Below are 72,089 nucleotides of genomic sequence, written 5' to 3'. Positions count from 1 at the left end.
TTTACTTTTCATTTCCTGAGTTCTTATTCTTAATGGAAATTAAATCTGCTTCAGATTAAGTACATTTTATCTGGTTCCACATGCGTTCAAACAAGGAGACTGCAATGTGAGATAGCAACGAATACTTATCAGGGTAATCTCTTTGAACTATTCAGTAAGTACAACTCCGCCTTGACCTGCTCAGCTACCAGAGGGCAGTGTTGGACAGTAAGAAAAGAAAGTAAATCAACATTAAATCACCTTTTAATTAGCCCTGAAGTGATGCATACAATGTTACTGTATTACACACAGTTACCTAGTAATGGAGAAGGCTTGAAAGAAAAAAAACACGGTTTCCGAACAGTATGTGCTCTGAAAGTACACAGAAGAACAAGCGATCACTAAAGTATACCAGGAAATCTAATTTAACCTTAAGCATGTTTGGCTGTGTGTGTGGATTCAAAACAAGCAGTGGCAAAGCCGATAGGTCTGCCTTTGGCACGTTGATGTGACGGTTATTTTATTATTGTAAGCATACGGGACAAAAGTAAAAGAAGAAAGTAAAAGGCCACCATTTAAAGGTGCTGGTGAGGGGTGCGGCCATGGCAATGGCAGATTAGCCACAGTCTAGAGCTCGTCGCATAAGTAGGGTGACCAACTGGCATGGGTGCAAATTCAGGACGTGGAGTGTAAAAATTCAGGACAAAGGGTAAAAATTCAGGACAATATTCAAGACAGGAGGTCCAAATTCAGGACAAATCTTCGGGACAAAAGGTAAATTTTACAGACACATCAGAGGAGGTTGTGCAATAGAATATAATTAAGCCCATCCATATCCAAACATATTCAATCATTTGCAAACATAGCCATCATGTATCCTTCCATCCATCATTTCACTCATCCATCCCTCCATCCATTCACTCATCCATCCATCCACCCTCTGGGAGGCATTCAAAGCCTCCACACAGAGGAGATAATCAAGTGCGAAGTGGGAGGTACACAACGGAGAAAGCCAGCAACCCGGGAGCCAGAAAGGGAACTCCAGGAGTTAGAGGAAATGCACGCACACAATCCCGCAGAAAGTCCACAAAAAGGAGGAATATCTCTTTCTACTAACCAATGAGGTCAATCAAATCTATCCTGGAGACAGCTGGTTCACAAAGGATGATATACGAAGCGGGCGTCAAAGCAGGTAAACTCCAGCCATGGCTCGCGACCAGATGCACAGGGATGACACATTAGTGAAATTCGTAACCAAAAGGGAGAGAGGATTACAGGAAGCGAGGTGATAGCAGAGCCAATGGCAGACTAAATGCAGTAGTTCAATGTAGGGAAGTCACTCACCCGGGATCCCAACCTGCAGGAATTTGTGCACCATTGCTTGCGCCTGTAGAGTATTGGAGAGTCAAAAAGCATTAGAGTTCCAGGCACACCTGACTGAGCATGAAATACAAACAACACTCTCCCAGTTGCAATCTAGGAACCCCCTGGCCCGAATGGCCTACGGCAGAATTTAGTAAGAAAAAGTCCACAAAAACCGTTAAACCACTGCATGAACTGTACCTGGAGGTCCCCCGGAAAGACAAGCGTCCCAGAGACCTGTGCATGGTAGCAGTGATACCATATGTAAAGCAGAGAAAACTCGTGGATGGATGGGACATACCTTCTACAAGGCAGGGGGGGGTAGGGTGGCTCCAATGAACAGATCCATACTACCAGAAAGGCGAGCTAGTATGCTTGGTCCTGGGGGGGACAGTAAGAGAGGGTAAAATATTGAACAGAATCTATATGGGATCACAGCAGGACAACAACTATAAAATGTACTTAACTGAAGTCCCTAGATTGCAAAAGGGTGGTTACGAAGACCGTAAATCCCTTAAAAACAAAGGTCATTTGTTGGCTTAGGGAAATCCGGCACTGCTGCTCAATTATAAGCGACGATATAATAAGTGTCAGACGAGTCGCTGTCCCGAGGTCCACAAAAGATGTGGTTATTGTTTCATTCTCCTGTCCGGTCATTGTTGATGGCCTTATGTCAATTGACTTCCGCACTATCCCTACAGCTTCAACGTCCATTATGAATAGATACATATTTCTGACAGAAATAGACTCACTAACTGCCGGGTCAGTACAGAGTGGGGGTCTTGAATTAACTTAATTGGTCTAGGTACAGAAGTTTGACTGCATACAGGAGGATTGTTGCATCCAGATGAATGTACGATTCCCTCTGGCCAAATTCTGGAAGGGCTGGTAGAACAAGTAGTAGGAGAAATAGGAGTGCCTGCTACTTTGGCTGGAAGTAGTGTGCAATGGAATGCGGAAGGAGGAGAGGGGGCTAACAGTTCCCCAAATGTTGAGCTAGGGGAAACCACTGAGAACAACTTTAACTGTACTTCCATAAAAACCGGCCCAGTAAATTTTAAAATCTTGGTCTGGACTGTGGCAGGAATTACTAAACTCTTAGCTGATCCAGATTGGCGTTCCTTTGTGGACTCACATGACATAATACTCTTCCAAGAAATATGGTGCTTGCATACTCCATACAGGAATGGGTTCTCTACCTATGGCCTGAAGGCGACCAGGAAAGAGAATGGGAGGCCATCAGGAGGCTTGGCAATTTGAGTCAGAACGCTCTAGGCCTAAAAAAATAAAACTGGTTCATATAGAATCCCCTGATACACTAGCTACATATATAAATATCCGTTGCGATAAAAAAATCAGGATCTATAATGTTTGTAATAGGGTTGACCGGGGCTACGAAGATACTAATACTATTAGAATTCTGGACCAGGCACTATCTGATTCGGTTGATAGCGTAAGGACCCTGGCAGCAGGGGATCTAAATTGTACATTTGAACCCTTAACCATGATCCCTAGAGATCTGATTGAGGGTTTGGACAAGGTCTGGCAGGTCCCCCAGTTAGATCTCCCCCCAGTCTGGTGGTTGAAGAGAGGTAGCCATGTGTTGGCCCTCTCACTACAACATGATCTGAGAGCCACTAACGGGAGAACAAAATCAGACCTAAATGGGGAGGTAACCGACAGCAGAGTCGGCTATACCAGTAGGATTGACTACTGCTTGGTTGCACTTAGACTCTGGCCCTTAGTCGATGACATGGTAGTGGACAATCGCTACAGTGTTCATAATGCCCTGACCGTGTCCCTAAAGAATTTGTGTAATATTCCTAATGAAACAGGTAGCCGGGGCAAGAATGACCTGTGAGTACTCTCGATTACAAACAATAAAAGATTGGTTAGACGGAACAGGGTGGAGACTCATCCTGAACCTCTTGAACAAGTTAAATACATAGTCCGCCAGAATATAGAAGACCTGTCCAATTATCCCAAAGACAGGTTGATCAGGATGTTGCCTATCAGTCATGAAACAACTTTTAATGAAATCAGGGATCTGTTGGCCAAACCGTGTAGGGAGCTGAAACAGGAGTGCAGGCAGACCCAGGCAGTATGGTACAACCAGGACTGCAGGAAAGCATAGGCCAACCTTGTACGGGCAGCAAAATCTAATGTGCACTCAGATCTAGTAATATACAGAAGTAGCTATAAGAAAGCTTTAGAATCAGCTAGTTGTGAAAACTCACTCTGGCCTACTCTCCAAAAGGCATCTCTGGCCAAGGACTCTAAATCCTTCTGGAAACAAGCAGCTTATTGGTTAAATGGTAGGGAACAGGAATGTGAGTTTACAGTTCAGCCTGAGGATTGGGTGACCCATTTTGGGGGGCTCTATGCAGAAGGTGGCTGTGAATCGGAGGCAGACCTAGGGGATTGGGGGGAAACCAAGATGTAATTGCAGAGGCCCTGTTTTTTCTATGGAAGAAACTCTGGTGGCAATCTGCTCGAATATTGCAGCCAGAGCCCCAGGACCTGAACGTATTCCAAATGATTTGTACAAAGAGGACTTAACTGTCTGGGTTCTCTATATCAAAATGATTACAAATGCCATTACAGGATGTATGGATATTCCTCCTTCATGGAATATAGCAGAGATTATCCCAATTTTGAAGAAGGGTAACAGAGCTGACCCGGCCAGTAATAGTGCTATAAGCCTAATCAACTCACTGCAGAACATTTTCTGCAAGCAGGAGTTGCGACGAGTCCAGGACTGGATCTCAGAGCATCACATCTTGAGCGATTTCCAAGCGGGCCTTCGTACAAACATTAATACGCTAGATCAGGTCTTTAGGTTTTTATGTATCTCTCTTTATCAATGGTGTGATTGGTTATTTGGACATGGATGGATTTGATACCCCAAAGATAGGCAAGAAAAGAGTACCAGCCCTACTCTTGTGGACACCCTTTTAATTTCAAAATCCCCCCTTGGCATGCAACAACTACTGAAAAACTTCATAATATTTTGTAAGGAGTATGGGTTGGCATTAAATGAGACAAAAACAAATATATGATATTTTCGAAGGGGAGTTCCAAGACATACAAAAAGTAAATGTGTGAAGGAGAATGTCCCCTTGAGCAAGTTTGTGCATTTGATTACTTGGATATTCACCTAACCTCAAACCTAAGTTGGGCATCACAAATTGAAAAAAATTCAAGCATCTCTAATCCAACAAACCACACACCTAGGAAGATGCATAAAAAACAGTGTCCAGGAAAGTGGCCCCAGCCCTTGAGATTTGTAACACAAAGATACTGGGGGGAACCCTTTGTGGGGTTGAATTGTGGGGCATTGGAAAGATAAAAATCCTCACTATGAGAAAATAGATGTATTCGATCAATACTAAACCTTCCCATTAGTACACCCTGGTCCCTATGTTTCTAGACCTGGGCTAAAAAACATTACGGAACAAGATGGGCTACAACCAGCTAATGTTTTGGCACCACCTGTGGTCGGTAAATTAGCTCATACCATATAGAGCAGAGACAATGGATCTCCTAAAGTGAGTCCAGGTTTATACTATCCCATGGTTTAGCTGCCTGAAGAATTTAACGACGAGCCTTGGGATGGATGAATACTGTAAAGCCCCAGAAAAACTTGGCTTATCCCCAAATGTAGGGTTAAAAAGATGTACAGGGATGCTAGTATGGAGAAGGAGGCTGCCAAAGGGGTGGGTACTTTGACCCAAGAATTTACTATTTTAAAATGTGCCCCTTTTTATGGAGACACCATTGATGAAATTGTACCACCACTGGCACGGAAACAATTTATTCAATACCACTTTAAAACTTTGCCAACTAAATCATTTTGCAAAAAGTGGTGTAGTAATGCCTCCACAGATGATCAGTGTCCAGCAGGTAATGTTTCCCCAGAGTCAATAGCCCACCTGCTATTCTTCTGCCCTTAATACAAAAACATGAGGGCTAGGTGTGTTGTGCCGGTATGTAGACTTCTAGGATCGGGGCACTACTTGGAGACTATGAGTATATTAGCCACGATACTCGTAGGGTGGTGGTATTTGGTTTGGCCAGATTCCGGCATGCATTATGGATCAAACGTTCCAAATGTATTACGTCACTGCCAAACTTTTGTTTGACAAAATTGGGCCTATTTTATTGATTTTTAACGTTGTATTGTTTTTAATCCATGCTGTATTTTGGATTTTCTTAACTAGTGTTGAATATTGTATACTTGATGATGGGGATGGGACTCATTTAGAAAAATCTGACTAATACATACAGACACTAAAAATACTAAACCTATAGGGTGCTTCGTGGCTAACAAGTACATTTAGATCAGGGACAGAAACTCTTTTTAATTTCAATGCATTTCACATGAATTATTTATAGGTCCAGCCAGTGCAGCGCATGCGCTGCACTGCGAGGAGTGCTGAATTGGAGTATGGACTTGAAGCCCCGCCCATATTTCTCATTGGCTTCGGTCCTTGTCCTTCATAAATGCTGGCTTCTGATTAGTTAATAAGCTTGTTAGTCCCTCCTTAGTACCGCTTGTCTTCATTTGTAATCTCTGATAAGGACGGGCCCTTTTACTTCTGTTGTTACATGGTGTGTCTTATTAGACTCTAAGCACTACTTTCTTTAATGAGTTTCTCCTACTGCAGGCACAACATGCTTTCCTGTAACATTCATCACGCCACGCGTTTGTTCACTTTCCAAGCAACCCGGGACATTGGCAGCTGCTTCTTTGAAATTAGGTTGGTCTCGCATTTACAAGAGTTTGAGCTACTGGCATTGTAAATGACAATGCCTTTTATTTATGTGTTAATTATCAAAACAGAGAAATAAAAGGCATGGTCATTTACCAATAAAACTATTGCAAATGCGAGACCCATTTCATTGTAAATGCTTTTTCTTATTGGCACAAATAAATGTACTAGTGACTTTGAATGACTGTAAGCTGAAGATATCGTTTAAACACAGAAAGCAGGTATCTTTGTGTGGTCAAGTTGCCATAATTTATAAAGGAAATTGAAGGCTTCCTCAACCCTTGTGCATCATAAATGCAGCAGTGAACCACGGTAAGGCATCTCTGTGCCCTTTCACAGTCTGTGTTGCGTGTACCATTATGTGCAGAGTGAGCCCATTCAGGTATAGTTTGAACACCGAATTAGACTGAAGGGGTGAAAAACAGTTGTAATGCTTATGGGCTTCATTAAACTGAGCTCTACTCAATTAAACAGAAAAAAAAATATCTGCTGGGAAACGCTCACTTGGAGGAAAAACTGGTAAGTGGAATATTATGCAGGTCTGTAGCTATCTATAGTGCAGCAAATTAGTGGACATGGGTGTGAGAATTCCAATGTATATCAATTATTGCAGTCTTTTTCTACCCAGTCAGGGAACAGGAGAGCCACATGTACCTTGCAGGGATTAAGGCCCAAGGGACTCTAGCTGCTCCATATGCATTTGTATTAGGTCTTGCCTACGCAGCGCGCAGTTGCTGCTTAGGAGAGACCTCTTGGAATCGCTCTGGACTTTTGTTAAAACTCGTGCATGTTTTGCACTGTTTTCTATTGGCACTCATGCATGTTTGGCGTTTCCCTTGCAGGAGCGAGCAGCGGCGCCATCCGTTTGCAATTATCGCTAAACAGATGGCGCCCCTGCTCGCTCCCGCAAGGGAATCGCTGTGCGAGTCTCGTCCCTGTTTAAAACCTCATTGCTGTGCCCTCTGCTCGCTCCCGCTTTAACTTTCGCGGCCGCTGTTGTCTTTCAGCGCTTGTTTAATGCGGTATTAAATTTCTCTGTATTGGGTTAGGTGGCTTCTTTAATGAGGCACACGTCCGGCCTTCCAGTGGTTGCGGCTTCTCTGTTGCACTTCTTGGATGAGATCACTGTCTGGTGCTGCTCACTTCTGATTTCCTGGAAATAGAAACATACTTTCTGCAGAGAGGCAGGACGTGCCTGTCTGTAAAATGCGATCCAGTATTTGTTTCAGATGTGCAACGTAAAACTTGACCAAGGCGAATGGAGGTTTTTTGGGGGGAAATTAGGTCAGAAATGTTTCCTTTTTCCAGACTGTCGTATTTTCTCAGTTCGCCTGACTTCACATTCCTGTATTGAAGTCGTTGAAACAACGCGGCCAGTGCCCTTTCCTGGAGCGAATACTAACACTGTGCCGCTGGTGTTGTTGCAAAGGGACGTTTAAGAATGAACTGACGGTAACTTGCTTGTAATCGTCTTTATTTTGTTACCCCCAAAACGGAAGATGGGCTGCAGCACACATCTTCAGATCAATGGTTTTTGACTTGCAACCTAGAATCTTATTCACTAATTTAGATTACTATATTTTTTTTTCGTTTAAGAAACTTAAAAAACCTTTGTGGTTCCTGTTTAAATAAATAACGCAAATGGACATGCTTTCTTTTTATTAGCTTTGGCTATCTCCCTGTCTACTCAAAAATGTTAAAAGGAGCCTGCTAATTAAAGTTTTTGACGTTAATAATAATATTACACTCTGCATGGTCACCTGAATGTTGCGAGGGCCTACATTGAGCTTTATGCTCTGGACCCACAGCTCGTGTCAAATGAGTGTTTTTGCTGGAGAGTAGTTGTTCTCCTGGCCACTTTCGTAAGCTACTGCCCTGGTTGTTGCTGTGCTCTCTCTCCCCTGACACTGCTCTGCTCTATAATTCTTTCAGGGCTGCAATTCCCTGGCCTGCAGAGGGTGCACGCCCTACTGCATAGACAAGCCAAGTACTCCTGCAATTGTGTTCATTAAGTACCAGTGAGTAGGTGACAAAGTTGTGCATGTTGGAGACATGGCTGTGCCCCAGGGAATGGGGTCTGCAGGGGCCAAATTTGGCATAAGGAGGGGGGCCGCCATCCCCCTCACCCATTTGTTTATAGCCGGGGCCCCAGGGCAGAAATCGGCCTCGGAGGCCCATTTAAATATATACATTTTAAGGCCGGTCCCTGGGATCAACATGACCCATTCAGACTCAAACACACACTCACAGATGCACTCATGCACTTACTCAGAGACCCACTGAGATACTCACACACCCACTCACAGACCCGGTAAGACACTTATGCAGCCACTCACAGACCGGCACAGACACTCGCACACCCACTGAGACACTCATGCACACACTCACTCTGAAAGGTTACAGGTTACACATAGAAAATAAAAAATTAAAACCCTTAAAATTCACACAAAAAAAAAGGTTACAGGGATGTTATAGTTATGCTCAGATTTCACTCATACAAAACCAGTGAAATTCTGCAGTTATAGTTAGCTGAGCTAACTATAACTTATGCCTTCCAATGCACTGCTTATGACCTCACATATTATATCACTCATTACATGGTCTGTGACATAACTGATGACATCACTGATAACATCATCCACAGAACCACTCACACTGCCACTCATCCCCCAACACAACCTCTCATACACCCACTGACATATACTTACATCCACTAACACATTCAATCATGCAACACTCACACAGCCACTCACTTACCTCCACACTTACTCACCCCCACACTCACTTATACAGCCACTCACTCACCTATACAGCCACTCACTCACCTTTACAGCTATTTCCACTTAGTCACCCATGCAGCCACCCATGCAGACATTCACACACCCAGTCATTCACCCATACAGGCTTCTCAAGAATGAAACTCACACAGCCATTTACATACCAATTCATACATCCATACAAGCACTCGCACATCTGCTGACTCACCCCTTCAACCACTCATACAGTCACTTTCCAATACAGCCACACCCACTCAGTTAACCACTCCCTTAAACAACCAGTCACTCACACATACAGCTACTCACACACACACTTATTCACCCATAGATCCACTCACATAACCATTCACAAAACCAGTCACTCACACACTCACTCATACACAGATACACACAGCTACTCACATAATATAGGTTAGACATTTTATCATTCATTAGTAGTACACAAAGTATACAAATTTAACTTTTGTAGTGCCTTAGTAGTAGTAGCTTTATTCCACCAATTAATGATCATTCACATTAAAACACATTCCAAATACATTCTTAAAAACATTATACAATAGAGTAAAATGACTGTGACAAAGAAAAATAAAATAAATACATGGATTATTTCGTCATAATATAAATAGAACTATAGAGGACAATCACATTAATTCCAAAGACCTTGATAGCCATAAAATTCTAGTGGGCGACTAAAATCTTAGTCTGAATTTGATCAGTTACACCCCGAATGACTCCAGCAAAGTGGAACTTTTAATGTCCAGGAACTGTTAAGTTAAAGTGGCAAGTGCTAAAGAGTTATAGCAAGAATCCTTGATGTAATCCCAGTACCTCACTTTTAAAAGGGGTAGCACATCTTTGGTCAGCCCTGGGGTCCTCCCAAATGTCCCTCAAGCCTAATCGATACAACCTTTGTTTTACCTCCTTAAACCACTCAACTCGCCCAGCCACTTTAATGTTTGTACTTAGGCTACAGCTTCTTTATTGAAAATCAGGGTATTGCTAGTCCATAGCCTCACCTAGATCAATAAAACCCTAAATAAAGCAATGTGGGGAATACTCTTTAGCCCTAGATCGTGGCGTACAGGCGCCAATTGGCGTGTTTTATGGAGGTTTAATATGGATCTTATCAATTTATTCCCAACAAACTCTAGACATTTAGTCAGTTCTATACCCCACTATTCCGCCACAAAGAGCCACACCCAGCCCTCTAGCTTGATAAGTTTCAAGTACGGAAGACATGGGTTGAAATTCAGATCGATTTAATTTTTTTTTTTTACCATTTGCTGCCTCTACCTGCTATAATGAAAAACCACTCCTTCGGATCTAGGCAGTCCACGACAAATTGCTAGACAATCTGCCCCCTAAACAATCAGAAACCTTAACCTGCTCAAGAATATTGGGTCCTAACCACAGCTTCCCTTTGAAGGATTGATGCAGATGAAATGTCATAAATGTGGCCTTCAAACATGTAATTTCTTGGCCCAAATCATCACAAACATTAGCAAACTTGTTTAATACATTCTGCATACCCACTGTTTTTTTCCGAAATCAACAATGTATCAGCAAAAAGGAGTGATGGAATTAGTCTGACTCTGCCCGCTGATTTAGCGGGGTCGCCTCCACAATCAGAAAGTGAGTTAATTAACCGTTTCATATACAAGGTAAATAATCTGGAGGCTAAGACGCACCTTGGCGAACTCCTTTAGCGACATTGATATTCCTAGTAAAACCCCCACCTTTGCTCCACCTAACCTGTGAAAGGTTTCTTAAGTGCAGACACATTATGAGTTGTAACAAGACATTTAGCAACCCTACATCCCTTATAGCGGCCCACAATGTATCACGTGGGGATAGAATTAAATACGGATCTGAGATCCACAAACACAACATAAAGTTGCCCCCTCCCAAGAACAACAAACTTTTAAATAATCAGTAGAAAACAGAACACCTGATCTTGAGTGTTTGTGGATGCCCTAAAAACAGCATGTAGATGCAAAAGTATCAGCTTTCCTCGATCCATGATTGTATCTTCTTAAGGATCATTTTACAAAAAAGTTCTGCGAATTGTCAATCAGGCTAATTGGCCTGTAGTTTGAGGGCTCCCCTTTATCACCTTTTTTAATATTGAGATTATCTCAGCACCCTTCAATGTGCTTGGAAAATCCCCACCTCCAGCAATGCAATTGAAAACTAAGTTGAGAAAGTAGCCCCAAATTAATGTTTCTGAGCGATAAGAGATTTCCAGGTATTCTATCCAACCTCAGTGCTTTGCACTTATCCATACAGTTTCCTTTAATGTAAAGCTAATTAAATCCCCTGCCTCTCTTTTAGGGGAAAAATACTGATCTTCCTTCATCTTCCCATATCCTATCCCCTGGCCCCCCAGTATATCATTTAGTAAAGTGCTCTACCGATACGTGTGGTTGTATGAAAAAATCTTCTCCCTAAACCATGTGAGCTAAACCTGTAGGCAACAATTTCCAGAATAATTGGCTATCTTTCATTTTTTATGCCTGGACTAATTAGCACCCATTCTCTTTCTCCCAGCTATTCTTAGCATCAGATTGCATTCTATTGTACACCCTTATGACCTCTACTATAGCAGTACTATGAGCATTCTTCACAGCTGAGATTAAAGCTGATCTAGCTAGTTTACAATTTTCATTATACCAGGGAGCATCTTTCCGCCTGCGTGGGACGTTTTGGTACTGCCAACAAAAATAACCTTTAATGGACACAAGTAAAGTAGCAGAAACCTCTCATAATTGTTAAATTGTTACATCGTCACAATTTAAGTCCCCCAATGTAGTTTGTGTCAAGAGGACCTCCTTGTAAATGCTAGTTAAGGACTGCCCATCGGCTAATACAAATGGCCATTTTATCCGCCTGTCATGGTTTGTGGTAACTATGGGTAGACCCGGAACATCAGTACAGTTTGTCAAGTAGGGGATGTCAGATAAGCTCAGAACTAGTGCTTTATGGTAACTATCATGTCTACCTATAACTACCATATCTTTCACCTTAGGCTACAGATCTAAGTCGACCATTATATAATCCATACTACTTTGTTTATTCACCCGTTTAAAAGTAAAGGATGCATCTGTTTCAGCAAGCATATGCCCACTACCGGCACTTACGCTATTGGTTAAAGTTAGGAAAAGAATCTAAAGTAGTGCCTAGCTGTCACTTGGGGGAAACTTCTTTGTCTCCCATATTTTTCTGTTTCACTATTTTCAAATATCTGTGCAATTTAAGACCTAAATGGTAGAGACTCACAGGGCACTTCTGTCAAAAACTAGAGCCAAGGGGGGGTGGCCCAACAAGACTGCGACCCGGCGCCCGGGCACGACCCGCGTGAGTCACGCGCTGCTGATGCCGCTGCCTTCTTTATGGTGCTATGGCCTGACACTGCAGAAGCAAGGGGGGCTGGGGGGATGAGGTCTCCTGCAGCAGCGGCATCCCAGCAGTGTCCGAAGAAGCAGACCATGAGTATGAGGCCTTTAGTATTCATGTTTAACACTCACAAAGGTTTTGGAAACAATCACTGGGGGATATCTTCAGTGATGTAATTTGAGATGTAATCAGTGATGTCACTTGAGATGTCATCAGTGAGGTCACTGACCAGGTCATGAGGTAGGAAATGTGGGAGGTCGTAAGAAGTGCTTTGCTCAGCTCAGCTAACTAGAAGTGCTTAATTTCACTGGGTTTGTACAAGTGAAATCGGAGCCTAACTAGAACGTTCCTGTAACCTTTGGTGTTTTCAGTGACTACATATTTATATATACACTGAAAAAACAAAAAACACACTTAAAATTTAGTTATGGTTCAGCGAACACAAGCTCAGAAAACAGTTGAAATTCGCCTGTAGGCAACACACACCGTAACTCACACGTCCCATCATGTTTTTCTCTTGGTACTCCACTTTTTATCCTGTGGCAAAAGCAAAGTGGAGTACTGAGCATGGTGGGAGCAACACATTATGGCGGCATTGCATACCACAACTGACAGATTTCAGTGCAGGAGGGTTGATTGGGTTATATTGGAGTGGGGAAAACTGGAGAGGAGTAGACTGCAGTGGAGTGGTGTAGATTGGGCCAATACTAGGGTAGAAAGGAATGGAGTGGGGTAGAAGGGGGTAGTTTGGAGTGGAGTCTGGTAGATTGAGGGAGTGTGGTAGATTGCAGTTGTCTGGGGTAGATTGGGATGGGTGGGATAGAGAGGAGTGGGGTAAACTGAGGTCGATTAGGGTAGAGTGGGGTCGACTGGAGTGGAGTAAATTGGAGTGGAGTAGATTGGGGCAGATTGGAGTGTGGTATATCGAAAATGGCTAGATTAGGGTGAAGTGGTGCAATAGACTGGGGTGGAGAGGGGTAGACTGGAGTGGGCTAGATCAGGGTAGATTGGAGTGGGGTGGGTAGATTGAGGAATAGTGGAGTGCAGTGGTTTGGTGTAGAATGGAGTGGGGTAGATTGGAGTGAGGTAGATTGGAGAGGAGTGGAGTTCATTACAATGGAGTGGGGTAGATTGAAGTAGTGTTGGATAGTGTGTGTGGGGTAGATTGGGATGGGATAGATTGTGTTGGGTAGATTGGAGTGGAGCGGATTGGACGGAGTAGACAAGAGTAGAGTAGTTTGGGGTGGGGTAGGGTAGGTTGGAGTGGAATGAAGTGGGGTCAAGTGGGTTACACTGGAATAGGTTGGGTTGCTTGGAGTGGGTAGAGTGGAGTGAACAGGCGTGGAGTCTGATTGATTGGAGTGGCATGAGAGACTGGGGAAAGTAGAGTGTAGTGTTTGAGTGGGGTGGGTTAAAGTGGGCTAGACTTGAGTGGGGTAGAGTTGAGTGGGGTAGATTATAGTGAAGTGGGGTAGATTGGAGTGTGGTAGATTAGAGTGGAGAGGAGTTGGATAGACTGCAGTGGAGTTTGAAGTGGGGTGGACTGGAGTCAGGTAGGTTGGAGTGGATTAGATTGGGGTACATTGGAGTGGGGTGGATTGGGGTAGATTGGTGTGGAGTGGGGTAGATGGAGTGGGGTAGAATGGAGCAGAGTGGGTTAGATTTGAGTGGAATGTGGTAGACTAGTGTGAAGTGGGGTAAATTGGAGTGAGTGGGGTTGATTGGGTTAGGGTGGAGTGGGGTTGATTGGGTTAGGGTGGAGTGGAGCAGGTTACATGGGGTAGACTGTAGTCGAGTGGGGTGGGGTAGACAGGATCGTAGTGGAGTGGGGTAAACTGGGAGAGATTGGAGTTTAGTGGAGTAGTCTAGAGTGGAGTGGGGTGGGTAAATTGGGATGAGTAGAATGGGGTGGAATGGAGTAGATTGGAGTGGGATACGTTGGAGTGGGATGAGGTAGAGTGGGATGAGGTAGAGTGGGATGAGGTAGAGTGGGATGAGGTAGAGTGGGATGAGGTAGAGTGGGATGAGGTAGAGTGGGATGAGGTAGAGTGGGATGAGGTAGAGTGGGATGAGGTAGAGTGGGATGAGTGGTGCAGAGTGGGGTGAAGTGGCGTGTTGTAGAGTGAAGTGGCGTGTTGTAGAGTGAAGTGGCGTGTTGTAGAGTGAAGTGGCGTGTTGTAGAGTGAAGTGGCGTGTTGTAGAGTGAAGTGGCGTGTTGTAGAGTGAAGTGGCGTGTTGTAGAGTGAAGTGGCGTGTTGTAGAGTGAAGTGGCGTGTTGTAGAGTGAAGTGGCGTGTTGTAGAGTGAAGTGGCGTGTTGTAGAGTGAAGTGGCGTGTTGTAGAGTGAAGTGGCGTGTTGTAGAGTGAAGTGGCGTGTTGTAGAGTGAAGTGGCGTGTTGTAGAGTGAAGTGGCGTGTTGTAGAGTGAAGTGGCGTGTTGTAGAGTGAAGTGGCGTGTTGTAGAGTGAAGTGGCGTGTTGTAGAGTGAAGTGGCGTGTTGTAGAGTGAAGTGGCGTGTTGTAGAGTGAAGTGGCGTGTTGTAGAGTGAAGTGGCGTGTTGTAGAGTGAAGTGGCGTGTTGTAGAGTGAAGTGGCGTGTTGTAGAGTGAAGTGGCGTGTTGTAGAGTGAAGTGGCGTGTTGTAGAGTGAAGTGGCGTGTTGTAGAGTGAAGTGGCGTGTTGTAGAGTTAAGTGGCGTGTTGTAGAGTTAAGTGGCATGTTGTAGAGTTAAGTGGCGTGTTGTAGAGTTAAGTGGCGTGTTGTAGAGTTAAGTGGCGTGTTGTAGAGTTAAGTGGCGTGTTGTAGAGTTAAGTGGCGTGTTGTAGAGTTAAGTGGCGTGTTGTAGAGTTAAGTGGCGTGTTGTAGAGTTAAGTGGCGTGTTGTAGAGTTAAGTGGCGTGTTGTAGAGTTAAGTGGCGTGTTGTAGAGTTAAGTGGCGTGTTGTAGAGTTAAGTGGCGTGTTGTAGAGTTAAGTGGAGTGTTGTAGAGGGAAGAGGTGTCGAGTCGAGTGGCATGTCGTAGAGTGGAGTAATATGTCGTAGAATGGAGGGCGTGGCAGAGTGAAAGGGCATAGAGCGAAGTGGTGTAGTATGGGTATGGAGCATACATGGAGTTGTAGGGCACTGCCATTACAGACAACACATTTTCAATTGAAATGACCATTACATTTGAACTGAAATACGGTTTTACTGCACACAATGTGGGCAAATGTCATCACCTAGTGTCTTGATGTGCTTTGATCGTATTCAAATATTTATTTCCACCACACTTCAGAATTACAAAAATTAAAAATTCCGTTGGGTTGTTGTGCGGAATGCCTAGCAAGCATACTTGAGGACCTGTCTCAGTCTGCTGTTGCCTCTCAAACAATAAAGGGTAAACCAAAAGTTGTGAGTGGTGCCTTCAACTGGGAGTAGTGTTTGGAATATGTTGTGGTGCGGTGTGACCACGAAGTGCACCCCACTGTGTAAGAAACAGGTCCGTATGCCTCAAGCACAGGAACGGGACAACGTACCTGTTTGAAGCGGCGTCACAAAAACAGCATGCGGGACCCTTCCACACAACAACCCAACGGAATTTTTAATTGAGGAGCAGCGACATCCACTAGCGATAACACTTTGCCTAGAACTACATCATCCATAATGCCTAGCAAGCATACGCCCAGTGGGGTGGGACAAGAACTTGACATCACTTGTGATAAATTGTGCAAGCTGCTCCTTTTCCCCTTACAAGACAGCGAATGAATAAGGAAGCAAATCCGAAACGCGTATGGCAGACATGGCGGAATGATATGCTGTGAGGACGTGTCTCAGCCTGCTGTTGCCTCTCAAACAATAAAGGGTAAACCAAAACGTTGTGAGTGGTGCCTTCAACTGGGGGCAGTGTTGTTATATATATATATATATATATATATATAAATATATATATATATATAACATGTTCAAACAAGATGCCTGTGACATGAGAATCACACTGCAGGGCTCTCCTCTCCGGGCTGAAATGTCACAGCGCGCTTCTGCACGTTGCAAGGAGTAATGTGCCCGACGCGTTTCTGGGGGACTCCACCCCCGTCATCAGGGGCTGCTTCCAGTCAAATCTCGATGTAATTCACATGATTTATGGACATTTTCTATCAGGCAAATCCATAGGCAAGCATGTGGCCTGTTGAGTTGGAATTATGGGATTTGTAGTCCGTGGTAATTTGACTGGAAGCAGCCCCTGATGACGGGGGTGGAGTCCCCCAGAAACACGTCGGGCACATTACTCCTTGCAACGTGCAGAAGCGCGCTGTGACATTTCAGCCCGGAGAGGAGAGCCCTGCAGTGTGCCTCTCATGTCACAGGCATCTTGTTTGAATATATATATATATACACACACACACATACATATATATATAGCCTGGACCAGGCAAAAGAGGCTGCACTTGCTGCTGGACTGCATCTGCCACACCTCGGGCTAGCAAAGGAGAGGTCTGTGCCTGTGGCTCCTGGCTCAAGGAAAAGTCAATCCCGAGCTCCAGACCAAAGAAGTGACTCCAAGGGTCAGTCAGCAGATCCCCTGGACCCAGCACCAGGGCCATCAAAGCTGAAGTAACCCATTCCGGCAAGTCAGTAGCCCCATTCTTCAAACCGCCACCAGGTGACCCAAAAGACCCGTCCTCAATAGACAAAAGTTCCACCCAAGTCTGCTGGACCAAGAAGTGTTGGATAAGTACAGAATGGTCGCCAAAGACGTACACCAGCCTTCCAAAAGTAAACTGTTGGACACGCTGTTTATGTAAATTAGTGGCCCAAGCGCAATTAGCCTTCCACTGGCTCAAAGTGTACTACGAGGGACACTGAACCCTGTGGTCAAAGTCAACCCACCTTACCTGTGGCCCACCTTACCTGTGGCCCACTGGTCTTCATGTAAAATGTGGAATTGACTTGAGACTGCTTTGTGACCATGTAAATGTCCAAATATTCCTTATTCCTCCCCCCCCCCCGACCTTCTCCCTGCCAGGATTGGGCGCCCAGCTCGGGCTGTAGTAGTCAATGGTTACCAACACATGTTTGTCCTTTGAACTAAAAGGCGAAGATTTCTGTTATCTATAAAAATCGATATTTTCTGAACCCTTTGGTGGATTTTGCTCATCTTGGTGTCTAAAAATATCAAATAAACAAGAATTCAAGAAACCCCATAACACTAGGAGAGGGCAACTGCATAAGGAGGCCATCCAGAGGGTATGCTGACAAACTTTGCACTGAAACAGAACCCATACCATTCGAGCAGCAGCCCTTGTACAAATTGAGAAAGCTAAAATCTGTACCAAAACCCATGTTTCAATGCAGAATTGGCAAAACTAAAACGAAAATGCCAAAAGTTGGAATATCAATGGCAGAAATCAATGATGGATGAAAGGATACTGTGTACAACATAAATGGAGTTCCCACAGTCATCAAAAGAGGACATTTTTTTTCAAACTTATCAACTATGCCCTAATCCAACAATATCAGGAGCTGAACAACCAACTAGCTGTAATGACATTACATCGCATCTCCCAAACAGCCTCTCAACAAACTTATTATCTACTTTGCAACAATAAAATTACAAACCTGAGGAATCTACCTCATTTAGTCATCAACTATAGCCATACCGCGCCATCTCTCGCCAAAAAGGATCTCCCTTATCTGCAGTCAACTTGCTAGAATAAGTCCTTATATCAGTGACTGCTTCTCCGCTAAGGCTGAGGAGCGTCGCCTCACAGTGAAGGTCAAAAATGTAAAAATAAAATTATAGTAAAATATTGTTAAAATCATTTTATTTTTAGGTCCTTGCCCAGCTGGGGCGGGCCGGGCTTCTGTGCTCACAGAGCAGGGCAGGAAAGGAGTGGTTTGCCCCCTCCTAGTGCTCATGACGCTTTGGCCGGCCCTGCCAGGTCGGCCAAACCGTCATGCACACTTTGTATGTTCTCCATGCAGGCTTCATTACAGCCTGCAACAAGAACATGCCCAGCCTTCAATTCTCTGGCTGGGCGTCGAGACACGGCACTCAGACCAATAACACTGCATTGCAGCGTTGTGATTGGCTATCGGGCGGCTAGGAGCTGGGTGCTTTCTGCTTCCTTCCTTGGAAGCGGATGAAGAAAAGGACTGAGAGGAAGCGGCAGCAGCAGGCAGGTAAGTGTAGTTTTATTTTTACTTCCCCCGCGACTCACTGCCATTAAACACCAGCCGCCTCTGCCTCATATTAGAACAAAAAGAAAAAAAATAAATCAAACCATCTCACATTGAAGTGTAGACCCTTGAAGCCTGTATGGAACACTTTCTCCCAACACTTGGGCCAGACATCACTAATGTATTAAAAGCTTCCCTACGCAAGGGAATCATTCCTAGCCATGGTGTGGGTATAGCTCTCCTGAATAAAATCATGTGCAAAACCACAAGAACTCCCCAATCACGGACGATCTCTAATCTTCTTTACCCCAGGAGAGTCCTGTAGAACAAGGAAAATGTCTCATCCATGATCTACAAACCTGGATTCAGACCCTATGAGGAACATAAACTGACCTGCAAATATCAGGCATAATCTACTCATTGGCATTCATTTAGTTGTATTGATTCTTCTAGAACTCTCGACTTCCCATGACACTGTAGTACTACCGACAATACGGATTGAATGGACTGGATAGAGCATTAAAATGGATATTTTCTTTTCACCATAACCACAGTTCACAAATTAAGTTATTAAAACAAATCGAAGCTCACTCAGCAATTTTGATTAACAGATGCTTGCTCTCTCTTGCCTAAATACCAAAGTCACCAAAGTCAATTCCAAATGTTCACCAGTAACACCCATATTCATATACAGCTAAAGGAACCAGCCAACCTGCTAAACATCATTGACAGTGTTTAATACACATTCCATTGGATCATGAAGTACCATATTTGTCTAAAGGAACAAAAACTGAGATTGGGCTACTGGGAAGCAACAGCTCTGAAAAGTTCACTTTTGCATGGCTCACCATCCTTAACACTCCTCCAAATACTGAACAAAACAAGAAACTTGGGGGTAGTTTTAAATAAAGAAGTCATTCTCACCACACAAAAAATGCAAGTCAAAGAGAAGAACTTACAGCTTGCCTCATCAGTCAACTACACACCAAAGCTGTCCAGATCCTTAGCAACGGGCTGGCTGGAAAACTACAATATTAATAATTTCTGACCCCTGAGAAATCGGACTGAAAGACTACCAAAGATATAAATCTAGATAGCCAAATTATGCCTCTGGTTTAGGAAACGTGATAACATCAAACCAGCTATGAAATCACCCCCACTGTCTTCAGGTGAACTGAAGGATACATTTCAAGACATTCCGCACTAGCCATCAATTGCATTGAAACAAAGAGTGAGCATACCTTCAAAACAAGGCTTCCCATTATATTACGACCAGGAACTACACATTCGACCAAAAAGCACTTTATCAAACCACAAATACTCTGATGACAGAAACACAGGTGCAAATCACTGGGAGTTTAGAGGGTACAAACTCTGGAATTCTTTAAAGTCTACTGTGCGAAGAGAACCCCAGCATCTAAGTTTCAGAAAACTCTTGAAAACATTTCTCTTCAAGACAGAGTTCGTCTAATGACTTAGCATCAATTTTGTGTTTGTGATAGATACCACTTAATATACTTGGGGGAAGTCAGTGAGAAATATTAGATAAGGGCCAAGGCCTGCATTATAAGGAGCTCCTGCTATCCAAATTCTTAATCGTGTATTCTGACACTTCTAGCGCTCTGAAACAATTCTGAGGCTAAACTGAGTGCAATGTAAAACACCAAAATAAATCAGTAAGGCCCACACAATAGCAAGAGTAAGGCGGCAACCGTCAGTATCATGCTAGGAGAAAATGGATTGAGGCAGAAGTGGATACTTCTTCATTGCGGAAGGGCCATAGGCTCTATGAAATCCATAGTAAGGACACAAATTGGCAGTGTCCATCCAACCTAATTCAATTAATCCGACTTCCATGACACAGATAACAGGGTCCTTTGTGACCATAGATCGCACCACCGATGAGAAACATTGGATGATACGGCACAGGTTTGGCCTATACCACTGTACGATAGGAAACCTAGTACTTAAGTGGGGCACAGTAGCCCACATGCTAAATTTGTTAGAATTGTTTAATCAAAGTTTCAATTTTGCTGCTAACGGCAGGACATGCTGTAAACAGCTGAACTATCTTAGCAGGTTTATAAATTTAACTCTGCAGGTAAAACAAACACAAAAAAACATGCAATTAATACCAGTAACAGAACTTTTCACCTGAAAGGGAAACAACATACAATGAAGAAAATAAATAAATTATTTCTTCCTGCTCTAGGATAATGATAATTAAGACTGGATTTGATTATGTACCTCTTGACAACATTTTATTTGATTACTGGCAAAACAATCTTTTTTGTGACAGGGTAAATGGAGGGGGCCTCCAAACTTGAACTTTCAGTGTAAAAAGGGGCAAACGAGGGAAGGAAAGTTTTGGTCAGTCTACTTTGTGCACATAAAGGGACTGGGAGATTAATTGCCTTAGTAAATGCCCAACTTATTCAACACTTGTCAGGGTCACCCGACCTGTAGTGCAACGTCACTGTTTTAAACTTGACCCAATAACCAGTAAGAGTATTAATCCAGAATGACTTTTCATGCATCTGTAAACATTCAAAACTGTAATATCAGATGTTGCTTTATATCAATAACTAACAGAATACTTGAAAAGCCATACATTGTCCATGTCATGGTCAGGGGGTGTAGCACAACCCCCAGTCATTCAGAGGTACCTCAACCCTTTGGGTGGGGGCATTCTGCCAAAGGTTATGAATATCAGTGAGTCATGGTAAACTCAAGGTCCCATCACCACATTCCACAGAGAGCCCCATCATTTTGTGCTATGCCATTATTCATGGTTTATTTTATTTTTTAGCACTCCCTGCTCAGAATATCTATTTATTTGGCAGTTTCATACAGCGATACATGTTGTATTGCTGATACTTCAGAGCGATGGAGAATTCAGAGCATTGAGTAGGAGTCAAATGAAATTCAAGGCATGGAGTTAAAATGTGTTCCCGTTTTTTTAGCTGCAAACAGGTCTTGAGGATACCCTGCAGTCAGCAGCTCAGACTACTGCAGACGCACCTTTTTTCACTCCCCATCACCCTGCATTTACCACTGGCTAACCACTACACACCTGGCACTACAAAACTTCCCTTGCAAATCACCACTTGTCTGGTTGGAAAGTGTCAGTAATGTCAAATTACAGGCCACATGAGTCTGGAGCGGCAGGTTGTGTTAGATCTATCTGCAGTAAGCAAATAAGCAACTACAAATATCTCGAACAGTTAACTGGAGATCTTTAATACAGCAGCATAAACAACCAAACAAACAATGTAACTTTGCCACTTTAAGTCAAAGCTAAAAATGGAACAAAACGAGACCACTACCTAAACTTCAATAGAAGTTGTTTGAAGACATGCTATTTTCACTATGTAAACAATAGGCGTCAATGGGATCCTGTGCAGTACTCTTGGCAGTGACATCACCATCCTTTTACATTTACATATCCTAAATGCATAGAACGATGGACCGGACTTCACTGACGATTCATCCTTCGTAATTCCTCTAAAAGGCGGTTCAACCCAACACGTTGTTTTAGGGGCTTGATTGGTTTACAATACATGCCAGAATCATCCAGCCAACAGGTCTGGCACAGGGACAGCGTAGCTGTTTCACCAGCCTTAAGTGATCAATAAGATTCATAAATACAAACTGCATACTTTTATGCATACATAGAAAGGCTTTGAGTCAGCTCATTTCATCAACCGGTATGATCAGCTGTCATTCCCATTTTGCTTACAACCACAAGGGCATACAAGTATGGGGCAGTGGGCCAGCTCACTACAGCCGGTGGCTTTCTTGCACTTTAGTGATGGAATTTTCTCTGTACTGCATGTGCATATCTGCCTAACAAAATCATCATTTCAGTGCCAGGTCTGGTGAGCCAATACTTTACTTTGCCAATCATTTTTAACTACATTTATCATTTTTATTTTTTGTTATCCATGTGTTTTTTTAAACTGTGTCTTCATGTTGCAGCAATTCGAAGCCTATAGTAGACTTTCTTTGCCCCAGTAATAATAATGTACTTTTGTGATATGTATTATAGCTAAAAAATAGTTACCATACCTTTTAGTGCAAGCTGGCTGCTAGTAAACAGAGCTGTTGTCTGTTTACAGAGGGCTTAGAACTCACCATTTGCTTATTGTGAGTTGGTTTCACCCAGTGGTGTAGGAAGGGGGGGGGGGGTGCGGGCCAGTCTGAGTGTCATCACCGAGGGGGGTGACAAAATAGCAAAAATAGGTGTTTTAAACACATATTTTCGCCATTTTGTCAATCCGGGTGTGAAGTGAAATTTTCCGCACCGGGTACCACCTGACCTTGCTGCGCCACTGGTTTCACCTTCACAAATGTGCTTGCTTTTTATTCATTAGCTTATATGGGCTTTACTTCCTATTCTTATGTGTGCCCCTCCCCTGGAGCATGGACACATTATGTGTGTACTTCCACTACTTTTTTTTAATGTTTAAGCTCTCCATCAAAGAGCTTCTGTTTAACAGCAGTTTCATTTGTGTACTGCTCCCCATTGTGCCCCACTCAAGGTTTCAATCTATTTCCCTTCATCAGCTCCACATAGAGTACAACCTAATCTGGAATTAATACAATAATTATGTTGTCATATTTCAAAGCTACTAATTGTATACATGGACATAGCTATTTGAATGTCCTTGTGGTACTGTCTTGCATGCAATGCATTATTTGTACAGTAGATTTACCATATCTTCAAAGTTTATGATGCGCATTAGGGACCTCCAGGCACAGCTTGTACTACTGCACCTAGACAAGTAGTGCTGGTGCCTTGTTCACTAGGGACATCTAGGTGCAGCTTGCTATACTGCACCCACCAGATCTCATTTATATTACACCTTCTATAAATGTCCCTTCTTCACCTCCCCAGGGTACAACCTAATTTGGATTTAATATAATAATTATTTTGTCACATTTCGACTAAATATATTTGTACTTTGTACTTATAGTCGTTGCTTCTGAGAAGCAAGGCTGACAGTTGCTGCGCCTCTTTTACTGCCAGCCTTGCTGTTCATAAGCAAGGACTATAAGCACAAAGTGCGTGTTTAGGCACCACTTGCAGGTTTTCAAAACACATAAATAAAAGACATTACCATTTACAGTGGCAATAGCTGAAATTCTCGAAATGCAAGACCTATTGCACTGCAAGTGCTCGTTTTACACACTGATCCAACCAGTGTCAATCAATAAAAAGGAAAAAAGCGCAATTATCATTTTGTAGACATGGGCATGAAGGCTGGTGCGTCATAGTGCATTTTTTTCCTACTCTTAAGCCATGCTGTTCAACATTGGGGACACTATAGAATCGCTAAAAAAACATTAGCAAAGATAATACGTCCCAAAGTTAGGATTAATTGGCTTTGACAATGCTGGCGTTAAGCACACTTGCCTCAAAAGAAGCCCATGTGCTAGTCAATAGTTCATAAAATAAAACTGAATTTTATCTAAAAGCACATGGCGGCCACATTTAGATGGCATGAGTTCTATTTTTATTTTCATTCCGTGGCATTTACTGGTCATATATATTCTTTTTAAGGGACACAAGCTTGCCATTCTACACAGCTTAGCAATGCTTTGTTTATCTTTTTTTCCCTTTGTAACTTCTGCCACTTTATTACAAATTTAACAACTGAAAGTTTGCACTTAGTAGCAACCGTCTTATCCTCCTTGCTACTCTGGCAAAGTGGAATGAGAGACATGTTACTTTGTGACCTTATGTCGAACACTATGAAACGCATCAGCACAGAGTAACATCAACGCGCGACGCACGAGCAGAGAACCAGTGTTTTGATATTTGATGCTACACATCGCAGAGCTCTAATCAAATGCCTTCCTCACCGTTTTGGTTTAAAGTTTATTTTTTTTAGTGCGGTGGTTTTGACTACATTGTATAGCTGTAGACATGAACAGCTTGTAGAAACAGCTAGTGTTGCCTATACAACGATGCTTGAAACCACTGAGATTAAACAAATGTAACTGACGTTCTTTAAAAAAATCTACAAGAATTTTGATTTTGTTACTTTTAATATCTGGGTGGCCAACCCTGAAATCAAAGGTTGAAATGTTGCAGCATTTGGTTCTTAAAACACTTTAAAAATATGGTGAGGTCAGTAAGATGGAGAACCATTACTTTGATGTCATCAGGTGAAAGGGCCAACTATGCAATATTTTCAAAATAACAGGTCAGAGAAAGGTCCTCCAGAAATGGACTCCTTGGACACGCGGTTGAGGACACCCATATGTATGGGAACTTAACCCGGGCCACCACAGATTGGAAGCAGTGGAGCACTTCACTCAGTACGGTGGAGCTTGTCCCTATCATGTAAGTGAATTGGGTGTGTAGGATAAGAAATCTTGCACTCTGGTCCGTCCCTTTTTGCACATCTTGATTTTCAGTGTATGGATGTATTTCCATGTAGTAACAGTAATCCAAAGAAAGCGATAATTGTATCTAAAGTTCTCAGAACCAAAAACCTTAAGCAAAACATCAGGTTGGATAACTCAGCTCAGCCTGGCCATACTGGGAATGCAAACCGGCCCTGGAAATTGAGTCAGAATGGTGGTGTGGGGGGGGGGGGGGGGGGGGGGGGGGGGGGGGGGTAGGTCAGAGGAGGGGCTAGGTGGGGACTGGCAAAACCATCCCCGGGTAACAAAAATGCCCCCACCAGGTATCCAAAACTGGCCCCCAACATTGCGCCCACCGGGAAAATGCTACAGCTAGTCCGGAACTGCGGCTTAGTAACCAGCTATGGTGACTATGATCATACCAAACACCATACAGAGACCTGAAGAGCTGTCAACTTACTGAAAACCATATGTTGTGTGTCTACGTCTCACACTTCTTAATTAACCACACTGCCAAGCACTGCACCCCATAATATGATAGCACCTCAATAGCATCACACATTACCTGGAAAAACTTCCTACATAGAAACAAGAAACAAAGACCACACCCTTCCAACCATACACTTTACACAGCTTAGCAGGTTGCCCATGTAGGCAAGAACTTCAGTACCCTACATGGGGTAGCAGGCGCTATATTAAAGCTGCAATACAATGCGGGCAGGTGCGTTTGCTGCTTCTGCCATGTACATGGCACACATTGTACATCACACCCCCAATTTAGATATCTTGAATTCTGTAGTAAGCAGCCTCCATCAGCTGTTCAATCAGATGCATAAATGGATGGCATTTGAAAGTATGCTACAAGGACTAACCCAGGTCCTTTCCCACTTGAGCTCAGACTTTTTCGTTGGATAACCATGGAACAGTTCATCTCATGGCTTGCTGAAATCCAAAGCATTCGGAATTCTGCAACTCGGAGACGGTAGGATCAACGTATCCCTGGTCAAACAATCCTTCCAATTCCAAAGCCCAAGTATCTTAGTTACAAGGATTTGAGAAAGAGGGGAAAGAGAACACCTCAAAGCATGATCACAGGGCCTTTAGTAGATGCCGCCATTTTGAAGGAAGGGATGAGCTGCAGAACCCTCTTAGCCATCAACAAGCATGCTGTTGCCCAGCTTACTTTCCTTACATACAGTGCTAAAATCTAGTAACATATACGACTGAAAAACGTACAGCAATTAAGAGGCAGCAGAGACGAAATTAAGGTAAACTATATCAAATGGAAACTAAACTCCAATGTATTTTCTCTCAGAGCAAGGCAGCGTGAAATGTGTCACACCGACCAAGAGGGAGCACAGCAGCACCACCTTCTCCGGTTAGAAAAGTGGGGTTTGGACTGTGACCAAGGCCTTGCTTGAAAAACGTATGATTCTGCTTAATGACAGTCCATATCCCTAATCATACGGTCTACTGTGATGAGCGCTCTTGACTGCATAAACCCCTGACACTGGTGTTTTCTCTGCAGGTGGATGGATGATTAGCCGTTAGGGTGGGCAAGCATGGTATATAAATGGCGAGAGGGGGCCAGGGATGCAGCAGAGTCAGTGAACCTCTACAAACAGCAGGACCAGAGAACTCACAAGGTAAACTGCGCTATGCTTTTTGATTTCACACGAAGTTAGGTATTTGAGATTTGAATGGGCCTTTTCTTCTGTAGATTTCAGTTAGATGCAACTGCTTTTGAATCTCCTACAGTTCTTTCATCTGTACTTCCAGTTGGGAATCTGGCAAACAACAGTCACAAATCTTGATAATTATTAGAAGCAATTGGTATGTTTACTTGTATAGCATAAATTGGTATCTCAGCTGAACATTTCCTCGAGAGCCACAAAGTCTGTGGCATGCCCGACGGACGCACCTATGCCAGCAGGGCGAGAGTAGGGTAATGAAAGGTGGGCATAGGGAGAAGTGAAGCACATGCATAGTGTGGTCAACAAACTGATCCTCGTGACTTCAGCCTGCCACCAATGCTCTATTCTCATGCACCAAGAATTAAAATCAAATTAATTAATTTCTAGTTTGAAGGGGTAAGAAATACACATATGGTAGTGGCTAAACTGCAAAATGTGAAACCAGAAAACCTTTATTTATGCCTCTTTCACAGCTTTCTGAATGTTCCTGATCTGTCAAGTGAACTGCCGCCCAGAGCTGCTGGTCACCAGGGGCCGCAATTCAAGGTCAGGAGGGCCACATTCGGCCCCCGAACTGTACCTTGAGTATTTCTGGTATAGGTGCTATGAAGAGAAGTCACAAAGGGAAATAGGATGCAAAGTATTTATGGGCCCTTAAGCAGTGGGGAAAACAGCAGTTCCAAACACAACTACTTCACACAAAAAAGCTCTGGGTGCATGGATTCTGTATAGTTGATGCATAGAGTAGCAATTGTGTCCAGTATGGATAATGAGGGGAGAAAAGTGTGCGATAGGACCCTGACGATATTCAGGATCAGGAAGCCTGAGGTACATTGGGTGGTGGCAGGTCGTAGTTCAGGATAGTTCAGGACTGTTGTCTGCTACCTTGGCGTATTGTTCTGGAAGTCCTGCTCAGGTACAGCTCCCGGATAAAGCATAGTCTGCATTAGTGAGAATATTCTCAGATTTCTGATTCTATACGTTTCAATGTGATTCCTTTGGTGAAGGCAAGCAAAAATTAAATAGCAACCTAATGCAACCACAAAGCACTGATGGACCTACAGTAGGTCACTGCTACTCCTGGAAGGTAGTGTTTGTCTGAGATGACAAATTAAATTCGCAATTAGCAGATTCAGATGAAGAAGCCATTTAATCATCGATATCAACAAGGGTTAACACAAAATAGAAAATGTCAGTTTCTTAATGTGCTCCTCCTAGCCAATATAAATGTGTTCAATTAAAATAAGCGTCCACTAGGCCTAAAAAATATCAGGTTATAGAGGTGCACACTGGGTCAAAAGGTCTGTGTTTAGCACTTTACATAAGAGATGCGACCAAAATTTGACCAATGACTCACGTTTTAGACTGCTGTCATGGGGTTTCTTACGCAAAGAGTGGCACGTTGAGTAACACAAGGTTGTAAAAGTAACACCTCTCCTCATAACATGACCGCCACTCTGCAATTACATTCTCTTTTATATCTTTTCAGTCTCATACAATTTGACCTCTATGGTAAACGCTATTTTATTCACTTTGTAGTAAAGTGGTACTTGTGGAAGGTTTCCAAGACACAGTGGAGCTGTCTTAAGTCTGCCGGTGTTATATAGCAGTTTATTTTTACTTCTTTCCTAAAGACAACTTCAAGCTCTCTGTGGTTGAATATTTATTTTCCACAGTACAATACACAAAGCAGCCTTTGGATCAGCCCCTTACTCATTATTCACACTTTGATGTCCCTGGTTCCATGGCTTTCCTCCTTGTTCTTGTTTTGTCCCAGTTGTGGTTTAGCTTTCCATGATAGCATATGTCATAGCTTGGTGACCCGTCCGTGCTCTCACCACTCTTTCTTGCCTGTTGCCTTCCCGCTTATCTGCTAGCTGTTTGAGTGACTGGCAACTGCACACTGTTACCAGGTCATTCTCTTCTGTCTTTTGCTTAACTGCTTAATTTAATACTCCAAAACAGATATCCACAATCTTGAAATTGCGTTTTAAGATTAACAATATATCCCAAAAAAATTACAAAACGCCAGCCATATTGGAGAATAACCACATTGGTGACCATCTTGCAATGGTTTCTGTTTAACTTTGATAGAAATATATTAATCTCTTTACCAGCTCCTTAGTGATGAGAGCAGCATAGACTGGACAGCATCAAGGGTTTTGCTACACAAAGAATACTAGTTGTGCAAGTACACTATGCTTAGTCAGCGGCTCGTAAAGCTGCAGCTTAATATCACTTTGATCAGCCATCCATCACATGGCTTCGGAGGCGACCGTGAGCAAGAGGAGGTATAATTCGCTTATAATCAACATGTTAATTCATAAAAGTTTCATTACTGATCACAGGGACTTAAGCTTGCGTCAATCATGATAGAAGAATGATCATTCTCATAGCTAAATAAAGGCAAAACTGAATATCTGAACTCTTTCTTCTTGCAGAAGTGGCCAAGACAGCACAGATCTCACCACAACTAAGATGAGGCTCTGTATCCTGCTCACTTGCCTTCTAAGTGTGACTTTAGCAATGCCAGTAAGTAAACAGGAATATGTTGACTAAGCAAATAACTAATGCTTTTGAATGCAGACTAAGAAAATATGATGTGGATAGCATTTTGTAAGATAATGTGCGAAGAGGGTTTGATGGACTGAGTGGGGGTTGAAAAGGAGCGGGATGAATTTGACTAGAGTGTTTTTTCACGGCCCTAAATCTATTTTTAAAAGATAAATCTCAGTCTGATGGCATACACAATTATTAAAAATCTTGTTTAAAATGCAGGGCTGGCCTAAGAGGGGCAGGCCACAGTTCCTCGCATGTAAATTCTAAGCAGTTTGGGGTTTGAACTAGCTTTTTACCTTCCTGAACAGGCCTAAAGCACAATGGTGTAAAGCGAGTGTAGTAATCACAACTTCTTACCCAGGTAACTACTTCTAAAATACAGCACATAAATCCTCTGCAGGGCTGCTTTGTTTTTAACAACAAAAAAAAAACATAGCATATCTCAACAGGACTACTATGCTTCCAGTAGTCTAGGACTAACAATTATTGGAACTCCAAGCAAAGAGACAATTTCACCCAACAATATGTTGGTTTAAACAAGACTATATGTACAAGAGCCAATAATCTAAAATAATAATCTTTCTCTTGTAAACAGTGTAGGACCCCAATCATTAATCGGGTCTATTTAGGACTGGCATTAATGGACGCTTGTAAATCAGATTTGGTTTTGTTCCATAGTAGAAGCAATGTCCATTGTTTAATTGCATGTTAGCTATTTACCCAAGTGGTAGCATATTAATTAGGGATGAGCGACATTAGTTTAGTAATTTTATGCAGCAAGGGAAAACAAGTATGCTACAACAGACGATGACCGCTTAGATATTTGTCACAACTCTGAAGGGATGGTTTTCATTTCATCAAAGTGAGATAGTAGTTATCCTCTTCTGCATAATGAAACGAGTTTCTTTCAGAATGCACCTGGTGCAAAGTGAACACTATATTTAAGAGGGTGCATTTGCTATTTACTTTGTCTATTCCTACCAACAAGAGCAGTGAAGCCCTCTAACCATCATGGAATGGCACCAGCTCAAAATATCTAGTATACATCTTTTTAGTTGCATAAATACAGAGACCAAAATAAAGTTTAGCTAATATAAAGACTTGGCTAAACAAGGACTCTTGTGGGTTCTGGGTATCACAGCAATTTAGTTTGGCTAAACCAAGTGTTTGAAGGAACAGACTGAACTGGGAGTGGTAAGAGAACTATTTGTACAAAAATAAAGTTTTCCTTTGCATACACGATTTATGCATGGGGAACTAGTGATAGAGTCTACACTGAGCGAAGCAAATAGAGGAGATTTTATGTAACTAAAGCAGAGAGAGCCCGCATGCACCCCACTGAGCTATCACTTATGATCAAAAACCTATGGAGTACCATGCTATCCATTTACTGACAGGGCATTAACTCCTTGTAAGAGGTTTTAATCTCTTTAAAAATTCAGTTGTCCTGTAATATAAATACAGTTTTGGCTAACAATATTTTGTTAAATATTGTTTGAACATGTAACTTTTCAGAAGGAAGATTGGATACTACCTAGTGATGAGCACATATAAAGGGCATATTGTTAAAAGACAAATAGTACATAACTTCTTGTGGATATTCAAAAATTCTATTTTCGATGTAGATAGGTTTGTCTTTTCATGATTAACGGGTTTGAGATATATATATATATATATATATTCATATTTAAGTCAGTTGAAAGGAAGGAGGCAAACCTAATGTCAAAAAACGGAATGCTCATTTCTTAATGAATAACAATTTTCAAATATTTTTCTTTTGGGGCGAATTAAACTTTACACAATATTTTAACACATCTCCTACAACAGGATCAGAGCCCCCCCCCCTCCCCCCCAGGGTTTTAAAAAAACAATCTAAAGCCCTAAATCCGAACCCACCCCCAGCCTTGGCCCAATCCCCCTTACCTCTACAGGACAACGAGGCAGTTCTTTTGAGGCGAGGTGCGGCACAGGTCATCAAGAGAAAGTGCAAAGGTCTCTCTGTTTCCTCTAACGACACCGATAGCCTTGACCACACAGGTGCCTTTACCACCGTTACCAGCATATACCCTTACCACCAGTGCACCGTATATGCCTTTATCATTCATACCTTTACAACGTTAATTCATTGTACAGTCATGCATGGTAAAGGAAAATGCGTTGCAAAAAATATGTGGTAATGGCTATGCATGGTAACAGTGCATGGGTTGTAACACATGCATGGTAAAGGTACTGCATGGTTACAGCCGCCCCAGCTTTTGCAGTCTCTTCAATATTACACTCTTATTTCACAGCCTTTTCTTTTTAAAGAGCACCGCAAATTATTGACAGAGGCCTTCTGTAGGTGGAAAGGAAAAAGGGAATGAATACAGGCTTTTCTTTTTCCGTTTTACCACGCCAAGGATACAACTAGCGGTATAAAAGGGGGTGGTGATGGACGGAGCATCTGAATCAATCAAACACTCACACCCAGTCAAAAGATCTGGGTTTAATCCATCACCGTTCTTTAGCCCACTCTGCCACCCCAGTTCAGACATGGCTATATGCAAATCAGTCTGACCCTGTGCCTCATGGGAACAGTCCAGCCCGAACTGCCAAGCCACTGGATTCAAGCAAGCCGGGCTGAAGACGGCTGGAATGCCAGAAACCGGTCCTCGGAAGCTTGTTTCCGGTCCAGGGAAGACATGGCTTGGCAGTTCTATGTATGGGGTACATGAGGATATCTACAGCATCGTTTGGCACACAATGGTAAACGGAAGATACAGGATGGTTTGAAAACTGGCAATTAGAACATAAACTACTAATATTTATCCAACCAAATAGACCCTCAAGTAACCAATCTGAGCACTCATGGGTTGTTATCTTTACTTTTTTTTATGACCATGCCTTTCAGCAATCAGCCTTATTCATGTCCGTTCCTTTAAAAAAAGGTCATAAAGCACACTTTTGAGCACTAGTTAATTGATTCCACATGATGATATCACAAACAGAGGACTCGCAGTTCTCGATTCAAATGGCTTGTAGTTTTTCTGCCATTACAGCGTGCACATCTCAACATTAACGTGCCCACATATTTCTTTGCATCTTAGTAGGTAAGTCAGCTCTCATTGCGTGTGAAGCTATTATATGTATCAAAACACGCCAGATAATTCATTATTGTCCTCTGGTAAGTGCAACATTTTGAAAGTATAAATTAAACTGTTTCACCCTCGTTTTGATCACATCTCACGTCGGAGGCACTCGTTGAAGAGTTCAGCAGTATGTAAGTGGCTTTGGTGGAAGGATATATATATATATATATATTTATAGATTTGTCATTAGTTTTATGAGCCCGACATATAAAGAAGAAAGAGATGGGTTTGGAGGTCTTACTATCGCTTCAATTCTCTAGATTTTGCTTACATGCACTTTGGGGAATGCTTCAAGGCCCACTAAGTAGATTGTTCTTTGGGTACTTAGACATTGCACACCCATTCCGCCACCCCATTTATGTATTGTTATTTTCAACAAAAAGTTTTTATTGATTGCTACTCATGCCAAGAAATCTTTAATAACAGTTTATCTAATTTCTCAAACCTAGGCTAATAAATGTCAATTGCTAACTCTATAATCAATAAGTACCCGATTGTGCGAAGACACAGTTTAAGTGGACTGGGTCGATGCAGTATTTTAAGATGTATGTTGTTGCAACATAGGCATGCTTACTATTGTGCTGTTTTGTTTTGCAGCTCCCGCCTCATCCAAATCACCCAGGTTACATCAATTTCAGCTACGAGGTATACTATCCCTTTTTGGGTCCTACATAATCCTACTACCAGGAAGCAACAGTCTCCTTTAGAGAGAGTTGGGGTTAGAGGCAGCATACTACACGAAATAGTTCTTTTGTTTGTGTGATGAACCTTTACAAAGTAATGCAGACATATCCCACTTGCTGGTTTGATAAATCTGTCACAAGGAAAATTAAGCTTGGAAAAAGAGAATTTGTTTATCAAATACAAAGTCCAAATATTATCTGGAAAAAGTACTTAGCAAGGACATGACTGATGTTTATCAGTTACTTTTATTGACCTCTGAGGCGTTCCATTAGAGCCAAAGTACAGTCTGTACAGTTGGATTCTAGGGCATCCTATGGAGAACATAATGGGAACCGCAGGCCTTCTGCAACTTATGTCACTAAGAAATCCTAAAATGATTAAAAACTGTACGCACATAATCCGAAGAATCACTGGGTTGCCGTCCTCAGGAACCGTACTCCATTACTAAAACCACTAGATAACAAGAGATGCTGAAGGGTTTAGCCCAATCTTTTGGAGCCAGAATGTTATTAGCTAAAGGTATTTTAGATATTGCTAGACAAGTCCCCAGGCGCAAACTAACCATATTTTACCCAGCACATGTTTTACCTCAAACCTTTGGTACTGTTCCCCAGAAGATATCCACAGTTGTTCATCAGCCAAGTCTTAAAAAAGTCCCTTCAAATACTAAAATGTTACCACCGCCCAAACAATGAAACTCATTTTCAGGTGCCATTTGAAAATGAACCATAAAGAAAGCAAGCGATGAAACGAACAAGTTTTTTAGGGTAAAAAAGAAGGGAATTGATTAATGATTTAGGTACTAAGGCATGACAGAGGATCTAGGCCTTATTTTGGGAAATTAAGCAAGCAATATGGATATATAAATGTTTTCTTTGTTTTATTGACAAGATTGCTTAGACAGGTTACATACTTGCACTGAATCAACGCACCATATACATGAATACGATTGAAGATGAGTAGGTTGACCAGTAGTACAGAACATCAGAAGGCAATAACATGGCAGATATTACTGGGGCACACCAGGACAGTGAACAATTCGACCCCAGCACATGGGAAACTCTACGCCGCGCGGGGACAAGTAGCATGGCAATCAAGCGGCAGGAGGCGTCTGGGCAGAATTTAACAAAGCCTAGGAGGCAGAGCCGGGGGGGGGGGGTGGGGTGGGGTGGGGTGGGGGGGGGGGGGAAGGGTTCAGGCTGGACCGGCGAAGAGGTGATCTCAGAAATAGCAGCGCAGACATCACACGAGTAAGTGGAGATCTTGGGGCATAGCCAGGTGAGATTAGAGAAATCCGCCGCAGGAGCAGAACAGCTCAGGCATCTATCACTAGGGGGGAGTCCCAACTTGTGCAGCTGAACAGGAGTGCGGTAAAGCCTATGCAAATATTTAAAATGAATGAGGAGCAGGCGGTAATTTGGGGACAGTCCCTTAGTCTGGTCGCAACAATAAAGCCAATCAGCTTGGGAGATTTCCACACCAAGGTCCTCGCTCCATGCCACACGAGCACGGTCAGGGAGATGGAGGTAGCCGCCAGCGTGAAGGCGTAAAGTTTAGTCACCAACTTCCGAGGGGAGGAATAAGAGAACAGGAAATCAAGAGTGGCCATCGAGGGGGGAGGCTGGGGGAACACGGGATGTATCTCCTTGCAGATCGCCCGGAGCTGATAATATAGTAAAGTGTCCATAGGACCAGAATCGTCAGGTGCAATATTGATATATTGCATGGATGGAGATGCCACCTCTGTGCCAGCAAGATGTCATGTTTCTAGTCATGGACTGCCTCTTGCTAAATTACTGTATTCTAGGAGTTGTAGTCCAAGGGTTAATTTTAGTTAATTAATTGGATGAACATACTGGTGACCAATATTTAAAGCCTGAATTAGGACTTGCAAACTACCACATCAAGAGCAGCAGAGGACCAAAAAAGCTAGATTTAAAAAAACTACAGGACACTATCCAGTACTTCTGCCAACTTTACTGCTAAGAAACCTTAGACATCAACCCCTACTAAATACCGTTCAAAATAGATATGTCTTGCTCTAATGATTTATCTTTTAAAATGTTGGTAGGATTAGTGGTAGTCATGTCAATGAACTGTTATGTTTTGCACATGTTCAGCTTTGGAAAATATATTATTTAGTGAGATGTTGGGTTAACAGTAGGCAACATTATGTATTTTAATGTTTTGTTTTTTTAAGGTAATGACTCCGTTAAAGTGGTATCAATCAATGATGAGGCAACCGGTAAGCTTTAAGTTTTTATACTTATCTACTTTATTTAGGAATTCAGAAATTCAGCTGAAACAAATAGCAGGGTACATGTGAGGAGTGCATACAATCTGTTTTTCTGTAAATGTGCTAACATCCACAGAATGGATGTTATCTTTTAACTACAGACCTGGGCAGTTTTGAAGTAGGAATTAAGATTGCCTACTTTCAACTCAAGAGCAATATAATAAGGGAAAAAATTAGGAGTAGCACCCAAGACTAACAGCAGAAAAATGCATTAGGTGGCAATATGTAACTAATGTATAATACCAGGACTCAACTGTGAAGGGCAATTCCTTGAAATTTCACAATACATAGAGCTTGTTTCTAAAGTTTAATTTCCTAAAAGCTCAGAAAATGTTTGAGAGAGTATGAATTAAATGCTGATAGACTTATTTCACATGGAAATAAGAAGCAAGGAAAGCATTATTTCGCACGAAGGTGTAAACTAGTTAGTAAATTGTAGAGATGAATGACTAGTAAGTTGCAACAAGGAAGCTGGAAGGAACAGAAAATAACAGAAAAAAGAAATGACAATCAGTGATATTCATGACATCAAAATGTGAATGGATAATGAACTTAATATGCGAGCAGATGCAAGTTAGTCTCTGCATGCGATTAGAAAAGTGGTGAAAATAAAACAGTGTGCCACTTTAAAAATGGTAAAAGCAACCCGCATTATCACATTGCTTAACTGGGCTATCAAACTGCATAGTAATTTTCCTATTCAGCATAATATTTAGGAAACCGAGGCATGAGGACAGACCAGTATTTAATGTGTAGTATATTTCAATATTTCCATTCACAAGGAGGCACTCAATATCCTAAATTCGTTACTGCAAGTCTACACTACTGAAAGATAACGTTTAGTTAAGTAAGCCGAGGGGTGCTGACTGTCCTAAAGTAAGTGCAAATTCCTAGAAAGAGGGAAGACTGGAGAGCAGGAGAGAAACAGGTATTGGTAAAGCCAATATGTCTGTCATAGGCTGCAGGCGTAGTTGCTTTGCCGATGCTGGTTTCCCTTTTAAATGTTTTCGTAAAACTTTATTTACCAACATTTAAAGATGCCTACCTTTATGAGTGCACTGCAAGCAAGTGCATTAGCACCATCTTTAAAAAGTTTGTAATAATGTTTTACTAAACGTATTTGTAAGACTGTCCCACTTGTATCCGAATGAAGTTGTTGCCATCTTAGAATGTCTTTCATATTAAGTTTTACAAAAGCACTTCAAAATTCGATGCTTATGCACCCATATGTGCATGTGTAGGCAGCCATCTTGGAATGGCTTACAAATCTACAAGATGGCAGCTACTAGAAGTGCACACCACTGGATGCTGGTAAGTGAAAACAGCAGCAAAGGTGCTGGTAGGTGTTTCTGGGAAGCTGCCAGGACCTTGTAAAAGGATTTTTTTTAAAGGGGCAATAAACAAAGTTAAAAACACAAACAAATATATTAGCCGAACAGTCAACTGAACTAGTTTTCGTCTGAAGTGCACTTTAAGCAGAAGCAAAATGCTGTCACTCACAATTAGGTGAGCCAATGACCGAAGTGGGCAGACCTAGTTAAGGCAGGAAAGCCTCCCAAAGTTACTGTCTGATTGGTCAGTAGGTGAGGCCATCACATGAAAGTGAGTAAGAACACAAAACCTATGAAAGTCATTAAAGCAGGTACAAAAAGCAAAAACAACCAAAGGTAACAAGAATATCAAAGAGGAAACATCTCAAATTGTCATGGAGAAAGCACGAGAAAGTCATGGTGTCAGTTGAAGTACAAGACAAAAAATTAGAGGAGGAAATAGGCTTATTTTACACAACAAAACAAGGGTAAAATGAAAGATATTATTCTAAGTTTATTTGTTTCCACATAAAAGATAAGGTTTTTCTAGTTAGATACCCATCTTCCTGATATTTCTAGTTATCCAGAAATGCCATCAATTTGGAGTACAGAGTATATGTCAAGAAAGTAATAACGATAATACAGAAATTATATATATAAAAATTATATACATATATATTCACTAAAAAAAACAAGGTGACAGGGATGTATAGTTAGGCTGACATTTCACTTGTACAAAACCAGACAAGATCAGCAGTTATAGTTAGCTGAGCCAACTATAACTTATGCCACCACAATGCAATGCTTATTAATTCATATATTACATCACTCATGACATCTGAAATGACATCGCGGACTACATCATCCAGATATTGAGTGTTTTCAGAAGGGACTGAGTGTTAAACATATATACTAAGGTAAGGGGCTATGGGAGTGCCTATATGAGTGAGTGGGTGGGTGTGTAAGTGGTGTACAGACGAGTGTGTGGGTATGCGAGAGACTGTATACATGAGTGAGTGGCTGTGTGCATTTTTGTATGGGTGAGTGAGTGGGTGTGTCAGTGGCTGTAAATGATGAATGAGAGAGTGCTTGAGTAGCTGAATAGGTGAGTGAGCAGGTACATAAGTGTCTGTAACAGGGTATACGAGGTAAAGTATGGGTGCATGAATGGGTGTATAAGTGGTTATGGGTGAGTGCCTTGGTGTGTGTGATTGGCTGTATGGGTGGGTGAGAGACTACAGGGGTGAATAAGTAAATGGTTGTATGGGAGAGTATGTGCTTGTCTCAGTGACTGTATAGGTGAGTGAGCATGTGGTAGTATATCTATGAATAAGTGAGTTGATGTGTGAGTAACTGGATGGATGAGTGGATGGATGAGTGGATGTTTGAGTGACTGTATGAGTGAGTGAGTAGGTATGTGAATATGGGTAACTCGTTCAAGATGAGAATGGCTGTACGAGTGTGTGTGTGTGAGAGAGTGGATGTATTGGTCAGTAAGTAGGCACATGAGTGGCTCTATATGCGAGTTAGTGGTTGTGTTAATGGCTGCATGGGTGAGTTGATCTCTTAGTGGCTTTATGGATCACTGAGTAGTTGTGTCACGGTTTGTATGGGTCTGTGAAAATGTAAAAAAAAAAACTGTGATTCGGATAGCAAAGGTGCATGCACTGTTAATTCTAAGGTCTTTGAAATTAAACTAGAACATATTTGTCAAGATGTTGTTTGAGTACCGTTAACAAATGCTACATAATTATTTTCACTAGTATCCATCCTACGGCTATGAACCAATGGGTGGATGGTTGCAGAGTCAAACCATGCCAGGATCTCCCATTATGCCCCAGCAGCATTTTCCACAAATGCACGCAATTCCACCGATGCAGCCCCACCACCACATGATGCTTCCTCAGCAGCCCATGCTGCCCCATCAACAAATACTGCCACAGCACCAGCAACTCCTGCAACATCTCGGCCAGCAGCCACTGTTACCTCAACAACCAACCCACGTTCAACAAACTGCACAAGCAAGTCAACCAATTCTGCCCCACCAGCCACAACAGTCCGGTCAGCCAATATTTCCTGTGCAGCAGCAGCCACCTCTTCAACCCGATGCGCCACTGGAGCCTTGGCAACCCACAGACAAAACCAATCAAGATGAACAGGTGAGTGAGCCTTTACAAAACACTGGACCATTACGCTAGGTATAATTATCGATAGGATGGCTTATTTTACTAAACAACCAACATGCAATTTTCAAAGGAAATAAACAAAATATCACCAGCAAAACATAATATGCTGCCATCATTACATGATCTTGGAAAACATACTTTAATAAAAGGTGTACACCACAAAGCACAGTAAAACTCTCAAAACCTAATGACCATAAAATAATAAGCCTTATGTCGTTCTAAACTAAACGAAACTTATTACTGGCCTTACATGTCAGAGTGCAGTAGTGCATTAACAATTTTCAAAGTGGGGTTGCAGCCATCAGTGTTACAGCACTTAAGTAATAACGATTATGAAAATTTTTAGCGTCACAGAAAGAAAAGTGTTGCAAATGAGACACGCTCATGTAGCAGGAGAGTTTTGTACTGGTGTAGCATTGTATTGTATTGTATTGTACTTTTATTTATATAGATCTTACTGCCCTTGACGGTGTCAAAGCAATTTTTTGGTGAGTAGCACGCTACTCCAGAACTCAAAAATGATTAGTGGTGGATTAGTATAGCGAGATCTGAAATTAATTTGGAGGGGTGGACATGTGAGTTTATTTGGATTGAAAAAGGATGGTGAAGGGATAGAAGAGGGAAGAGTTTGTATTTATATAGCGCTTACTAGCCCTGATGAGGCGCCGAAAAAGGCAAGTAGCAGGCCACTACGGAACCCAAAACTGGATTTGTGGGGAATTCGATTAGGGAAATAAGAAATTATTTTGGACGTGGACATGTTAGACTATTAGTTGGATTTGGAAAGGATAGTTGAGGTAAAAAAGAGGGAAGGTCTAGAAAGTGTTTTAATTTTTTTGGGCACTCATAGCAGTAGGAGGAGGTTTGTGATGAGTAAAGGGGAGGTGGACGAGAAGAGTCAGAGGGAGGGGTTTAGAAAGGCTTGTTTGGGAGAACTGAATATAGTAAAAGGTATGAGATGATGGAAGGAGGGGTAGAGGAGGGAAAAGTCTTAGAAAGGGTTAGTTTGGCGATCACAGTAGTAGAATGGGATTTGGGCTGAGTCAGAGAGTGGAGGTAGAGAATATATTGAGAGAGGTATAGGGTGAGGTATAGGGTAGTGCATTGGAGATGCTGAATTATCGGTATCAATATAAAAGTACATAAGTACATGTAAGGTATACATTTATAAGGAAGGTAATGTATAGGTTTAAGTTTTATTTAATAAACTCAGACCTTCAAGTGTTGCTGTAGTTACAGTTAATTTATTGGTTTTTATATTTATGTAGTATGGAGTTGGTGGTGCATTTTGGAGCATGCCATCCCAAAAATAGATGACTAGAGCATACTGTGGCAGCACACTGTCATTTAGAGACTTTTCCAATAAAGTTGCCACTAAATTTTCACAGGCATGCACTATATAGCACACTATTGATGTGTAGAAAATGGGGTTCAGCAAATATGTATCAAGTGCTCATCACCAGGGAAAGTGTCTTGATTTGTTTTCATTTAATTAAAATCATTGCTACTATCAAACTTTAACTACACAAAAAGAATGCTTGTGCGTGCCTTCCTAACTGCTGATACATTTTGAAATATTTCTAGAGCACATTTAAAGACATTTACATTTTGTTGTTGTAAAAAAATTGACAACTACAGCCTTTACTCCCTGAACCCTAGCAACATTGTCACATAGTTCACTTTAAAAAATTCTCTCAATTTGCTGTCTGAGAAATAAAAGTAAAAAACAATTTCCATGTTAAGAGAATTAGCAGCAATTCGTGAGGAGACATGGCCTGACAATTGACAAAATTGTGTTGCACATTCACGTTCTGAACTTCAGCACAGTTATTTTGAGAGTGCTGCAGCACAATTCCCACACACCTACTTCCAGCATCTATGTCAGAGTGTAAATGTTTACAATGGTGTTAGGTCATGTCTTTTTAAATAGCTCCAACTTGCAGGATAGTCCTTTTTTAATAATCAACTTCTTTCAAAAGAATACTATTACATGATATTGGAAGACGTTACAGCAAGACATGCTCCCAGTGGTTGTCTTTCTAATTATTTACATGTTGTTTTGTGAAGAAGGGGTGGGGTGTGTGTCTGCGCTCGGGTGCATTTGTAGCAAGCGGAAGCACACTTATGAGCCACAACACAAATATCTTACCAAGAATTGGCAACGTAGTACAAACACTATTTAAGGTAATAAAATACAAAATGCACATATGTATGCAGATGCACAGTGTGATGTGTGACGTCTCGAATGGATCATGACCCCTCTCCCCTCCCTTAGCAGTGGTAACATAGCTTATTACACTCTGCCCATTTGTGTAGATGGTTATGTTACATTTTTCACGTGTGTTTGTTTAAATAATAGCTAGTTAAACAAAACCAATATGCAAGAGGGTTACATGTGTGCAGTATGGTAAAACCACACTTTAGAGGCCCTGTGACTAGAAAGAGTTGTTTCCATGCGTAAATTATTTTTACATGCAATTCTTGAGGCTGTAAACATTTGCTATCTTGTGAATTGCATACAAACACTGGTAATTAATTGGACTTTGAACTGCGCTGTAGTAATAAGTATGGCATTGTCCTTTTATCCATACAGTTGCTCTAAATCAAGTGAGTTATTGGGGTACATTTATTTACCAAATATATTTATGTTTGCCATTAAACATTAGGCATCCTAGCTCTTAGTCGAATTTCTCTCAAGACTCCTCAATTCAGTCTTAATGCTCCTGCGTACCTTTTACCACCCACCACTACCTTGCCCTCTTTCGGTGAAGATTTGCTTGATACTAATTTGATCCATTTTCTCTTCAGGATTAAACTGACGAAGAATTGGAAGTCAGAAAAGGATTCTAGGGCTTTTCTACTGCACTTTTGGGAACACATCCATCTTCAGTCCACAATGCAAGGACAGCTCAATTTCAATTATTTATAGCTATTGCTAATAAGAAATCTGAACCCAGAAGCAAACAATAAAATGTTCAGAACTGTGTATGTGTCTCGGATTTCTTTTTGTTAAAATACAGCACATCTGGACTTGTCCTGCTGTCACACCTTAAAGTGCGGCATGTGTGAGGCCGAGTGAAGTGATCCAGACAGACAGAACAGGGATTTATATTTGTGTTCTAGTTACAGTGTACTGTGCGTGTATGAAGGAATGCACCTGAACCTAGGGTTCAAATAGATTTGCTGAACATAAGTATAAAGTCTTTCTTCACTTCCGACTGTATTTAGTCAACTTACCTGTGCCAAGGCTTTGAGATCCGTGAAGCAGCAATTGTGGTATAATGTTAGTTACATCTGAAAACACCAGACCCACAGCTGGTGAATAATTTCTGCTTTCCTACCTCGTGCCCCTGTTTGCCATAGACAGCCACCAGGCCATCAGCCATTGGACGAGGCTGATTCCTGAAGAGCACCCAGACATCCCTCCCATTATTCTGCAAGTGCTTTGAGGTGAGACGACCATGGGCGTCCGAAGAATCCAGGATCCAGGGAGGGGGGGGGGGGCAATTATGGGGCAAGTGACCACCCCCCTCCCCGTCCCTAGTTTGCCGCAGATGGAGACGACTAAGGGTGGCTGTGTTGCCTGCAACAACCCTGTGCCTGGGTAATGCACTCTGGCATGCAATTGCTGATTTTGATTAAGAATGAATGGAAGTGGGCATCAGGCCCAGTCATGATAGAACACAGATATACATGTGCAATAATAAGAGCACACTGACCTTGTGCACAGCCTTTGCAGGTTGGCTTTATTTTCTACTGCTATGAAAAGATTTAGGAGTAGAACGTTCCATGCAGAAGTATTCAGTGAAGAGCTAGCAGTCACCTTCAGCACAGCCTGTATGTTTACTATTAACAAAAGCTATCTGGACTCCAGTTTACTCACTTGGCGCGGTGCTAGCTCCTCCACGCTCTTTCCTGGCACGGTCAGGGTCACTCAGACCCCATGAATGCATGAGACATAATCAGTGGAAAAGATGGGGAAAAAAGGCTCTGGCAGTACTCTCCTTCACCGCGCAGCCCCCACCCCTGAGTACTTTGAAACACAATTTTTGTACATCATGATGTCAAAATGCCCTCATTCGAACCCAAATAATTTTAGATATCCTTACGGAGGCAACAATTATAAAAGCCAGTGCCTTCTATGAAAGTATACCATAATAAAAATGAAGCTCAGTTGGTATAATTACAAAAAAATACAGATGCCAACGTAAAATCATATGAAATTGTAATCCATACTACTGGATAGTCAATATTTAATTACACAAGTATAGCTCAATTTATTTTAGACTTCAATATCAAGTATTGAGGTCTAGTCCTGTAACTGCTTCCGGTCGGGGTTATCAGTGCGCGTGTGGTTGAAAGCGCAGCCAATTATGTTCCTAGGCTCACTATGCCGGAAACTGCTACTGGAGGTGCTAGCTACAACTTAGCCTGCCCTTTGGAAAACCTAGTCCTTGACCGGTAGCCCTGGGCTGAGATACCAGTTGCGCGTGACCGTATAGACAATATGAGATGGCAGAGGAAAAACTTGTTAGAGGAGAGGTAGCAACTGAGGTATGGCACAAGAGCAAGAAAAGAGAAGCAAACAGTGATGGAAACAACGCTTGTGTAATAAACACAATCTTTTTGTGGTGGCTACAATGTTCCCCGCCTACAGGGAGCTTTGATTGGAGATCTGCCTCCAATGCTTTCGGATGAACTATTTTAACAGACAATGAGAAAAGTACATGGATGAGCCATAAAGTAATTCCATACAAAGAAAGACTAGGGAGTTAAATACAACTGGTAACCATTTCTCAATATATATTGGGGCTCCTGGTTCAAATTCAGTCATAAAGAAGCGATTAACACGAGTTGCATTTAGTCGCTAGCAAACATACTTAATTTTATGCCGCCTGGAAGACAATCGGCCAGAAGAAATTCCAAGGAATCTGCTGACGTGCTTATCACTGATGGGAGTGAGGCAAACCACTACAACGGTTTTACCTATCTGTTGTACCTTTGAGGTGTGATCGCCCTCATCAGGTGAGCTGTAATTTCCTGTACTGTTACGAGCCTATGATAGGATTTGTTTTATAAGTCTTTGCTCTTCGAAGGTTTGTAAAGCACTCCGATACCCATGAGGGTCATGTTTGTGCTATATAAAACTCTTCAAACAAATAAGTGATTCTATCAAGCATGCTTGAGTGCACACTGCCAGGAAAACAAACAACCATAGACGCTTCCAGGGAACATGATGGAATGTATGAGACTAGGAACACAAAACTCCAGGTTTCCTAATTAAAATGCCTTAATCATGGCGGTTATGACTAATAACTTCCCAGGTTGACAAATGCCAATGCCTTATATATTGGTCCACCCAAAAATCAATTTCACAGACTTCAGGTTATTCAGAAACAAGTAGCCTGACTGATTTTTAATCAACCCTGGAATTGTTACATTACAGCCTTATTAAGGGACCTTAATTGTCTCCCAATGAAATAAAGGATATTTAAAGCCTGTTGCATCACTTTTAAGGCTCTACTAGGCACGGGCCTCTATAATTTAAAACCCCAAATTAAGAAATATATCCCTGGTTGGAAACCATGATCCTCTTCACCTAATTAACTGTCTATCCCAAGATTTAACCGGAATCTATGGGCAGTGTTAGGTTCTCTGTACAAGCCTCTAAAATGTGGAAATCCCTGGGCGGGGGGGGGAGGAGGGGCAGAGTGAATCTGTGCTGTTTCTTCAAACCAGCTGGGTAGGAAAAACCTAAGTGTGCATGTCAGTTTTGCCAGCCTGAGACGTCTAGCCCAACTGACAGGGGCAGTTAAAAGCATCTACCACTCCTCCTACCCCCTCCCATGCCCCGGTCCCGTCCCTCCCTATACAAGCTGCTCGGCCAGCAGTTGAAAAATAAAAAAAATGACAAAATATTGTTTTATTTTTCAGCTGCTGGCGATGCTCTCCCACCATTGCGGAAATTCCACTGCTGCAGCCGTGTTCACTTATAATAGTCAAATCAAACGGTGCAGACAAAAAATAGATAATTAGTATACAGAGCAGAACGGCTAAATGACCTTGAAATGCTGTACAAACCACAAGTTAGATTGCAGCCTGCCTGAGATAAACATACCAGTTACATTCCCCGAACATCAGTGTTCATTCCCCACACTATCCACCAGTGTCACCTCCTAACAACCAGAGCCAAGTCCTAAACTCAACCACTAGTCCCAGCTCCTGACAATCACCATTGCCAGATCATCACTGTCACCAGCTCAAACTGCCTAAGGGTCTCCTCCACACACTCCCAAGGGATGCCTCATCCATCGACTACAAAACAGTGCCTGCTCCATAGAGCGGCTACAACTGGCAGCTCCACATGTCAAACACACATGCCCACTCCTCACAATAGCCGCAGATGCCAGCTCTACACTATCCCCATAGTCTTGCGCCTCAAACTGCCACACGGTGCTCCTTAGACTGTCCAACTGAGAGGCTTTTCACATGGGTTGCCAATGCTTGCCTCTTGCGTGGCTTACCACTCAGAGCACCTCACAATGCACACCGCCGTGGGATTCTCACAATGCCAACCAATGCGTGATTCCTGAACCCAACACTACCCACTAGTGCCCCATGTTCTATATATATCACCTACTCAGCAATGCCGTCATAGTGGTTGCTGGGACTTGCAGTTCGAAGAGATCATCATGAACGCTTACTGGTGTGCTGATTGCATCGGGGAGGGGATTCAGGTGCTAGCAAGTATTTCACACAGGACTGGGTTCATTGGAGAAGGGCTCATCACAGTGCAGGGGGCTGAAGAAGGCAACCATGCCGAAATGCATTCGCCGCCACTGGGACACTCGGAAATAAACGTGTTCTGTGTCTTGAAATCCCCTTTTGGCCTCTGATCTTATTTCGGAAGGATATATATATATATATATATATATATATATATATATATATATATATATATATATATATATATATATATATATATATATATATATATATATATATATATATATATATATATATATATATATATATATATATATATATATATATATATATATATATATATATATATATATATATATATATATATATATATATATATATATATATATATATATATATATATATATATATATATATATATATATATATATATATATATATATATATATATATATATATATATATATATATATATATATATATATATATATATATATATATATATATATATATATATATATATATATATATATATATATATATATATATATATATATATATATATATATATATATATATATATATATATATATATATATATATATATATATATATATATATATATATATATATATATATATATATATATATATATATATATATATATATATATATATATATATATATATATATATATATATCACAAGCAAATAACTCCATCCACTTCTACCAAAGCCTCGGCGGCGAAGAAGGAGAAGAAGGAGAAGCAAACCACTTCTTTGTCAGGCAAGATGTTTTATTTCAACCTTCACGAAAACTGAGGAGTTAGGTCCCGGGACACAGGGTAAGCTGGACCATAGAATAATTTATGAAGAAAGAAATGCCGACCCTGCAGTTTTTGATGGCTATTTTAATTCAAGCAACAAACCAAATCTTTGTTATGATTTGTATGGTCTGATTTATTTAAACCATTTACTTTTTATATAAATCTCATTAATTTAAGGCATTAATTGCATGAGAAAAACACTACGTGCATACAATAAAACATATACAAAAACATTTAGCTCAAAAACATTTGACAAAGAATATTTGACAAAAGAACATGTGACAAAGTAACATACAATCATTTAGTGTACATAAATATGTGAATAGAGAGACCAGTGACAGGAATGAAAGATGAACTAGGAATCAAAACTTGACTTTTCCAATCACACATCCTGAAATCAGAATAAGAAAATCGAACTGAAACCGGCTAAAGGTCTGAATAACAGGGGAACTGCAAGGAAATACTCCGAGCGCCAAGAATAAGGAGCAAAAAGACGTGGCCACCGCCGGCTGGCGGTTGGGAGTAGATTTTTGTCCAGCGCACGGCTGATTTGAACACATACCAAATAAAGGTGCAGACCACCGGCTCTAAGAAAACGACCAACACTGACTGAATAAGATCTCTTGAACATTTGGAAACCCGCTGCCAACTTGAAAATAAAGACGACTAAAACGAGAAAGCCCTGATGAGAACTTGTCAAATGACAGAGCAAGTTCGAAACGCGTCGGCAATAGCAGAAAGGATTTAAGTGATCTGTTTATTAATCAGACAATTGAAAAATTTGTATTTGTTACAATTTATTTTGTCTCTTGGTCCTTACTGCGAACAGCTTTATTCTTATAATTAAGTTTTTGCTAAATATCATATAACGATTGACGCTTCTCGTATGATTGTATTCACATATTTATGTACACTAAATGATTGTATGTTACTTTGTCACATGTTCTTTTGTCAAATATTCTTTGTCAAATGTTTTTGAGCTAAATGTTTTTTGTATATGTTTTATTGTATGCACGTAGTGTTTTTCTCATGCAATTAATGCCTTAAATTAATGAGATTTATATAAAAAGTAAATGGTTTAAATAAACCAGACCATACAAATCATAACAAAGATTTGGTTTGTTGCTTGAATTAAAATAGCCATCAAAAACTGCAGGGTCGGCATTTCTTTCTTCATAAATTATTTCAACCTTCAGCAGCAGTCAACAGATGATATATATATATGTACATCACGTTTCGTTTTTAAACGAAAGATAGACGGCACTCCAAGTCTCTTGTCCAAGAAAAGAATTTTATTAGGCAGACCCCCTGCCCCCACGACAAACGCGTTTCGCCACTAGGGCTTCGTCAGTGTCAACTCGATTATTGTGAGAAACACCATTTTATCCCCACCTCCTCCATATCATAGAGAGAGGACTAAATCTCGCCAAATCGGCGGCCATCTTATAATGTACAATATCCTGTTAAGTATCCTTTATACAAAAGTATACATGGTGGGATAAATGGTGAATCAAAGGTAAATAAAAAGTGCTCGTGAAGTTAAAAACATTGATTTGTCCAAAACATTCATTAACAGTTCGTTTTGATTGCATGTACAGTAATCGTCCTTTAGATGCCACCTAGGAAGAATACAACATATGTATTAAAATCATGGCCATTCCCAGTTATTATTTAGATGTACTTATTTTTTTTTTTAAAAAGATGCCTTCATTTACTCAGAATTCATTTAGATTATAAGCATCAAAGTTATTTATATTTACACCTTTACTGACAGCCTTCCCATTTGTGTCAGTATTATGAGGATTGGGACTAGTATATGTACAAGCAAACGAATAATATAAAAATATATATATATATATTATATATATATATATATATATATATTATATATATATATATATATTATATTATATATATATATATATATATATATATATATATATATATATATATATATATATATATATATATATATATATATAAAAAATATTCACTAGTGAGGCTCTGAAAAACTGGGTTATCCTAGGCTGATATGTTGCAAGCCGGGCCGAGCATGCATGATTAGTAGAGTGTATGGTAGTCATGTACAATGTATGCTTTAAGTGAGGACCAGGGGAATGGTTTGGTTTTCTCACTATGAATAATTAGCTGCATGGAGGCCTGTTTAATCACAAATGTTAAGACTTTCAGAGTGATGCAGTGCTACTGCATGCTTCCACTGTCTCAGCCTTGGATGGGTTTAAAATGCTTCAAACAAATCATAATTGCATTGTGGCTTTAAAGGGCTGACAACCTTCCCTTGTACTTGCAAAGTGTGCCCGATGTCAATACTGTCTGCCCTTTAATGCGATTGAAGGCTGCCCGCTCCTCATCCTGTCCTGCTGGTAGGTGCCATATCTTTCATTGTCTGCTAGTCAGCAGCGGCTCCTCTGCTATGGCTAAGAGGAGCGGCACCCCCACCAGAAACACTTAAAAAAACAAAATAATAAAATAACAAAACGGGTTTTATTTTTCTTGTGCTGAGTCTTGGGGGCACGGCCAGGGTGCTGACAGGCCCTATGGGGAAGTGCCTCAGGCGGCCAACCCACATGCGCAGTGAAGCTCTCTCCAAACCCAGCTGCATTGGTGGAGTTGGAGAGAGCCGCCATAGCCTCCCAGTCTGTCCTGGAATGCAAATTATCGGCACTCAAACCAATACTTAAACTGATCTCAGGCATGAGCATTGTCAGGATTAGCCACAGGGCAGTCTGGGAGCCTGTGCTCACCTCCAGTGAATGGGAGAGGTGCCACATGCAATTTGTGGATTTTCACAAATTTTTCTACTGCCCAATTTTGCAATATTTTCACCAACGTGAGACTGGCTTGTGAAGAAAGTCTCACCAAAACATGCAGGTCTTGAGCCCTTCTCTTGCTGTCATCTGGTTTGACTTTTATGCATGGAATGCACCTGTGCATGAAAAAGGCCATGTGAGACACTAGTAAACAACATATGTGTAATTTCTCAATATGTTTAGGAAATTTTGCAAAAGGAAATGTAAAAAGCATTTTCAATGCAATAGGTTTGGATTTGCGAGAATTTAAGCTATTGGTATTGTAAATGACAATGCATTTTATTTATTGGTTTGATAATTAACATAAATAAAAGGCATTGTCATTTACAATGTCAATAGCTCAAACTCTTGTAAATGAGAGACCTATTTTATTTCATTTCAAAGAAGTGGCCGCCAATGTCCTGGTTTGCTAGGAAAGTGCGCTGAATGTTGCAAGAACGCATGTCCTGCCTGCAGTAGGAGAAACTCATTAAAGAAAATAGTGCTTACAGACTAAATATGACACAGTGTAGCAACAGAAGTAAAAGGGCCAGTCCTCATGGAAGGTTACAAATGAAGACAAGGCGGTACTGAGGAGGGACTAACAAATGTATTATCGAATCAGAAGCCAGCATTTACGAAGGACAATGACACAAGCCAATGACAAATATGGGGGTAGAGTGGGCGGGGGTTCAAGTCCATAGTGCAGTTATCTAATGTAGGGCAAACTAATCACAGCATGCAGCCTTTGTTCCTTCGGAAAAAACAGCTCGGCAGCAACTATCACATGAAATGCGGCACTGACCCAAAAATCTGTGTCACACAGAAGACTGGGGAAATAGTTTTACTTAAAAGGGCATAAAAAGTGGCATTATTTCTTAACAGGAGAAATTCGGTTTGCAACTCCTGCAGTTTCAAACTTTCACGGATTATTTATTGCGCTCTGCCCATTCCTTTCCACCCCCGCTCCAAGGATATCTGCACATCTTGGTAATGTTCCAACATACACCACTACTTTAATGGGATCTCAGCTCTCACCACTCATCTCTCCAGGAACGGTGCGTCCCGGGTATGTGCCATGCACATTTTTAACCCACTTCTCCCCTTTCCCGTGTTCAAGGAGAGAGGCATGCCCCAGAAATGTACTTCAGAGCATCGACGGACCGCGGAAGGGGAAACCTATTTCTAAATGTAGGGAGTGGGCAACCAGCACACTAAAACGCCTTATTTGCTGCACCGAACTCTGCGAACAGCTGCATTTGCGTCCCTCCCTGCGGATTTCTGGAGGCTTCGCATCTGTTTACGGAATGCGGCCACAGATCGGTCCGATGCTTGTTTACAGAACAAAAGCGGCCCAGGGAGTGGCTGCAGCCCCACAGAGCCCTGGGGCCTGCGCCCGCTGACTGCCAGCGGCACTTCATCGTGCAAATCAAATTCCAAAATGCAAATATTCACCATTCTTTCTGTTTATCGACTACCGATTGTAGCTGTTAATTATTACAGAGATTGTTGTATTAAAACGTAGCATATTCTTTGAAGTCATTATTTCATATATAGACTCCCAGACAACCTCCCTAAAATTGAGTTCCTAATTCCACTAAAACGAAATCTTATTTTTAAATGCCTTCCCTTGATCATCTTAAAGATCAATTTATATGGAAACAAACATTAACTAAACTGAAAGGTCTGCCACGGACTGCAAGTCTTTTGGCATGTTCAGTGCTTATTTTGTCATGGTTTTTGCAAAATGTTGAGCTGCTGGGCCCTTCATAATATCTATACAAAAAATAGTAGCCAAAAGCAACAATGTTATTTCGGTCCTAAAAGGCACACTGTGCCATAGCACTCCGTGGCACTTGAGGTAAATACTTTGTGTGCAGACGTGTTACTTCTGAAAGAGCGGAATGCTCTTACTCAGGGTGATGTCAGCCAATGGTTGGCGTGGGTTCACGCACCGGCACATGCTGTATGCTGTGGTGGGTGGAAGAAATAATGTGAAAGACAACAGACCAGTGGATGACAAGAGTTTGCTGAAAGCCTCTAGGAGTATAATATATATACATACAGTTTTAGTAAAATCAAAGAGTCTTGGCACATGCCAAACCTAAACCTCACAAGAACACACAGAAAGATGCACAATATATCTCCATTTTTAAATAATAGCCAATAATGGGTATGTAGTGCCATAAGAGATGGAGAGAAACGGGAGGGTCGAAGATGACCTCTGAAATCCTCCATAGAAAGGAATGCCCTGGATAATAGTGGATTCAATCCAATGCCTAAATCCATGGCTTGGATGCCAATGGACTATGGTGGCTCCATTGGAATGACTAATAGACAGTCTTTCCTTTTCTGAATCAGACACACGCACATCTAGATAATAGCTCCATCAATGGCTGAACTCTTGGGCTATTCTGGAAACGGAAGATCTGTCGCTAGTGGTAGAGATCTGATGTCTTGGAGTCTGAAGATGGAGAGGGGGGATATCAGGCATCCCAGAAGTGTTCCAAGACATACGTTGAGTGTCACAGGAGATCTTGCGTCATCTGCTGATAGAATAGACAACTGCAGTAGGAGTCATAGTGGCAATGCCTTCATCTACAGTAAATGGAGTGGGTTTTTACATTTTACCTTGAACTGAATGAGGGAATAGATGCCTTACTATTATTAACTATTTCGCACAGCCTGCAATTATATGGATCATGAACCACAATCATTTTGAAAAAAACCCAATCCATTCATTCTGGTTTCAAATGGTTGCAATTAACTTTAGGTTTGAAACATGATATTTTCCACTTTTACATTACACAACACATACATTCAATATTGCATACAACCTAAGCACCAATATCAAATTCAGTCTGTTAGAAGTCCATTTCCTAATCTCCACTGCAACACCTCATTACTTCATCATGCACTGTATCCAACCCAACATCTAGGACCCCATCTCTGCTTTTACAATCCATAATTTTAGTCCAAACCTAGCAGAACCGATCATGGATCCGGTTTATTCTACTTATGTGCATTATTAGACCCAGTTCATTCCTAGATAAAGTTATGATTCTGGCCAGTATCGCCGGTGGATCATTGATACTTACAGCAACAACCAGAAAGTGGTGAGTAAAACTTCAACACTTCAAATTTACAGCCATACCACCAGCTACTTTAAACCAGGTAGGAGGCACTTACTGGAAATGTTTGGAAGGGGCCCATAGAGTAATGTTCATGAAGGACAGAAATATATATTTATATATACAAGAATGCTACATGGGGATCATTTATACAGTTAATGGTTACCCTGAATACATGGCCTGGCTCTATTACTCATGGACCAGGCTGGAATTCTCTGACGAAGAAGAATGGGCTAATACATTCCAAGGTCATCACAGCACAAACACGATACAAGAAGAACCGCCAACGCAGAGGATATAATTTGGAGACTGTAAAACAACCTCCACTCATTTCTGAAGGTCACCCTGGAGGATTAGGAAAGTATCTCATGTGAAGCAGAAGCGGCAGTTCTCTAAAGGGCAGGAACAGTGTGATCTTGAGGAGTAGCCTAGAGAAAGATTGACAATACAGAATAGGAGGTGATCAGAAAGCTAGAAATGAGACGGGGAGGATACAAAGCTACGGAATTACCAATAGGCACAGGAGGGTGAGATGGTAGAACAACATGAAGACTAGGTTTAGAATCTTATAGAGGTACAAACCTACTAAAGTGGATCAAGAAATCCGGTGCTGTGGGATTGAAGTAGTGGAAAATGGCATTAACAGCTGAGTTTAGGGCAGTCTAACAGGGTATGAAGAATCAATAGATAAGACCTGTTTTTCTGTATGGAATCTGGATAAATGCAATAATCAAGAACAGTGTCCCACGGATTCAATCTCAATGCTGTTGCTCAGTTTAATTTGAAAAATTAAGTATTGCTGGTACTCGAAGCTGTGTTCAGAAGCCTGTGGTCAGTGCAATTAAATGATGGCACACGAAATATCAAGGCTGCATAGTCTTGAAACCACATAATGCCTCTTTAATTCACTGCCGAACATTCTTTCCCCCTTTATCTCATTTGTGCAGGCTCTGGTTTTCTCCCTTCGTAACAGTGTTTCCTCCTTTGCATTCCCTCCGTTTTTCCACTTTGTGTTTTTCCCTCTCTTGCTCTCCGTAAATGTATTAAGAAAATAAGTGCCATTTCCCTTAAAATGAGTGCCAGTGGCCACCCACTGGCAACCACTGGTTCCAATTTAGGACTGTACAGTAAACTTCTAAAGCTAACCTTCAAAGCCACCGATGGGAAGTCCCCAAGTTACCACTCCAACAGTTTATACACAAATATCTCTTCACGCTATCAAGTATCAGCCAGTCCTTGCCTGATAAAGTGTGCACCGCCCAGGTTCAGGTCATTCCAACTTTTAGGGCCAACACGCTGGAACAAACCTCCACTGAACATCAGAACCAGCTTAACATTGCTGAGATTTTAGATCACACTAAAACACCCTTTTTGCAAAACGCAAGGCCACAGAAGTTCACAATTCTTACAGAATGCCCAAACATTGTAAAAATGCCCGTTTTGTAAAAACATACAAAGCTAGGTCACATTTGCCCATTATTTGGCCGCTTGTATAAGCTTTACATTTAACTATGTTCAGATGTTTGTCCTTGTTGTTCATACTGCTACACAATGGCTCACGTAAGTAACGCAGTCTATTTATCACCACATTGATTTGTTGCAGTTCCACTCAATACTTCTACCCACCAGAACGAAATCCTGTTCAATGTACAACATTCCTTATTTTAATTATATTCGCTATATATGATTAAACTGTAACGGGTTTTGGAATCACAGTCCAATGGGTTATGGCATGAGCAAGGAGGAAGTGCAAGTAATATGGGCCAGTGAGAGTGAGAATTGGGAGAGTACCTTGAAAATATACCAGAGAAGGACAATCAGCATACATTGTAAAACTAACAATACATCTTTTGCAGGAAAACACTTTTTATGGTTACCGGCAGCAAGAGTAAAGTCAATATAAACACCAAGCTTCAACGCAGTAGGGTAGAGGCGAAGCATGGATATCTGAGAGCTGAAAGACATGCAAGGAATTAATTGGTGGGACAATAAAAGAAACAGCCGGGGGCACCAGGTGGGTACATTTGGGAACGCTTAGATATGCATGGAGCATAGGAGCTGATACAGTGACAAAGCATAAAATAATGGGGTGACTGAGAAGCCACTAGGAAAACAAAGCCACTGGAACTCAAATGGGGAAAGCAACAGACCAAAGACATCACAGTGGAAGCCATGGCTTCAATTAGATGTAGAGGTATACGCTTACCACTATGGCTCTATATATAAAATCCACAGCATGGCATATCATGTCTGCTTTTACAGTCACATAAGTACCTTCTTCATGAAGAACGTCAACTCAGCTTGCATGGGTACAAACGGAAATACAAAGAGCCCCCCCATGCTTAATTTGTAACAAACGTTCAAGGGCCCTAATCAGGAGGCCACTGCAGCTTGCTCTACCCATGGTCGTTGCCAGAAACAGTACCAACAACACAACTACCAACCATGACACTCCAACAAGTTTGACAATCAGACTATTCCACGCCCCTTAGGCTACAAGATTGGCTTGGGTGGCAGGTATTAATCATTTTTTATGTCCACTGAATTAATAAACAGTTTTTGTGCTAGCCTCTATATTAAACATACAGCGCCACTGAGAACTACTTAAGACTTGTAAGCACCTTCTGCTGCAGAGTTGCTGATTCTGCTCCTAAACGTCTGAGTTGCTGAGCTGTGGCGTTTCTGATGCCACCACCAGGAATTCACTGAAGTAGGTCTGCTAAAAACTACTGTACAAAAGTGAAGTTTTTTGTGTGTATTACTTCTGAAAAGAGCTACTCCCTCCATAAATGCAAGGGGTTAAACGCTACATGCTTTAGGATATCATACTCACAGGCCCACAGGGGAATTATCTGAATAAAAAAGGAAGCCTTGGGATCTGTTGTTGAGCAACTGGTTGACCCACAACTAAATACTTTAAAACCCAATTTAAAACACCTTAAGTGAGAACCTCCAAGAAGAGATGACTTTCATTCCCTAGCGAGGAAACGTATATCCTGCTTGTTTTTGGCCACTGGACACCTTTGGAAACTCCCAACCAGTCTCTAAGTGTCTTTAGACACTTAGAGACTCTTGTCTCAAGATTTTTTCCCCAAAACTGCAAGGTTGAGCCAGGGTCGGATTGGTAAAGTGGACACTCGGGTAATGGGCCAGTATCGGCGTTGAAGCTGTGGGCCGATTTTTGGGGCAGTGTGGTGGCTGATATGGGATCAGTCTGTGCTTTTCGGATACCACCATGGGGGACTGAGCAAGATGCAGATGGGCCTTTGTTACCCACCCCTTTCATTCCCAGTCTCCAACTGGGCTGGCCCATTGATATAAAAATATGACGTGGGCTGGCTACGGGCACATTAATGTATGCAGATTGAGCAGGGGCAGGGGGCCTGAGCAGAAGAGGCCTAATGATACTCAGGTGTGGTCACCAGTGTGAACTAAACCGTGCACAAAGAGCCCAGCCATCATTTGCATTTTATTTTAGATCAGTGAAGTTAGGAAAACATGCCTCTTTTACAGACCCCCTCCTTTCTTTTCATACCACTTTAAACACTGAAGCAGTGTTTTGCAAAAAGGCGCAATGCGCAAATATGAGCCACTTTTATTTGGTGTGCCCCGGCCTATTTTTGATCACAATCCGAACCATTTAGAAGAGCCCTCAAAAATGGCAACTGAACGTCCGGGAACCAATCGTACGAGCAGTCAGTTACTAATGCGCCTACCTCACCAGGTGTTTTATCTCTGTTTTGCATCTGAGAAAGGCCCCTCAAGAAACCCCAAACTCCTACATAGAAACTCAATCCGATAATCCGACCTGTCAAACGCCCACTGTCCGTCAGTCCCGATTCAATCTCAAAAGCTGAGTTAGGCCCACATCTGAATTATCTATCAAAATAACATGCTGAAAGCAGTTGTTGCGTGGGAGGTAATCTTAAAAACGGCAGACGATGAACTGCAGTTGCGTCTGGAAACGTAAAGCCAGCCTGCGAGGCCTCCTGCTGTCAACGACCCAGGTAAACCGAGGGCTGGGAGAGCTGAGAAGCACCGACAGTTTTCCTGATGAAGAAAATACGAAATGTCCATGTTTGGACTGCAGACACGCATGAATGCACACCCCGCACCGGAGCGGCACCGTTTGTTGCTTCTCCATAAACTTTACACAAAGCAAGCAACAGGGCACAAAGTACAGCGGAGCATGTCCTCCTCCCAAACCCCGTCCCAAAAACCACAGGGACACGTTTCAACATTACTGGATCTTTATCGGGTTTGAAACACTGGTTACATGAAATTTGCATTATAGGATTTTTAAAGTAACAATCGAACAGGAAGTGGGGATAAAGTCATATATGGAGAGAAACCAACAGTGGTCTGATGAACCTTAGGCGTGTGAATGAAAATTCTCCTTACGTTTATCTTTTGGAGATATTAATATCATCTTCCTGGGTAGGGAGAGGTTTGTGTATTGACAAAGGCGAGGTTTCATGCAACTGGAGTTCATTCAGGGCGTTTGGACTCGTTTCTCAGGAACAGAGCTTCATATGTGTAAATACCAGAGAAGTGCTTTACTGCCTGATGGCTTCTGAATACAGAGACGTTTTAAGGCATGGGCAAAGCGGGCTCTGACCCAGTTCCCCACCTTTCTAGGTGACCCATCATTACGCTTTCATGACAGTTCCAGACAGTGACATAACCCAACAAGTATTTGCAATGCAATAGGTCTCGCATTTAAGAAACTTTCAGGTACTGGCATTGTAAATGACAAAGCTTTTATCTATGTGCTGATTTTAAAAACAGATACATAAAAGGCATGGTCATTTACAATGCCAATAGCTTTAAATTTAGCAAATGCGAGACCTATTGCATTGCAACCGAAAAGTCATAACACACTTTACAGTAAGACCTACACTGCAACAGAAAACCGCGTTGAAATGATGCAGCATGAAAACAGAATGGCACAAGAAACAATACAAAACATCACTATCACAACATAATACAATGCAAACAATATACACAAACATTCTTGTCACACATCACCACCCCCAGAAATGTGCTTTAATGAGACAATTGGCAAAGGTGTTTGAACCAAACACTGCCTTTCATACCCCGAACACATGACGTAGCAGCAGTCAATCAAAAATAGTTGTTGACCCAGCACAGCTGTTTGATTCAAGATTGCACTTGTGTAAGAATATGGTTAGTGTACAAAAACAAAAAAAACGAGACTGCTCGGGTTTCAAGTACCCGCACAAATTTGCTGCTATTACGTTTTACTACGTTCATCCCCAGGGCCATGGTGTGAATGCCAAACTGAAAACCGATCTGACATTCGGATTTCAGCCCCTGCTGGCTACACATTAACAACAAAACTGAAAATGAAAGATGCTCGAGAAAACAAGTCATAATAATTGGACTTCGAAGCGTTCACAGTGATTTGTGAATCGCACAAAACAATAGCAAAATCACCCCTAAAACCTAAAGGCTGCAAAGCTCACAAGTCAAAGGCCACATGAGTGTAAACAGAGCGTGCGCCGAGAAGTGGACATCAGGAAAAGGGTCCACTCGCAGCCGCAGCGGCGAGATTTCCTCACACAACCAACCACACCACACAACTGAAGGCATCAAAAAAGGGCGCCTGCTCCGCAACTTTTTGAGAACAAGGATTTGCTATTCTTGTAAAATGTTGCAGCCATCATCAAATGCAGGCTGCTGCAAACCTATCAGTGCACGATTTAAAAAATATATAAAAGTGGCAGAAAGTACAGGCGTCAGTCTGTGAAATAGCTACAAGGGGCTGCTTGTAACATCTCTATGTCCTCATGTATCATGCGGTTAAACAAAACAACAAAAACCTTGGAAAATAAGACAGTGTATGTACCAGATGAACAGTGGCGCTGTCTGGCCGGAGCCACAACTGTATGGACATGACGTTTGTGAGTGCTTCAGGGGTTGTAATGCACTAAGAGCCCGTGAGTGGCACACGCGCCACAGCGAGCGATCTGTTTTTAATTATCACGCCCGTGTCTGGGCACGATAATTGAAAATAGATGTGGGCCCTGCGGGTAACCGACACCAATATGCCGTGGGCGGAGCAATGCGCCCGCCTTTGGCCAATTGCATGCTGTCTTTGTTAAAAAGACGCACGCAAAGGCCAATAGCCTGTGCCAAAAGTAAAAGCACAAATGCAGGGTGTGCGAGCATCTGAAGCGATTTCTGAAAGCCCCTACATGAGTCTTTGCCAGAACAGCGCATGCGCTATTACAGGCTCGACCTCTGTAAAATATGATAGGGGCTCCCATGGATATTCAGTATCTCATAACTATTCAAAAACTTTGCACTGAATGGAGGCACCATGAAGACTGGGCACCCCTTAATGGTTTGGGGGGCAACAAAGAGGGTTGTCAATGATCAGATCATAGCTACTGATGGAGTGAATGAGCAGGAAAGGGATAGTCAATTCAGAGTTTCTGAGTAGGTGGGCCTCAAATTTTGTTTGGCCCGGTGCCCCCAAAATCCTTATGATGTCCCTGGCTGCGTAAGCTTTGTAAAGAAGGAGAGGAAAGAGAGCCTATAGTTTTTTTATTTAAATAGGAACTCGCTGAAAACATTTTGTACTTGAACAAAACATACGTTTAATTCCATGCTCATGACGAGCTCAGCTCGTCATGCAGTACAGTGCTCCTGTGCTCATGACGAGCTGAGCTCGTCATGACCACACCCGTTTTTATTGCGGTCCAGCACAGCAGAGGATCCTCGGCAGCAGCCATGTGGTTAAGGAAGAGTTGCAAAAAATAAAATAAACACACTTTTAGGCCACCTTTGTGCCCCACTCATGCCCTGGACTTGCTGCACACCAGCCCTGCAGGGAGCAGCTTCCGTCACTGCCTGCAGCTATCAAATGGGCACAAGTGAGCCACCAAGGGAGATGGAAGTTGCTGTACATTATCTGCTCACGGACGAACTAAGAAGCTCATTCGGGGACAAGAAAACTAGGAAGAAAGTCATGGATAAGAGAGCACATAGAGGGATCAGGGCACTTTAATATGCTCTCTCTGTTAACAATTCAGTTTGCTGATTATACAGCCGACGAGATCAATCAATCAATCAATCAATCAGTGAATTTGTAAAGTGAACTACTTACCGGTGAGGGTCTCATGGCGCTTAGGGGAGGGGGTGCTGCTACTGCTCGAGGAGCCAGGTCTTGAGGAGCTTCCTGAAGGCGAGCAGGTCCTGGGTCTGCCGCAGATGGGTGGGGAGGGTGTTCTAGGTCTTGGCGGCGAGGACGGAGAAAGATCTGCCGCAGGTTGTCCGTTGGATGCGTGGGACGGCGGCGAGGGCGAGGCTGGCGGAGCGGAGTTGGCGGGCGGGGGTGTAGAAGTTGAGTCTGTTGTTCAGGTAGGCTGGTCCGGTGTTGTGGAGCGCCTTGTGTGCGTGGGTGAGGAGCTTGAAGGTGATCCTCTTGTTGACGGGGAGCCAGTGCAGGTCTCTTAGGTGGGAGGTGATGTGGCTGCGCCGAGGGATGTTTTGGATCAGGCAGGCGGAGGCGTTCTGGGTGCGTGGCAGCCGTTGCAGGTGTTTGGTCGGGATTCCTGCGTAGAGTGCGTTGCCGTAGTCCAGCCTGCTGCTGACGAGGGCTTGGGTCACCATTCTTCTGGTTTCGGTCGCGATCCACTTGTAGATCCTGCGAAGCATGCGGAGGGTGTTGTAGCAGGAGGAGGAGACGGCGTTGACTTGTTTCGACATGGAGAGGGAGGAGTCGAGGATGAATCCTAGGTTGTGTGCGTGGTCCGTGGGTGTCGGTGCTGTTCCCAGTGTGGTCGGCCACCAGTAGTTGTCCCAGGCAGAGGGGGTGGGTCCAAGGATGAGGACTTTTGTCTTGTCAGAGTTCAGTTTCAGGCGGCTGCTCCTCATCCACTCGGCGATGGCCTGCATTCCCTCGTGGAGGTTGTTTTTGGCGGTTTGCGGGTCCTTGGTGAGGGAGAGGTTGAGCTGGGTGTCGTCGGCATAGGAGATGATATTCAGGTCGTGCTGGCGGGCCACTTGTGCGTGGGGGCCCATGTAGATGTTGAATAGGGTCGGGCTGGGGGAAGAGCCCTGGGGTACGCCGCAGATGATGTCAGTGGCTTCTGATCGGAATGGTGGGAGGCGGACTCTCTGGGTTCTGCCAGAGAGGAAGGATGTTGCCCAGTCCAGGGCCTTCTTCTGGATTCCGGCTTCTTCGAGGCGTGTTCTCAGTGTGCGGTGGCATACTATGTCGAAGGTGGCTGACAGGTCCAGGAGGATGAGGGCTGAAGTTTCGCCATTGTCTAGTTGGCGCCTGATGTCTTCTGTGGCGGCGATGAGGGCTGCGCGGTGCTATGGTTTAGTCTGAATCCGGACTGGGATGGGTCTAAGATGGTGTTGTCCTCGAGTGGCGGGTCAGCTGTATGTTGGCGATTTTCTCGATGACCTTTGACAGGAGCAGGAAGATGGGCCGGAAGTTCTTGAGGTCCTTGAGGTCCGCCTTGGGCTTCTTGAGGAGGGCGTTGATTTCGGTGTGCTTCCAGCTTTACGGGAATGTCGCGGTGTTGAAGATGTTGATGACCTTCCATAGTTGGGGTGCGATGGTTGCGTCTGCTTTGTTGAAGACATGATGCGGGCAGGGGTCAGATGGAGATCCTGAGTGGATGGAGTTCATGACCTTGCGTGTCTCATCATCGTTGACGTGGGACCAGGACGTCAGCTGGTTGGTGCAGGTGTCGTTCGAGGTGGGGTCTGTTGTGGTCAGAGCAGACGGGGCGTTGAAACATTCATGGATGTCAGCGATCTTGCGATGGAAGAAGGTGGCTAGTGAGTTGCACAGGTCTTGTGAGGGCGGGATGTCGTTGGTGTTGGCGCTGGGGTTGGAGAGTTCCTTCACTATGTTGAAAAGCTCTTTGCTGTTGTGTGCGTTGTTATCCAGGCGGGTTTTGAAGGAGTACCTTTTGGCAGTTCGGAGAAGGTGGTGGTGTCTGCGGATGGCGTCCTTGTGGGCTGCGTGGCTGTCTGGTGTGAGGTCGTGGAGCCATTTCTTCTCCAGCTTCCGGCAAGTCCGTTTGGAGGTCTGGAGTTCATCGGTGAATTAGGCGGCTTTCTTGATGGGGTGGTTGATGGAGGGATTCTTGAGCGGGGCGAGAGTGTTTGCGCAGTCGCCGATCCACTGTCTGAGGTTGCGGGCGGCAGCGTCTGGGTCGGTGGGGTCGGAGGGTGGGTTCTGGGTGAGGGTGGAGGCCAGCTGGTCCTCGGTGATTTTGCTCCAGCAGCGGCGGTGAAGCTGTTGGGATAAGAGAGCACATAGAGGGATCAGGGCACATTATTATGCTCTCTCTGTTAACAATTCAGTTTGCTGATTATACAGCCGACGAGATGGCTCAGTGAATTCATACACACCGCTGCCATCTGAGTGATCTTAAGGTAACAAACTTTAATTCTGAAAAGGCAGACTCAGCCTTTCACCTGAGTTTGGTAAATTTAGCACTATTACAGTGGGTGATCAAAGGATTGGTTATTTACAGAGGTTAGAAACCACAGACATGCACTATGTAGCACTGTTAAAACCAGTGGCAGCTCCTCCGCTAAGGCAAAGGAGCGCCGCCCCACTGCTCAAAAGGAAAAATAAAACGGTAATAATGTATCATTATTGTCATTTTATTTTTCCGGTGGCAGTCAGTGGTAGGGCAGGGCTGGCCAGCGCAGGGGAGGAGTGGTTTGCCCAAGCGGGCCCAAGCCCTCTTGGGCTGGCCGAACAGTTCATGTGCACTTTGCATGTTCCCCACCAGCCTGTATTACACAGCCTGGTGAGGAACATGCACAGGCTCCCTATCCCCATCTGAGCGCTGAACCAGGGCGCTCAGACTAATCACAAGGCTGCATTGCAGCACTAGGATTGGCTCAGGGGAGCCTGTGTGCCCGGGTGCTTCCTGCTGCCGGCGGGACTACACGAAGATGGAAGAGGACTAGGACGAAGGAGAGGTGGCGTCCAGCCGTTAAATATAAGTGCTACTGGTTTAAACAGTAGTTAGCAATCAAGAAGACACATCCCAAGTGATTATCTGCATACTTTAGGTACTTCAAATGTTTGCACCCAGAGCAGTATGCACTATATGAAAATGTGAATATGCAAAGTATGAGGCACTTTCTCGGTCTCGCCTAAACAGCACATGCACTTCTAGACATTTTGTTTTCTAACAGTTTAGAGACCGCCTATTGCTAACAACTGCTTGGCTTCATTGCCCCTCTCATTTGCTTGCTTCTTATTGGTCAACTGCCATACACTTCCTTCCGCTTCGTCTGTTTTTCACTGCCCTGGAGGATTACTAGTGTCCTTTCACAGCTAATTTGTTAGGCAGTGCTCTACAGGAGTCTTTTTCAGCGGGCTACCTTGTGTACTCCCCTTCACCCCCACCCAGTGTTCTTCTGAGTTGCTTTCTCCCATCTGTCCTCTCATCTGTGTTACATGCCCCCACACTGCCTCGCTCCTTTGTTGTACGTGCTATTGCTTGCCCCCACCTGCCCTCCCTCCATCCATTGTTGCTTGGCCACATCCACCCTCTCTCCCTCCCTCCTTTGGTAGCTGCTTGCCCTCACCTCCACTCCTTCCTTCGGTTGTTGTTTGGCCCAGATGTCTTCCCGCTCTCCTTTCAATGCGGCTTGATTCCAGCCTGCACACTTCCCTCCTTGTTTCTTACACCTAGTCCTCCCACCATCCATTGTCTGTGTGTTTGCACCCAACCCCTCTTTCCCACCACATATTGTCTGTTACCCCCAGACTCACCTTCCCTTCATGTTTTCGCTCATCCTACAATAAACATAAAGAAACAAAAGCATTATTATGTGGCTAGCGTTCGCCACGTCATATCACTCTCCATTATCTGTGTTGCCCCGGCAACATGCCTTCCCTTCCTGTTGTCTCCGGTCAAACCAGCAATATTTTTAAACAAGAATTTGCAATGCAATAGGTCTCGCATTCGCGAGAATTTAAGCTACTGGAATTTTAAATGACAATTCCTTTTATTTATGTGTTGTTTTTTTAAAACATAAGTAAGCTCAGCACTTCTTCCCTGAATTCTCTCTAACACAATCTATCTACATATCTACATAATCGTGGTGGGTGAGTGGATGCAGGTTGATTAGATTCCCAATGTTAGACTAATGTTCTGATTTGTTACCTTTGCCTCAAATTGTAAAGCGCTCTAAAACTTTATAAATAAATAAAAAATAAAGAGGCATTGTCATTTACAATGGCAATAGATTAAACTCTGGCACTTATGAGACCTATTGCATTGCAAATGCTTGTTTACTTTACTGCAGGCAACATTGTCTAATGCACTGATGTGATCACCTGACCAGGTTCATCCTTTACATGCCATGAAGTGCTTCCCATAAGTGTTTTAAACTCCACTTCTCAGGAGCAAACAGGTACTCTGGATAGTGAGTACCATCACTTCTATGTTTACATTTAAAGGAAGGCTTACCACCATGTAAATTATGCAATGTGAAAAATCAGAAATGGCTCAGGTTCACAGGCAAACACAACAAGATGATGGACAGATTGCTGAAACTTTTCAACCACTCACACCCAGTTACAGATCCAGGTTTAATCCATTGTTCTTTTGCTCACCATGCCATCCCAGTTTTGACCCAGCCATATGCAAATCAGTCTTGACCCTGTTCCTTATAGGAATAGTCCAGCCCGAACTGCTTGAATCCGGTACGACACAGCGAACAAGGGACCTATGGTCTGGGTATACCCATGGCTACTTAGGGCAAACATAGCATGCCTGGGGTGAGTGTTTGAAAAGTTTCAACACTTGGTCCATCAGTTTATTTAGAAATGTTGCTACATACGCTTCAAGTGGGTAAGGGTCCCTTGCTCGATGCGCCACTGGATTCAAGCTAGCTTTGCTGATGAGGGGTGGAACCCTGAAACCAGTCCCAGGATGCTTTTTTCTGGTCCAGGGAGGACCTCGCCTGGCAATTCGGCTGGACTGTTCCTGTGGGGAGCAGGGTTAAGACTGATTTGCATTTGGCTGGTTCTAAACTGAGGTGAAGTGGCGAGCAAAATAAACATGGATTAAACCCAGATCTGTGACTGGGGGTGAGCGCTTAAAAAGTTTCAACAATCCGTCCATCATTTTATTTTGTGATGTTGTAAGGTCTACAGGTGACTGTTACCAGCCTCAACTTTTCCAATACTGAGTTTTTGTTGACAGAACATGTTTTTCATGCACGTCAATGTAATTGTTTATCACAAAGCAGAGCAGCAGCTCCCTGAAGGACTCTGTCACCAAGGACACAATATCTCAGTCCTGGGATTTCCTTCTACTAACCAATGTAACTTAGCGGTACAACAGGTGCCAGAGGTGGTAACATCAACTACCAGAATACGTCTGACCAACAAATGAAAACCCAGAGCTTAAACATGGCATCACTGGTAACAGAATTATATGGAAACTTACTGCTTTAACATATTTTGCAGGCATTTGTTTTATAAGGAATTCATACACTAATTCTGAAGAACGAACACCCTGGAAATTCAACTCGGTAAAGAATGCAAGCACGAGAAATTAAACATGTAATGTAGCTCAGTCGGTTACTGTTGCTGATGCAGATATCTCTGTGCATCCCGCAGCATATAGGTTTGATAAAACGACTAATATTTATTTTGGAGAACACGTTATTCAAAACACTACAAAATAAAGCTATTGTACCGTGGATTACACAAGAGGCTGTATTCAACTGAATGAATAAAGGACTGAACGGAATGAAAGGGCATCAGCATTCTGCATACAGTAGCTATGTGGCTTGAAGTCAGTGTGCAAACAGTTTCCATTCAGACTTTCTTTTACTAACCACAGTAATCTTACATTTTAACCAAAGTTATTCTACTGAAGACCACAGCTCCCAGACTGCACTAGGCTGTTACATGACAGAGGAAACGCTGCATCATAGGTGACACGGAATGAAAAAACCATCTGAAGATGTTCACATGGCAGACCTAGGGTACCCCATTCAATCCTACCCGGTCCCTTTCTGAATTACGTGCTGCTGCTTGCAGTCCTTAATTTATACTACACTACAACAAGTCAACCCCACAAAAAACAGACAGGAAACTTGAAAGCAGGCTGGGACAACGAATCTCATCTATCAAGGAAGGGACTCCGCATGGTGTCTGCTGAAAATCGCCTGCATATCTTGCTATCACTTCAAGTATTGTACCTTTTTTTTTGTCCATGGTTTCCTGGTGCAGACATTACGCTTTGCAGGGAAAGAAGACAGACCGGAAAAATCCTGACGCGGACGGCTCTTGCAAGAGGTTTAGCGGGAAGGATAGTTTCGACCTGATTTTTCAGGGTCCACACCTAGGACGCGAAGTGGGGCAGGGGAGCTGCACCGCCACCGGCGTCCTTCGGGCGGAGCGAGCCCCCCGGCCAGTGCACACCCCAGGACAAAGAAAAACAAGTTGTCTGATTCAGCTGCGCGCGAGGAGCGCCGAGATTGCACAATACTGGTGATGGCACTGTAAAGAAAAGAATTGTAAAGAAAAGAATAGTAAAGACGCAGTTTGTGGAAACACAGCGGCATACATTTAAATAACAAGCAAAAGCATGTTGTGCTGAAATGCCGAGACCCGTACGCGTGCACATGACCCGTACGCGTGCACATGACCCGTACGAGTGCACACCTCCTGTCCATACGTGTGCACATCTCCTGACCCCCTTCGTAAGAAAAATCGACAATAGATCTCGCAAGCAAGCAAACCATGCGCTGCATCGCTAGGCAAGACCTAAAAAGGGTGATTAAACCAGCGCTGCCTGTGTGATAGCGCTTTTTTTTTCTTTTAGCAATGCTGCACAGCAGCGCTGTGGCTGTACAACATGGCTAAAAGACATTGACATTGCCCGTAATTCTCTCGTAGGTGAGATCTATTGTCTTTACAAATATTTGGTTGTTTCAGTGACTTTAAGGGCCCCATCACTATCGCATACGTAATATAAAGTTTCCACGTCAGAGACGTATTCAATAGTGCAGAATGATATCAAAGCGACAACTGATGAATACATTTTCATGTGAAGATGACTTGCATATGTGAAAAGTAGAGATGTGAACTTGTTAGGCATTAAGATTGACTGAGGGATAAAAGTTAAGCTTTTTTTACTGCTATGGGGGTGGTGGTCCCTGGTTTTAATGTTTACACTACGGATATTATAGTATTTAAGCCATATTGAGAATAACCTTTTCCCTATCACTTGCCTATATCTTCATTCATGGGGTGCCCTCTGCTCGCATACCGCAAATGAGGCAGCCGAACACTGTTGGTTCGGTCAGGCACATATTGGTTTGTTAATGCGGACACGTGTCTTCAATTTCCTAAGAGTATGCGGTTACTGTACTATATGTGCTTCACGCTGTATTTTTAAAATTTCAATAAAAATATATTTTAAAAACATGTTTTTGTTCAAATGAAAAACAGTCAATAGTTCTGTGCTACAGGCCATAATTATTCCTCATAAAAGCACCATATGGAATAATCCTGAAGTGGAATTGATATAAAGGAAAATACATTACTCAAAGGGCTACATTATAACGCCTGTGGAATAAAAAAAAGCCTTCTTTAAACCAGGTAAATGCGATAGCACTACTTGAGCATAAAAAACTCAAAATTGGACAGAGTTAAAAATTCATAATCAGCCACACCAACTACTTATTTTAGTCAGATGTCACAGTGTTAAGACTAATCACTGAAAATAAAGTTTTTTTTGTTTAATGATGCTTTATTGAAGAATACCATGGAATATTACAAAAATTAAATATGATACACATTTCAAGCATTATATAAGAACATAATTTAACAAATTTGGTGTAACAATCCTACTGGATAAAAAGTCAATAAAGGTAAAATACAGTAAAAACACGAACGTTTTAATGATAATGACTTCTATACCTTACTAAAAGATTCCCCGTTGTCACTTCCTGAAAACTGCCAAGTGCTGGTGACAGCTAATGCCAAAGATAATGTAAGGGACAATCATTTGATACAGACTACAAGAAAAATTCTAAAGATGTTTTGATCTGTAGAAACTGCCTCACAAGGTGCATACCGCACACACAGATTTGAAAGACAGGCTTCCATAGCAATGTACTCTTATCAATAGTTACGTTTATTTTATTACTATAAATGCAACATATGTTTTGACCTGCCTGCCATACGTGCCCATGTGTATTTCAATGTTAATAATTTCTTTCTTGTATGGCTATCCAGGGGACCTCAAGCACAAAAATGGAAATAAATTAAACTGTCCCGCTTAAAATTGCATAGCTCCATTTAGTTACGCATTTATGGACTGCCCAGACTTTGTATCGAAACTAAAGGTCACTTCGAGCTTTACATGGAATAATAGCTAAATTACATCTTGATTATATATATTTATTTTCGTATTTCACAACTTACGGGATTTTTTTTTTAGATCCTCAGCATTATGTTCAAACACGAAAATAGCAGTTTTATACAATTTTGTCCTGGTACAGCCAGTCTCTAAAGACCTCTGAGCAATCTCGTTATTGCCCCTCCAATGAGGGATCCAAATGTGGGCATCCTAAATGTTCACAGAGAATGACCAGTCTCTCACGTTTCAGCAATTCAGGGGAATAAAAGCCCAAAACAACCCAGAAACATGTAAATATGCCCACGTGTCCCTTCATAAGACAAAAAAAATGTCCCCACCTCCAGTGGAAAAAGATCTCTGCGCAGTGTAGGTGAAACAAATACAAGCAGCCAAGGGAAGACGGAAATAAAAACAGCCTTGGGTAGAAGTCAACTATTTGGACAAAGTTCATCTTTCATCAGAAAATGTATACTCAGACAGTGCCTCTCATGGCTCCTAAAGCCACCGAAGTATAGAGAAGATGCAAGTGCATGTGAAAATCCACAACAGGACGAAAATTCTCAAAACTCCAATTCTTGTTCAGAATATATTCTGAGCAAGAGGAGAGTCCAATATTATGCACTGAACCCCGTATTAATTTGAGGAGAGTTTGACAAGGGTATAAGCTCTCAAGGCATTATGGCACCAAAGGCTTCAATCAGCATGGCCGATTAACTACCTTACTCTTTAAACAAACTCAGATCACTACACAGAACAGTGAGGACATAACATTCTTGATGCTCTAATCCCATGGCAGTCAGTCAGTGCATACTTAATTGACAGATTTTCTTTTGCAGCTAATTCATTAGTATCATTCAAGGTGCACTCCAAATTTCTCGTAATCGGACAAGAATGACTACTAAACAGTTCTGTGGGAAAGTGTCCTATGCTTTCTGGTTAACGCACACGGTCAATATCGTGAACTCTGCAGTTGAATACCTCTGTAAAACTTTCATTTATCTTCAAGAGAAAAAAAAAACAACACACACAAACACAATGTGAATTTACCCCTTAATCACAATGTCACATTATCATTTATGCTTCTAATGCAACCCCCAATTAAAGCCACCAATCCGCCAAACTACAGTTTTCTATACTTTCATTGCTCCCACGAATCAAGCTAAAGACATCAATGTAATTTCAAGCCTCCAAATTAAAATTCCTTCATCGATACAAGGCGTTTAAAAATGTTTAATTTAGCTTTTCTGTCTGCATATTCTTTATTGATATGCTAACATGTATTGTTCTAAGCAGTTGTGGAACCCTTGAGTAGGCATCATGGAACCCCCACACACCACAGGAATATACCTACTGATAAGGCACCTGAGCAGAACTTTAGTTTCCAAATTCATATACTTTAATTACATTACAGAAGTACAGACCGAGTACTCGCAAACACTTGTGCTTGAATTCACAGGATTTGTTTGAACGGTCTTCAGTGGCAATGCTTATTTTGGTTCCAATGAGAACCAACTGCTACTGCTGAATTTCCCATACTGGTGCCTACTAATTGTAAATACCAGTACTCCTGGTGTTTGAAATAGCTTTGATATAGTGTGAACATAACTAATTCCATTAGAAATATTTTCATGGATTAGTCTAGCTCGAGTTTCAAGATAGCCTGTTCCATGGCTTCTATGCCTTCGGCATGTGGAATTGATGTATATAACGCGCTGACATCCGCCGTGCACATCAATAGTTGTTCATTGGGATGAATTGTCAGGTTTTGTAGTTTATTTAGAAAATCCGTAGTGTCTCGGATGTAGCTTGTCAAAGATTGGACTGTGGGTTGTAATTGCTTATCTAGAAATTGACCTACCGGTTCATGTATACTTCCCCTGGTGGAAACTATGGGGCGTATTGGTGGATCGGTGAGGGTTTTATGAATTTTAGGCACTGCGTATATTGAGGGGCTTCTCGGGTTGGCTTTTAAAAGGAAGTCCCTGTTTTTTTGATTGATCGTTCCTTGTTGAAGGGCAGTGTCCACGATGTTTTTCAATGTGGTGGCAAATTGTACTGTGGGATTTGTTGGTAATTTCATGTAAGTAGTGTCATCCATTATGTGTTCATTCAATTTCTGCTGGTACATTTTTGAGTTCATCACGACTAAGGCGCCGCCTTTGTCAGCTTTAGTGCATGTGATTTCTTTGTTGTTGGCTATGGACTTTAATTTGTCAAGGTCCTTTAGGGTGATGTTCTTGTGTGAAGTTTTATTGTAGTTAATGGTAGATAAATCTTGTTTGATGAGTTGTTCAAATAGGTCTATGGTTTTATGGCTAACTGGTGCTTGATAAGTACTTGGATTTTTTAATCCCATCAGGGGGTCCGGTCCTTTGTCCGTGTAAGTAGTTGCAATGTTTTCAAAGAAATTACGCAATCTTAGTTTGCGGGTTAATTTGAATGTGCTAACCTCTAATTCTAGCAAGTCTGATTTGGTAGCTGGTACTAACGAAGTTCCTTTCTGTAACAGCTTTAACTCTTGATTTGTAAAGGTGTAATCTGAAATGTTGATTACTAATTGTTTTGTTGCTTCTTGTTGGTTTTTTTCGGTAGGGTCACACTTCTTGTTTGTGGTGGTTCTCTTTGTTTTGCTCCTCCTGAGTCGTCTAGTGTTCCGGCCTGTTCTAAAAAAGAAACACTGGATAGAGCTGTCGATGTGCTCGTTGTTGGTTCTTGTGTGGGTTCTGTTGTGCGTTGTTCCTGGGATCGTCCACTTGGTTGTGTTGTTCTTGGTTGTGTTGTTGGCGTACCATTTATCCTGAAATGGTACACCTGAAATGGCGTACCATTTCAGGATAAATGGTACGCCATCCTCAATAAGTGCAGCCTAGATCTGATCTTGTTAATCATAGAGGAGTTATCCAATATCTTGATCGAAATCGAAAAAGAAATAGTGGAAACAACCGATGAATTAACCAAAAACATGTCATCAGAAGACTGGGATACACTGATAGCGGATATCAATCAACAGCTAGATAAACATAGCAATGACATCAACGAAAGGAAAATTAGAAAATTCCGGCGTGACACGCTCGATTAAAAAATGGGAGAAGTGTACACCTGGGCAGAGATATACGCCCAGAGAAGAAGAGACCGCCCATACACACAGAATACGGACACATCTTCCTCAGACACCGACACCACTGAACGTCAACGCCGAACACAACCACCAAGTGGACGATCCCAGGAACAACGCACAACAGAACCCACACAAGAACCAACAACGAGCACATTGACAGCTCTATCCAGTGTTTCTTTTTTAGAACAGGCCGGAACACTAGACGTCTCAGGAGGGGCAAAACAAAGAGAACCACCGCAAACAAGAAGTGTGACCCTACCGAAAAAACCCAACAAGAAGCAACAAAACAATTAGTAATCAACATTTCAGATTACACCTTTACAAATCAAGAGTTAAAGCTGTTACAGAAAGGAACTTCGTTCGTACCAGCTACCAAATCAGACGTGCTAGAATTAGAGGTTAGCACATTCAAATTAACCCGCAAACTAAGATTGCGTAATTTCTTTGAAAACATTGCAACTACTTACACGGACAAAGGACCGGACCCCCTGATGGGATTAAAAAATCCCAGTACTTATCAAGCACCAGTTAGCCATAAAACCATAGACCTATTTGAACAACTCATCAAACAAGATTTATCTACCATTAACTACAATAAAACTTCACACAAGAACATCACCCTAAAGGACCTTGACAAATTAAAGTCCATAGCCAACAACAAAGAAATCACATGCACTAAAGCTGACAAAGGCGGCGCCTTAGTCGTGATGAACACAAAAATGTACCAGCAGAAATTGAATGAACACATAATGGATGACACTACTTACATGAAATTACCAACAAATCCCACAGTACAATATGCCAGCACATTGAAAAACATCGTGGACACTGCCCTTCAACAAGGAACGATCAATCAAAAAACCAGGGACTTCCTTTTAAAAGCCAACCCGAGAAGCCCCTCAATATACGCAGTGCCTAAAATTCATAAAAACCTCACCGATCCACCAATACGCCCCATAGTTTCCACCAGGGGAAGTATACATGAACCGGTAAGTCAATTTCTAGATAAGCAATTACAACCCACAGTCCAATCTTTGACAAGCTACATCCGAGACACTACGGATTTTCTAAATAAACTACAAAACCTGACAATTCATCCCAATGAACAACTATTGATGTGCACGGCGGATGTCAGCGCATTATATACATCAATTCCACATGCCGAAGGCATAGAAGCCATGGAACAGGCTATCTTGAAACTCGAGCTAGACGAATCCATGAAAATATTTCTAATGGAATTAGTTATGTTCACACTATATCAAAGCTATTTCAAACACCAGGAGGACTGGTATTTACAATTAGTAGGCACCAGTATGGGAAATTCAGCAGCGCCAGTCTATGCGAATATCTACATGGGCGAATTCGAAAACAACCACATATGGGCCAACACAAATTGGAACAAACACATTAAGATGTACGTT

At 42.3% G+C, this 72,089-nt stretch overlaps 1 protein-coding gene across 1 annotated transcript; it reads left to right on the top strand.

Annotated features, from left to right (window-relative positions):
• The first annotated feature begins 28,977 nt into the window (after positions 1–28,977).
• On the top strand, positions 28,978–70,629 carry LOC144773821 (uncharacterized). The gene is made up of 5 exons (XM_078658917.1): positions 28,978–29,031; positions 32,784–32,831; positions 35,071–35,115; positions 38,240–38,635; positions 70,384–70,629. Exons 1-5 carry the CDS (start codon positions 28,978–28,980, stop codon positions 70,627–70,629), a joined length of 789 nt encoding a protein of 262 aa, XP_078515043.1.
• Positions 70,630–72,089: the final 1,460 nt, after the last annotated feature.

The sequence above is a fragment of the Lissotriton helveticus genome, chromosome 8 (assembly GCF_964261635.1).
Source record: "Lissotriton helveticus chromosome 8, aLisHel1.1, whole genome shotgun sequence".
NCBI lineage: Eukaryota > Metazoa > Chordata > Amphibia > Caudata > Salamandridae > Lissotriton > Lissotriton helveticus.
The sequence above is the reverse complement of the archived record's forward strand: the minus strand, read 5'-3'. Positions and strand labels throughout refer to the sequence as shown.

What these genes read in the sequence shown, in the direction of transcription:
- LOC144773821 (XM_078658917.1), top strand. Translation starts at nt 28,978, where the DNA reads ATGAGGCTCTGTATCCTGCTCACTTGCCTTCTAAGTGTGACTTTAGCA. An exon ending in GTGTGACTTTAGCAATGCCA is followed by an intron (nt 29,032 to 32,783) that starts GTAAGTAAACAG and finishes TTTGTTTTGCAG; the next exon opens with CTCCCGCCTCATCCAAATCA. An exon ending in ACATCAATTTCAGCTACGAG is followed by an intron (nt 32,832 to 35,070) that starts GTATACTATCCC and finishes TGTTTTTTTAAG; the next exon opens with GTAATGACTCCGTTAAAGTG.